The 70,812-nt window shown below is 42.3% G+C and overlaps 3 protein-coding genes across 4 annotated transcripts; 2 read left to right on the top strand and 1 right to left on the bottom strand.

The window, feature by feature from the left end:
* Positions 1 to 23,546: 23,546 nt before the first annotated feature.
* GJA8 (gap junction protein alpha 8) lies at positions 23,547 to 24,749 on the top strand. The gene has a single exon (XM_010200712.2). It carries the CDS (start codon positions 23,547 to 23,549, stop codon positions 24,747 to 24,749), a length of 1,203 nt encoding a protein of 400 aa, XP_010199014.2.
* A 9,210-nt stretch (positions 24,750 to 33,959) lies between these two features.
* Positions 33,960 to 56,235, top strand: LOC104556361 (Golgi pH regulator). Of its 2 annotated transcripts, XM_062002699.1 has the most exons (14): positions 33,960 to 34,043; positions 37,825 to 37,884; positions 38,769 to 38,872; positions 40,374 to 40,480; positions 41,386 to 41,487; positions 44,856 to 44,976; positions 45,211 to 45,291; positions 48,827 to 48,936; positions 50,271 to 50,359; positions 50,739 to 50,831; positions 51,186 to 51,281; positions 51,856 to 51,945; positions 52,560 to 52,625; positions 53,764 to 56,235. In XM_062002699.1, the coding sequence occupies exons 1-14, from the start codon at positions 34,002 to 34,004 to the stop codon at positions 53,968 to 53,970; spliced, it is 1,368 nt and encodes a 455-aa protein (XP_061858683.1). In that variant the 5' UTR covers positions 33,960 to 34,001; the 3' UTR covers positions 53,971 to 56,235. The 2 variants fall into 2 exon arrangements, with proteins under 2 accessions (XP_061858683.1, XP_061858691.1); XM_062002707.1 differs by lacking the exon at positions 37,825 to 37,884.
* On the bottom strand, positions 55,646 to 66,576 carry PDZK1 (PDZ domain containing 1). Its single transcript, XM_010200194.2, has 9 exons — positions 66,538 to 66,576; positions 62,267 to 62,478; positions 61,698 to 61,953; positions 60,645 to 60,781; positions 59,459 to 59,654; positions 58,533 to 58,729; positions 57,858 to 58,043; positions 56,729 to 57,025; positions 55,646 to 55,791 (listed from the first exon to the last, which is right to left on the bottom strand). Exons 2-9 carry the CDS (start codon positions 62,474 to 62,476, stop codon positions 55,714 to 55,716), a joined length of 1,557 nt encoding a protein of 518 aa, XP_010198496.2. The 5' UTR covers positions 62,477 to 62,478; positions 66,538 to 66,576; the 3' UTR covers positions 55,646 to 55,713.
* Positions 66,577 to 70,812: the final 4,236 nt, after the last annotated feature.

Below are 70,812 nucleotides of genomic sequence, written 5' to 3'. Positions count from 1 at the left end.
CAAACCAGCGTACAGTATCTTGCCACTAGAGGAGAACAAGGAGACATGTCATGAAAGTGTCTGGAAAGAGGAATTTTCTTCTGAGTAAGAAATCTGTGTGTTTAAGATTGAATTCTTTTTTCTTTTTTTTTTCTTTCCTAAAAAAAAATCTAAACAAGACAAAGAAGGATCCTAGACTTAGTGACCTTCTTCCTGAGTGGAGAGAAAACCCATGATGCTGAAGTTCCTTGATAGAGAAAATCGTCTTTATCAAAGAACTTGAAAAAAGTGAAGGACTGGCCTCATGGTCGAATATTGGGTTTCAGCTTCACTGGTCCAACTATTTTAAATGATGAAAGCTAAACTGGGGAACTTCTTTAATCATTAACAACAGAAATTTCCAGTGAAATCAATTAAAAGATTCAATTTGACTTGCTGGTTTAGTTTTCCATCTTATTCAGAAAATAGGCTTATGGAGCTCTCAGCATATTTTTTTTTCTTCCCAGGTGGACAGCTCTACCCTGTTAATCATTCAGTCTTATTATCCTCTATCTCTTATATAGCACTGCTCTTGTAATCATCCCTGTAATAGCTTCCACATGCTGTAAACTTGCAGAATGAAACAAACTCCTTCCACATTCCCCATATTTACATTCTTTGCCAAATTCTTCCTCTCTAATACTTGCTTGGGTACCTTCAAGTTTTTTTTCAATATCACAATCTCAAAGTCTTTCCCACTGGAATATTTAGCACTGCCCCAGCCACCTTTAGGAGTCCTAATGTTTTTCTCACCAGCTTTGCTCTTTCCTCTACTTTCCTGAACTGTTCTCCCCCTCTGCTTTCTTGATTCTGTCCAATATCTTGTACTACCATCTCTTTGTTCCAGTGTCTCCCTATTTCTCCAGTCTTCCATCATCTTCTGACAGCATCTGGAACCCAATGTGTAGGAAACACAGGCCTTTTGCCAAGATCACCTCTCTTCATCGTCCCCAGCACTTTCACTGTTTTCCCTTACAGTGACATCCAGATTGCTGCACATTTCACTGCATCCAAGCACTATCTTGCATATGGACCTGTCAAATCTCACCATTTTTTCCTCTAAAACACCATGTTTTGCCTACGCTGTCCAAGAGAAAATCTCAGTTGTCCTCAGTTATTGCAGTGCTGCTTGTAGTACCCAGTCTCCTTGCCTTCAAGGTCCTTCTGCCTTACCCTTGTCATTTTTCAGCTTCATATTCCTTCTGTGGCTTCCTCATTAAGGTTCAGCCTCTTCAATTGGACTCTGTATGTCCCTGTTCATGGCTGTCTGCTATCTCCTCAAACTTGCCAACTTCCTGAGTAGTGTTTAACCACTTACTGGCTTTCCTGCATCTGACGGTCACCTTCATGCCTCTTTCTAAGCCTTCAAAATTTCCTTTCCTGTACTTCGACATGTTTTCATTGACTGTGTTCATGCTAGGCAAGATCAAGAGCACACCACCTTGAAGACAGTAAACACCTAATTCCCCTTGAAATGAATACTGATTATCTGCCCACCTAGGAGTTAGGCAGCTCAATATTTTTAAGGTATTTGTGTTACCAACGTGCCATCTGGCACTTGCTGTTAGCACTTGAGACCAGTACTTAGACTCCCTACATTGCTGATGCCACCTCACCCTGGAAGTCTGTGGTATCTGTCAGTCATGTCCCTAAAGTCTACATTTGATCACAGCCCGAGGAACTTGACATCCAGTTCTTGCTTCAGTCCATTGGGAACCATAAACAAGCTGTCCCTCTGCTTATCTCACACAGGTTTTCAGATGAGGCATACCAGAACAGGTTTTCAGATGAGGCATGCCACATCAGTTGGTGCACAATGCAGGGCTTGGGGCTGAAGGTAAGTATTGAGGCCAGTGTCTAAGACCATAAGGTCAATGGGCAGATTTAACTTTCTTTTTAAGGATGGTGGGAAAAAGCATATAGCTCCCTCACCTCTGAAATCTACTGTTTGTAGAAACAGAAGCAGCTATGATGTTGAAGTTTGCTCAGTGGATTGGCAAAGCATATGAAATAAAGTGTATTCATGTTAGACTAAGCATCATGGTGGTAAAAAGTGGGACTCTTATTCCTTTATGTCCCTCTGGTAATCTGCGCATCTAAGACCAAGACTTAAATTCACTTTAGCTGTCTGATTACTGTTCCTTGAAATTTTAAGGCTCTTCCTTGTCAATTCACAATGCCAGAAAAAAAAAAAGGGAGAAGAAAAAGGGAATAGAGGAAAATAAAAAGCAGGACATGGAGATAATGCAAGTGGGGGAGTATTTATGATATTGTAACTCTACCAGACTTAGATTTCTTTAACTCCTGCTGTACTTTGCTAAAAATGAGGCTAGTTAGCAGCAGCTAGTTAGATGTGAGTGTAACAACTATCAGGAAAATGAGATAAGCTATGAGAAATCCATTAATTGAGTAGATTCTCTTTTTTTTTTTTTTTTCTTTTGAGAAGACTTAGAAATAGTAGTTTTAAAACTTTGGCCTGCTAGTTGCTCATCTGAAGTGATTGGGATGCTGTGGAAGGTGAGAGAAGGGTGCTGCAAGTGAGACGCATGGTGTGTCTTCAATGAAGAAAAGGAGAGCACTTGGGGAATGGCTTAATGTAAGTGCTGAGGGGTGATGATATAGCTGGAAGGAAAGATGTAGGTTAGGTTAGGAATAGATGCTAATGTTGCAGAAATGGGCGTGGGGATTCATGTAGCTAAGAATAAACGGTTTATGGAAAGGATACTAATGGTTGGTTGGTAACCAGAAGCTTAAATGATCAAAGAGTTTAGTAAGTCCTTCTGACTTTGCCTTGCCCTTCCAAAAATATATCAAGGCTGTGTGGAAAGTCACCTCCTATCTGTTCTTAGATGTTAATAACCCCCTTCAATATAGGTAACCTATCAAGTTGCATAGGCTGGGTAAACACTGGGATATATGATAGCACACTTGCTGAGCTGCTGTATCTAAAGGTAAGGTTGATATCTGGAAGGCTAGGATATTTGTGAGGGGAGGCAGTATTCCTGGTCTCTTCAGCTGCTTGCCCTCAAAATGGAAGGATAAAGCATTTCAAATTCCATAAGTCTTTGTAGGCTCCAGGCTATAAACAGGTTCTTCCTGTATGAAGCAACGAGGATCTAACAGTAATCAGAAGATGCCTGTTTTTCCATACAGGCCTAATACTACTGGGATATGCTCTTGTAAGGGGGACAACGACCATCAGTCAGGGGGATGGAAGAGCCCAGTGCTACTGGTGTGGACCATCCAAGAGGATAGTCTTGAAGATAGTCATGGGGTAAAGAAAGCCCAGTCAAGCTGAAACAGGAGACTGTCGTGGTTTTGCCCAGCCAGCAATTAAGCAAGACAGTCTCTTGCAAGGTGCTCCCCATCCACCCCCACTCTAGTTAGGATGGTGGAGGCCCCAGCAAGATGGGAGAAAAAAAGATAACCAAGGATGTTGTGGATTGAGACAAGGGCAGGGAGGGCTCATTACCAATTACAGTTCTGGGCCAAACAGACTCCAGTACTCGACTTAGAGAGGAAAGTAGGAAAGTTTATTCTACTACCTACAAGAAACAGAACGGAATAAAAGCAAAAAGAGAGCAGGATTATGAGAAAATTACAACCAGCACTTTAAGATCTCCCTCCCCTATTCCTCCTTTCTTCCCAGGCTTAGCTCACTGCCCGTAATATCTCTGCCTCCTCCCCCTTCAATGGCTGGGGGTGGTGGTAGGGAGTGGGGGATGTGGTCAGTCTCTCACAGATGGGCTCTGCTGCTTCTCTCTTCTCAGAGGAGGACGACTCCTTGCATTCTTCCCCTGCTCCAGTACAGGGTCCCACACACGGGATGCAGTCCTTAATGAATATCTCTGGTGTGGGTTCTTCCCAACAGTTAAAGCTTCTGCTTTAACTTCTGTCCCTCACACACGACACAGCCTCTTCTGGGCAGAGTTTTAATGACCATCCAAAATTCATCTAGGAGGCTTGTGGCTATAGTATGATCTTGATCTTCTGGATCCTATCTCTCGGTAAGTCTGTGTTGCCAAAAGTAATGTGAAAGAAGATATGACCAAAGTAATATATTTGCTATTTTACTTTGTGAATCATAGAGCAATTGCCACATGCAATAGTTGTGGACTCTCTGTTTATCTCCATCTCTTACTAGCTTGAATGCAATGATACCACAACTTGGATCTCTGAAACCATTCTTGGCTTGTAGGCTCTTCGCATTAAAAATCTTTGTGGATCTGTCACCATAGGCCACAGCAATGCCTTAGGGTGCAGAGTATGCAGAGTGGTGATGTTTGGAAGTGCTTATACGACACTGCTCTGTATTTCTTGGTCCTAATCAAGAGGCCAAAGTTAAGGTTACTAGAAGTTTAACATCCACATTGCAAGGACTGGTATTTCCTGACAGCAATGACTATTGTTTCACCTTATAACCACATCTTTGCTCCCAATCAGAAACACCAAACCTGAGCTGCCTGGAGGGTACTAGCTTCCTCTCTGGTGTGTGGTCTGACATAAACATACAAACCACTTGGATGGTAGAGGAAAACAGTGTCCCTCAAAACTAAAGTGAAATCTTCTAGGAGGTAGGTTGTTCTCACATTAGCCAGCTATGACAGGGGCGGGAAGGTGCCTTCTCCAGGAAAGATCTATGTCACTTGGGCCATTTGTTTACACTAAGCAAAGCCATCAGATTTTGCATGTTCTTGTATAGTTATCTTACAATAAAATGGGAAAGATGAGACATTGCTGTAGATACAGACTACTGGGACTCTGTCCCAGATGGGAAACCTGCACAGTGAAATATCAGACATGTGAGCCCTTCTCTCTGGGATGAAATAACCCACATTTTTTTTTTTTATCATGAATCTTAGCAACCAAGGGTGTTGCCTAACCTCATTCATCTGTATCTGTATTCATCTGTATCTGTATAATTAGGGGTTAAGTAGTTAATGTTTAAAAATCCCTTGGAAGTCAGGGAATCCATATATTTGCTTTTTTGCAATTTGTGCACTGCCCCTGAGGCAACTAAGCATGGGAACGAAATCCCATATTTATGTATCTAACAACTGAAAAGAAGATGTGAGGTTTGCATTTCCAACGGTATAAAGACAAGCTTTGGCTGTCTAATCTTCTGTTTCACCCTCCCTGTTGCATGCTGTGCACCTTCCTGGTGCCCAGTCCTGCGAAAACAGAAAGCCATGTTTTAACGTGCAATGAGACTAGCTCCTCTGACAAGGAACGATGCTAAGCATGTGTCTAAGCCTGCTTTTGTTCCAGCCAGAGAGGAAGACTACTGTTTCTTAATTAGGAGCTCACTTATGGTAGGCCCTACGGAAACATGTGTCAAATGGTAACTTTGCCTCTAAAGCACTTACAATCCAGTTACACAAAGTAGGCTGAGCCAGGAATAGATAGTGCTGGTATAATGCTTTTAGACAATTTTGTTGTTGCTGTTTCTTGCAATGCAGATATTAGAACTTTACAGCAAATGCATTGTTCCCCCAAATGGATGAAGATGTGTAATTGTAAGGGGGGTGGGGGGGAAAGCATTGTAAAGTTGATAATGTGTGGCTGTATACTGCTGAACTCTATCATCAATTATGTGAAAGATATAAAGTAGGAACTAATCAGTAGAGATGACTCAAAAATCAGTAAGCGAGCAAAAAAGACACATTACTGCAATAGTCTGCCTCACTCAGAAGGATGGGGCCAAACATAACAAACTGCATTAAGTCACATGTCAAAGAATAAGGGATACAGGCTATGTTTATCATCTGGCAAGTTTGTCTCTGGAAGCAGTGGCAGGGAAGAAGTGGGGGTTGGTGCAGCTCACTGGCTGATGACAAAATTCCAGGATGATGCTGTAGCTGGGGGTACTCATGCAGCTTTCGGTAAATGACTTCAAGATGAATAGCTCTGGTAGACACTGAGTGTGCGTGTCATTTAGTACTAACACAGTCACTTCCCATGTACTCTATTTAGTACTTTTGTTGTTTGTTCCTGGATGGGAGAGGTCTCAGGGACAATGCCCGAGGGTGTTAAAGAATTGGAAGTTTGCCTTCTAGAGAAAGAGGTTGAAGAGTTGGATGGAAAAGGGAAAGCTGAAGGCTAACTTTTTCCAGTATCTATATATACATGGAGAACAAACTTTCTGTTTGTTTGCAGGCTGAAGGATAATAAGATCCAAAAACCTAGAATTTGAAGATGAGGGGGAAAAAAAAGTCATTTGAGAAAAAGCAATATTTCTTAACATTGTAATTAACCACTAGAAAAACTCACTGAGCATTGTGGAGAATCTTCCACAGGAGGCTTTAAAATTATGGCTGGATTCTTATCAAGGTAGACCCTTGCAGAGATGAGAAGGATTTCTGCCAAGTCTTCTGACCCAAGTTTTCAAAGGTATGAATGTATATGATCATAGTTGTTCTTTCTGGCATTACAGTCAGAGATTGGTTCACTGTTAGGAGATTGAGAGTTGAGACATCAGGTCAAGAGCAGAAGGCATCCCCCCTCAACTGAAGGCATTTCTTCTTTTCACCCTGACCTGTGCTAACAGCCTGCCAAACCACATCACTCTCCTCCTTTAAATTTCAGATGCTGTTGCTCCCCTTTCATTCCTGTTTTTCATGTAACCTTCTACCCTGTTCCCACTCTATGACATTGGCAGCTACCTCCACCATTGAAAGACAACTGAGGATGGTGGAGGTGAGCACCAGCATTTCAAAGGGGAGCCACTACCACCTGCACCCTGCCACCTGGCCTTCATCCCAAAGTGGTGTTCTGCTGTCTGTGGTGGCACCCATGGATCTGGCTGTCTGGTTGTACAGGGTGGGAGAGGTCAGAGTCCCCAGGGGAGCAACCAGACACCATCTTCACTGGGAGTAGAGAGCATGAGCTAAATGTAGGCCTCTCACTTGAACTCACTTTGGTTCACCTTTTTATTGGATTATGCTGCTGTGATATTGCAAAGTAAATGAGGCTTCATTAGTGTCCACTGAGGTATTAATAGTGATTAGCAGTATTGCTTTAATTGTCCTCTGGCCAAGCCAAAGCATTCCTTTGCGTACCATCATCTATGACTTTGTCATATAGTTCAAACTTTGGACTTTCAAAATCTCCTAGATTTCTAAGACAGGCAAGAATGAGATCCCCTCTCTCCCCTCTGGCAATGGACATTATTTTTTTTAATGTATTCCCATGATGCCAGGGTTTTGCTTCACTTTTTACCTTATTTCCCACAGGCTTAAACTTTGTCAAAGGCAAGAATGTGTATGTGAAAGTCAGTGGTGCAAGGTACTATTAGAACAGTTCTGGAAAGATGAGCACTGATGCTAGGTGGAAGTTGAGGTGATATTAACAGGCACCAGCAGAGGCTCTGAGCCTTTGCCCACAGCCAATGTGAGCAGGTACCTGCTGTAACAATACTTCCTAGGAAAAAACAATGGTCACTTGTGAGCCAGTCCTATCCCAAGACAGCGTAAGAAAGGCAGGCAGGGCAGCTTGTCCCCTGAGGCTCAGGAGGGCTTGCTGGGTGGAGTGTGGCGAGGAGCTGTGGATGTGGCTGCTGTGGCTGTGTGTGGTGGGAGGCTTTTCCTCTTGTGACTTCACCTGGATTGCATGCCAACCTCAGCACACAATGTTATCACTGCAAGCCAGCACATGGTTGGAATGGCTGTGCTCACACAGTCAGGCCCCAGGAGACTTTCATCAGTCCTTAAAGTTTTTGGCTTTGATGGCTCTTGCCAGAAACATGCCATGACCCTGTTCCCTGAGTTTGTTTCGAAAGGTACCAGAACTACCTCTGCTCACAAAAGCGAATATCTAGTTGTTGGGAGTAAAAGTGAAGAGTTTTGTCAGGAACTGAGGCAATGACCTCTGCTCTACCCCACCCTTCTCCTGCAATCTGCACTGCTCTTGGCTGTTTTCTCATCTAAGGTTTACTGCTGTGCAAAACAGCTGAATTACTGACTCAAAAGGAATGCTTGGTACCTGCTACATGAAGATTTTGCTGCTCAGATAGAAATCCTTCCCAAGAAGCCAGTTCCCCTTTTCTGTAGCAAACATACAGCTGGTGAAACCATGAGTACTCTTGGGTAAACACGGTCTTTCAGGGCTCAGACAGAGTCTATGGTAGTGGTTTCCATGAGTCAGGGATGTTTGGATTGCTTCACTCATCTTTACTTTCGTCACTGTTAAATATCTTGCCTAAAAGGGAAAGTCAGGCCTGTATCACAGGAAGCACTTGACATTTTCACAGATCTCCTTCCATGGCAGTTCCACAGAAATTTTATCAACTCTCTACGGGACACAAGCTAGATTAAATGCTGTCTCTAGAAGTCCCATCCCGAGCTTGTCCTCTTCCTGCACTAGCAGAAAGCCTACGCTATTTATTATGTTCTGTTGTTCTCTAAGACTTTTATTGCCTCTTACTTGCTTTTTTTTTTTTTTCCCCAGACAAAGCCAGGCAACCTTTCTCAAAAAGAAGTACCTTTCCTTAATTCCTTGGCAGCCTTTACTCTTCTCAGGATCTGTATTTTCTAGGACAGTTCCAGATTTTCCATGCTTTGGCAGGATAGGCAATACATTCAAAAAGTGTAACAGAACTGGACTAGTTTGCAGGAAATGAAGTGGTTCCAACCTTTGACACCTGAGACTTAATCAGTGACTAAAACCTGTAGCATCAAGGAGACCCATCAGAGCAAGTGTCAATTTCCAGCTAAATAAACATCTACTTGTAGGACAGTCACAAGGCTTTTGATTGGCATGCCAATGAACACAGCAAATAGCATCCAAGAGAATTTGCAGGAGTCTCCATATTTTTGGGGTCCGTTCTGTGAATGCAGTTGGTGTCTGGTTGTTCTTAAGGCTTTAAGTTCACTGATAGTTCACCAGGGTTGATGTTTGTTTGTACTCCAATAAATAGAGTTGAAGCAGTACAATAAGATGCATAAGGTTGCTGGCACCCTCATGCTGGACAGATACAGGTCTGCTATAGCCAGCTCAAGTGCTGATGTGTGACATCTTTAGATAAAAATGCACTGAGGTGCTTTGTGAGGTATCATCTGGATTAAGCTTGAAGGAGGCAGAATCTATGTTCAAGGTATTTGTGAACTGTCCTTTGGCACACGTGGATTGTGCTCTGGCAGTATCTTTAGTGCTTTGTTTTCTGTTGAATGTTTTTTTGCTATCCTCATTCTGCTTTGTAGTAGTTCTAGTCATCTCGCTTCATACTTGCTTCTCACATGATCTTGCTTGTGTTCTTCAAATTGCTTCCCTTATACGGATAGCAAAGATAGGTGCTATCTTTCCAGGACTGAGAGACCAGACACTGCTCATAGTTGGAACTGACTTTTGCAATACATGAGCAAGAAAACTCTCAGGATGATGTGCTCCATCACTTGTGACACTGCTTTCCGGGCTCATAAATTATTTTTGGAAGCTACTAAAGATGAGCAGATTTAAGCCCTTGAAATTATATGCTAGTAGCCTATCTGCATCTTATATGATCTGTGCACGGTGAGAAGAGAGTCCTTCTTCACTGAAGGTGGCAGGTGACTTTTGAACCAGGAAACAAGCACTCTTTTTTGTAAATTAGTGAATTAGGAGTCTTGGAGAACACATAATAGGTGACATTTTGACAATGGAGGGCTCTCCTGAAGATTGGAGAATAAACCAGACAGGACTGAGTTGATATAAGTACACACCTTGGCTCTTCATGTATGTGCGAGGATCACGTTAGCCCTATCAAGCACAACAGTGCACTGGGAGCTCACATGCAGCTCCTCAGCTATTCTGAGTTTAGAGTCCTCTGTGGAGTCACTGCTTCCCAGGGTAAAGTTCCCTGTAGCAGAACTACAGCTGATCTTGTGGATGTGCAAGACATGAGCTTACTTGTGCTAAAACAAACTCTGTGTTTGCCCAACTCACTGTGCCATCAGGGGTGCTCTAGATGAGCAATCGTCTTTTTCATGAATCGTCTCTCTCCTCGACTTAGTAACATTTGCAAAACATCTGAAGTTTTCATCCAGGTTAGTGACTAGAAGTATTGTAATACCAGGCATCCTCCAGGATCTTGGTACAAACATGCCATAAACAAAACAATCACCTCTAGCTCTCAATTGTATTTTGAGACCAGTCTGATAGGTTGTTTATAGTCTGTTTAATGACTGCTATCTTATTTTTATGCCAAGCAAGTTCTTTATTCAAATTATCATGTGATAGGAGGGAAACTGCCTTCCAGGATCTGAAGTATATTGTACTGGTTTTGTTATATCTAAACACTGTATGTGCAATTCCCTCAGAGAGAAGTATTAACACAGTTCAATGCGGCAAATGTTCTATAAACTCGTGTTGATTGCCCCTCCTTTTATTCCCTGTGTTCTGTGTTAGCTACTTCATTATTTAGTTCAGAACTGAGATTGTATCAGGTCTGTAGTTACCTGTGAGTAATTACAGTCACGAGATAATTATTTTATAATTACGCCCTTCTACATAGTCTCAACAAAATCCCAGATTTGGGTTTTCTTCTTCTCCTCCAGGACTTACCCATTGCACCAAGAAATACAGAAAACCAACAGAAATAGTTCAGAGACGTCCTGTGCAGCTTATTTAAAAAACAAAAGAGTTTCAGTGCAAGGTATGCAGTCCTGCTTGTTTAAAATGCCTGATTTTAGTAGGTGGTATTTAATTCCCCTGAGATACTACAAGAACAGACATGTCATCAACAATGTCTTCAACATTTACTTTCTTTTTTTCCTGGCAGTAGAAGTATTCACTGATTTCATTTTTCTTGTGTGTATTATTATTGAATGATCTAACATTTCCATCTGATAACAGATCAATATCATGAGTAGGACTATTTTGTTCTTAATTTACTTTTTTTATTTTAAAAAAACCTTTGTCAGTCTTTTTTTTTTCCCTTTCACTTCCACTGTAATATTTTTTTTTGTAATACTTTTCTTCCAATTTTCATTCAGCTTCTCCTCTCCTACTATCTGTTACATGTGTTTTACCTGAAGCCATCTCCATTTCCATTTTAAATCTTGTGTTTTTTTCAATTACTGTTCTTCACTGGAGAGTTGTGTATTTTTGGTTACTAATAAAATTTGAAGTAGTTCTCCATGATTATTTATATTTTCTTATTTAAATTCTTGTTTTGTGTTGATTTATCTCAGAATTCTACTCAGGGTTAGAAAACAGGTCTTTCTAAAGCATCATGATTTTCAAAGCTTAAAATACAGGTTTTGTTCATTTTTGGATTTAAGATTTACAAACTGAGGAAGCTGTTTTGAATATTTAAAAATCTCAAAAGCTGGTTTTGAGTCATCAGCATCAACATGTGTTAAACAATAGCAGTAACTTCTGTTTATTTTCCCTTTGGTTAGCACTCGAATAACCAGCAGTCCTGTACTCCAGTGTTGCTTGGCCATCTATTGCAGACCCAAATCATCAATCCAGTTACCAGAGCACACAGTTACCAGAGCACAAATCTCGATTATTGTTAACTAAGAAATTATGATTCAAAATCACAAGTAAGCAAGCAGGTAATACTTTTTATCCCATTTCTACCCACTCGGTCTTTCTTAGGGCTATAGTCATATAATCATAGAATGGTAGGGTTGGAAGGGACCTTTAGAGATTATCTAGTCCAACCCCCCTACCAAAGCAGACCCACCTAGATCAGGTCGCACAGGAACGCGTCCAGGTAGGTTTTGAAAACCTCCAGAGGAGACTCCACACCCTCCCTGGGCAGCCTGTGCCAGGGCTCCCTCACCCTCACAGTGAAATAGTTTTTTCTTCTATTTAAGTGGAACTTTTTGTGTTCCAGTTTTTTTCCATTACCCCTTGTCCTGTCACTGGATACAACAGAAAAAAAGGGATGTCCCAACCTGCTGACAGCCACCATTTAGATATTTGTAAATATTAATGAGATCCCCCTGCAATCTCCTCTTTAGACTAAGCAGCCCCAGGTCCCGAAGCCTTTCCTCTTATGAAAGATGCTCCAGTCCCCTGACCATCTTGGTGGCCCTGTGATGGACTGTCCCAGATGAGGCCTCACCAGGGCAGAGTAGAGGGGGAGCAGAACCTCCCTCAACCTGCTGGCCACACTCTTCTTGATGCATCCCAGGTCATGCAAACCATCCCAGTATCTTTTGCAGTGTCTTATAGCTATAGTCCCCGTAACAGGCAAAGCCTTGATGAATACAAAATGGAAAATGAAATCACAATTGTGTGTGGCTAAAGAGGATAAATTAGAATGGACCTGACTTTTACATTTTACTTCTATAAAGGAGGACACACTTTTGAACAAACAGCCAAGGCCACAGCTGAATATACCCAGCACTGGTCAATGTAGCTGATAGGCAGCAGAGTTAGAAACACACCAAACCTGCTGCACCTTGGGCCAAAGCAGAGTGGCCAACAGAAATATCAAAGTTCACGTGCTCACTTCAGAGCTTCAGAGCCTGGAGAGACATGGGTCATTAAAATACATGCCTGTACTTTGCTGAGGAATTATCTATAGTAATAGTTGCATTCATTAAGACCTTAGTTCTGGCAAGAATGGGGCCACGTAGAGCAGGACATGTGGAAGAGTAATTGACGGTTGCTATGCTGTGGCAGGACTTGCCATTGAAGTAGTTGCTTCAAGTTTTGCCACATCTGGTGCAGAACAAGGAATCCCCAAAGAGTCTCAATGCTTCTCTTGCAGGGATCCCGATTATGCTTTAAAGCATACTGCTGTTAAGAATTTTGTATTAAGTGAGCAGTAACAGGCCTTCAAGGAATTCAAGTTTGCTGGAAATGATGAAAAGAAAACCCAAACTTACAGGTCTATCCAAACTGGAAGCCCTTCAGCCCTACCACCTATGTTTTCTGGCCAGTTTGTATACAGATAATTTCACCTTCCTCCATCTGGCTATTTATTAGTTTGAGGCCAGGTTGTCTCAGGGAAGGCTGAAGACTTTCGGATGGATGATTTATCTATAAACAGGTTATCTTCTTGATCAGGAAAAGAGAACGACTGGCTCAACAGCTTCTAAGTTCAATAACATCCTTTTCTTGATAAATTGCTGAGGCATGAGAGGCTTCCGTTCCTTGCTGGCATCTTTTACACTGTGCCCAAAGAAACAATCGTATCAGGCGCAGGAAGCCAAATGACTGAAAGGGCAGGGAAACAGGAACCGTCCCCACGGATGTCCTCCCCAGAGAGGCTGGGAACATGCTCTACTGTGGGAAATGGGAACCTGAGGTCAGCCAAAGTGCACGGCAGGTACACACATCTCTTGGGACTGGAAGAACAGATAATAGCTCTTTTGCCATCCTCATCACTCCCCTGTCCTGCTTATGAGCTCTACTGAGAAAGCTCTCCACTCTCAACTCCTTGTGTGTGCAGCGCACCTCCACTGAGTCATTCCACAGTGTGGAAATGAAGGCAGGGAGATAAAGCTGGAGAGTGGGTGGTGACAACGCTCCTGAGTGGCCTGAGCCTACCACTCAGCAAGGCAGACCTTGGTGATGTTAGAAGAGCCCAGAAGAAGGGAGAAAGGAGTTAGGAAATGAGCCTTCATCCAGAAGCTGGAAGGCAACAAATCTTATGGGCAATGAGGTAAAATGGAATGTTCCCAGATATACCCACTTGTTCAGTTCTTTCAGAGCTTTGTCCTTTCCAGCTCCTTGTGCCTGAGGCTGGTAAGAGATTGTACAAAAAGTCTTGATAAAATAAATATGTGGAGATTCCCACAAGAAGCTGGGAGGTATTATTAGCCCCTCTTTTACTGGCAGGCCTGGAGAAACTAATTAGTACCAGAAATATTATCAGGTGTTGTCACTGCTTTCGCTGGATCCACTTTACATAGTCCAGATTCCCTGTAAGCAACATGTTCCCTAAGTGGTCTGATCCCTCTAAATTCGTGATGAAGGTTAATCCATTTCTCTGAGGAGCAGACACATCTCAATAGTGGTGGAAGGCCATAATCCAGAATATATGTAGAGACAAATTTGTGTCTGTGGACTATTTAAGTGTGAAGCATACTGTAGTCTCAAATCTTCTCAGTGATGTCCTCTAGCTGATGTGCTCCACCTCCATGTCTAACCAGGTTTTAGGTTCTAGGCAGATGGTAGAGAAAGGGACACGTAAGAGGAAGGTATATGGGGACCTAGGAAAGGCGTGCTGGATAAGATGGCTTCACAATGTGTGTGCTACACCTTGCCTACAAGCTCTGAGCCCTTCCCCAGTACACCTTTTCAGAAATAGCATCTGCACTGGCATGAGAACTTAGAATTTCCAGCCAGGATGCTGTTGTAAAGGTCTAGAAATAGCCTGGTCAAGTTCTAAGTGAAATCATGCTGATACATGAAATCATGTCTAAAAGAGTATTATTTTCATCCTACTCCTGTTTGTGCTACTGCTGCAGCATGACAGCACCTATCTTTGACATGTGAGAGTTCATCTTCTTTGCCTTACACATTCTTTGTAAGTTTAGTGCAGCTTATATTATTAACCATGCTGCTATTAAAGCAAGAATCATGCAGGTGAGCTGGTATACATAAGAAGTGTTTGCCGGAGAAGGGATGCAGATTCAAATGAGAATACAGATTATGCTAGCAGAAAGAGTGATTTGTCAACACAATTTACAATGATTCTATCAGTAAAACTGATAACATAAAAATGATCCTCACATCTGTTTAACTCCATCTATTTAACCATTACAAAAGTACTATAAAACATATTCTCCATAGTTATTACTACATCACTGCAGCTTTCCTGTGTTTGCTTTGCTTTGGCTTTATATCTGCAGAAGAAGTTTAAGAAATGAGGGCTGAGGAAAGAGAAAGGTAGGGTTTAGCCACAGGGTATTGGACAGGCTTTACGTTCTTTCTCGCTCCTGGCATCCCTCGGTCTCCCCTGGTGCTGGACTGTGCATGAGTGGGAATACATCGCCCGCTAGTGGTTTGGGCTGCAGAAGCCCGAGGCGCGGCTGGGCAGGGGCTGCTCCCCACCTCTGCTTTGCTGATGCTACTCCAGCAACTGTACTAGAACAAGGTGGGCAGCTCCTCCTCCTCCTCCCCTCAAATAAAATCAGCATCTCTGGAAAGGGTCAGCCCTGAACTGAGGGAGAAGAGAGGGTCTCAGTGGAAGTGGCATGTGTTGCTCTCACCCTGTTTAGCATGTTTAGCATCACTGACCAGATTAAATGCTCTGAATAAGCTATGCCATTTAAACTTAGTTACTACAGTAACAGAACAAACTGCTTGAAATATGGTTACAGTGAACAAACACTTCCCGATCTGCAGCATGTTCAGAGCCATCACTGAAGTCAAAGAACAAAGCAATGGCCCTCCTGAAACTTCCTCAAGGACAGCCCTTCTTGGAGATACCTCTGGTAGCCTGAGGTGAGCTAGTACCAGTACGGGAAGCAGCACAGCACTACTGTGCTTTACATTGTCCCAGCTTATTAAGCCCACTCCAGAGGAGATCAGTGATTGAAGTCGAATGCCTTGCTGACACAGCCAACCTGCTCCCAGACCTGAGACAGTATTGCCCCCACTCAACACTGTGCCAAATGGTGTAGACAACCTGGGATGTCCAGGCAAAGTTTTCAGGTTTTGTGGCAAGATACTATTTTGCTTTCCTCTTCTTTTTTTTTTCCATACTTGAAATATTTTGTTGAGTCTCTGGGTCTTTGGCCCTACATAAAAATGTAGAGCAAAAAAAAAATCTCATAAAGCCTCCCTCTCCTCCTGATTGTTTTCCTGCTTATGAGGTAAGATCATCCTTAACAGATGTTTGTTTACCTCTTCATAAAAACCTCCTGTGATTCTACAGCCTCCCACGCAGTGTGCTGCAGTGCTTTGCTATTCTTACCATTGCAAAGTGTTTTTCTAATGTTTAGCTATATCATTTTTAGTGCAAATTAAGCTGATTATTTCTCCTTCTACTTCTGGTGAACGTAGAGGACAACTGCTTAGTCTCTCCACCCATTATAACAAATGTTTATGTGCTGGAAGACTGTTATCATGTCTCCCCTCCTGTTGTTCTATTCCTAGAAAAAACAAACTCAGTTATTTTATCTATTCCTTATAAGTCATGTTTTTTCACATCCCTTATCATTTTGTTGTTCTTTTTTGGACTACCTCCAATTTGTCTACATCTCCTGTAAAATGTAGTGCCTGGAACCGGACACACTGTTCCTGCTGAGAGCTCAGTGGTATCGAGTAAATGCACAAAATAATTGCTTCCTGTGCCTTATACACAAAACTCTTCTTAACACATCTCAGAATGAGATTTATCTTTTTCTGCATGAATCTCACTTATATTCAGTCCCACCCCAGCTCTTTCTTTGCTGCGTTGCTGCTGAAATGGTTATGATCTAGCTTGGACCAGTGCATTTGATGTCTGTGCAGTCACCTCTGCATAGGGTAGCCCAAGTCTCCAGAGTCTCACATTCGTCTCAAATTATGACAGCCCCAGCACCCCTGCTTTCAGGAGGGACTGGTGCCCTTCCCCTGCCCTGCCCCAGCTGTCATCCTTTTGGTTTTGTCCATTATTCTGTTCTCCAAAACAAAATGAGGAAGTACTGAGCAGCCCTGGAGGCAAGCAGAACTTCTGGGACATGGTCCTCCCAGCTGGAAAAACGAAACCCCGATAATTACCCTGGATTGTGGTACTTTAACTTGTGCCACTTCTGCGTGGTGACTTTGCTTGCTGCTCTGAGAGTCAGTAATCTAGATATTTTCTAAAAGCTCACTAAAATCAAAGTATTTTATATGTAACATTTTCTCCTCATCTACTAGGCCTGTTAGTCAAAGAAGGAAATTAGCCTGATTTGACAGGATTTGTTCCTCAAAATTCCCTGCTGGTTGTTTCTTATCACCTTATTGTCCTTTAGCTACTTATAAATTGATTGTTTCATAATTGGTTCCAGTATTTCTCTAGGTATCACAGCTAGGCTGACTGGCCTGTAATTCCCCAGGTCCTCTTATAGCAGTAATTTTCAGAGAAGAACCATGTTTAAATTAAATAGATATTGAAAGACATTCTACTTTTGCTCTGCTTATCTTTATTCATTGTCTAGTTTTGTTCCATTCCTTAAATTAAAAACATGTTTCCCGTAAGTATTTATCCTCCACTGAGGCTCAGCACAATCCAACTCTGCCTTCTCTTCCTTGTTCTTGCCTGAACCTTCCTGTTACTTACACATTTCTTCAATTCCCCTCCTTCGTGATGCTTTATGTCTTTCTCCCTCTCTTTTCTTTATCTGTAGTTCCCTATCAAAATACATTCCCCAGCAATTCTCATCCCTCAGTACCTACAGGGCTTTGAAGAGAGACCCAGAAAAATGTCAGAGCTCTGCCCTTAAAATATGGGTGGTGATATTTATCAGCCTTGTAGGGACGTGGTAAGTTCTGCCTGCAGATATGCCCAGGGCTAGCTACATTTAAATGGTTGCAGAGACCAGTAGGTGGCAGAGAGAAGATGAAGTCTGAGAGACTGGTGCCAGTGATCAGAGTGATAGATGGCTCTGGCTCTAGGATGGACAAACACACGTGTTACTGGAAAGCAGGTATCCTCTAAGTTGGGTAGCGTGTAGCAGACAAAAGTGTTGGGTTAAGCTCTCAGCTTCTTGTGGGGAGCCTGAATGTATCTAATGCTCAGCTTCAGCCACAAGCAAAAAGCTTGTGTGTTCAGCAGAAGAACAGGAAGCATGTGCCACTTTCTAGCTAAGCAGATCAGGAGAAGATAACTTTGTTTGAGGGAGAAGTATCATTATCCAGGGTTGTGCACTATATAATTGCACAATCTGCTATCATGCATGAACAGAGCTGTTCAATAGTATGGCCCTGCCTTGTCCTGACATCATGTCTGTGTTGGAATCTGTTTGGAATGAAAAATTCAACACTCCCCAAGTGACCTTGTAGACTCTAAGCAACAGGCTGAGCTGCAGTGGAGACCTCATAGTCTTAGTGGTGCAAGAGATGGGAGCTCAATCTCAAAGCAGCTAAAGGATAAATCAACAGTGAAGCAAACTTATTTCCAAAGAAAATCACATTTCAAAAGTGCAGAAGATGTCTATGGTTCTTCTTTCTTGGCAAGAAAGTCTCACCGTGAGTAGCAGTGTTACTCTCATTAGCTGCTACTATTTCTAGTACTGTTTTTTGGAGATGGAAGTACACAGCACATCTACATGTTGCCTAATGAGAGCATAAATGCTGGGCCAGGTACACAGGTTGGAAGTGTTGGTCAGTATCAGTCTGACACTCTAAGTGTTCTTTTGCAGACTCAGTGAATGTTGCATGCACCATGTGTGAGGCCCAATCCTCTAGACCTTTGGTTTCATGGTCTCTACTTCCTTCTTTCTTAGCCATTGCTCTCATATTACAAAGGCAGCCCCAACTTCCAGCACTACCCTGATACCTGAGAGAATCATTCCACTTCTTGCTCTTCTCCTGCTCTGCCCTCTTCTCTTCGCCTCCGTCTCAAACAATCACTTCTCTTTGTAGCCCCGGTATAAGAGGAATTCCTCACTGGCTATCTTCTATATTAAGAAACTGGCTGGTTTTTGTGGCCAGTTTCTTCAGGAGAAGGAGGCTCTAGTGAGCTGGAGAATCTGTCCCAGACCTTTGTGGCACCTTTCTAAAAGCCATCTGTTGGAAGGGACTGTGAGGTTTTCCCCAAACCAGAAATGTCCAGTGCCCCATGCTAAAGACTCTGCAATCAGTGATTGCAAAAGTCACTCTAATCATTCAGATGAAGGTAACATATATCCAGTGATTAGTGACCTGAACATAATTTCTGCATTAGCTGCATCTTGCAAGCTGTTCTGCAACTTGCCAGTGTTTGGTACTTGGAAAGTATTTGCAAATGGTTAGTGAGAAGGTTAGTGGGAAATGTATCTTACAGTAGCTGGAAGTAATTTAAAGATGGATTACAGCCACGGAGTTACATACCAGATTTGGGTTTTGGCACATTAGAGAAATAAGACCCAGAAAGGGATATGCACATTCAGACTGAGCTGAGTTTTCTGAAAAGACAGTTTCGGTCTGAAAAGGGATGGGCAGTTTAACATCCGAACTGTTTGGCCTTTGTGGTACACAAGCTTGCAGACATCCTTTAAAGGTGTCAGCTGCTGGTGCTATCATTTAGTCCTTCCATTCTTCCCATCTCCCAGAGAGGGGATGAGGGTGGCAATGGTGACCAGTCACTCATGTATTGTTCCTAATTTATCTCAGTAGCATACAGCAAAACAAAGCAATACAGGTATTCCTTGATCTTCCTTGCTGTCCTTACTCTTCTTGTTGATCAAACCGTGCCTTTCCTTACTCACTTTTTGTTCTTAGGACTTGTATTTTCTCCTCTGTGTGCATTCTCTCCAGGAAAACTAATCCCATGCTTTGTGTGGCACAGGCTGAAAAATGTCATGTATAGACCTCTGCCACTTCACTCTTAAGAATGTGATTTATTAAGGTGCTCAGAATACAACCTTCATTCCAACTGCATGCATAGAGATTGATTTTTCTTTCGAGTCTGCAAACTGGTCTCTCTTTCAAAATGTGATTTTTTTTTTCCATCTCTCACCTATCCTTTAGCTCTCTTGAAATTCATTTTGAAAAACATAATCTCACTTCCTTCAGTTGTGCTTTAGACTTTGGGGCTTGCAACTCTGCTTACAAGGTGTATGGGAAGACAACTGTTAAAATGAGGCTCTAAAATTAGATGGACACAAATGACCAAAAAACACTGAAGACTATTAGTTTGAAGATACAAATTTTTGTGCCTCTCATAATATCCCATTCAAACTTATCTAGAGACAGCATCTCTTCATGCCATTTTGCATTGGATTGAATTGAATTCAGTATTGAGTCTGCATAAAGAGAGAGGAGAGCTACTTGCTGCTTCATCACTTTATGAGCCTGGTATCTGTATCATTGCTTCACTGATCTTGCTTCCAGTAATCCTCTTTCTTCAGAGCTGAGGACCAAGAGCACATTCCGAGCAATTAGTACAAAAAGACTACAAAAAAACCCCGTCATAATAAAGTTCAATCCTTTGACTTATAATCAAAACTCCCAGGACAGTTAGCTGTACTTGTGGATGCACTACTGAGCCTGTGACTTTTCTGTGGGCTCTCCAGCCTTTTTGCAGATGACTGGAGGTAGGAGAGTGTGTCTGGGGTAACATTCCTGTTTGCTGGGCTGCTGGAATTCAGCTGTGCTCCTTCTTAACAAAACAGTTTGTTTTAGACATTTTTATGCATGTGCAAGATGCATTGGGATAAAAAACTAAGTAGAACTAAGGCACTGAAAGGTGAGGTTGTAAAATTAGTATTTCTCAGCTTTGATTAATACTTGACTGATTACCTTGTTCTCCCATCCTGCTTCTTTTTCCAGGTAAAAGGTATTAAAAAGCGGTCCAAAGCACTCGATGGTACCAAATACAGACCCAGTACCTCAGTGACTGACTGTACTGGAAGTCAGCAATGCGACTTGGCTGTCAAAGCTGGGTGTAGAGCAACAAATTGACTCAATTAGTTCTGCTACTATCGAAGATCTTTGCACTTCCTTTTCAGTTGTGGCACCATGACACCTAAGGACTGGTGAGCGGGGACACACAGAGAGCTGTGGTGAACCGTGGCAGAATTGCAGAGATGCTTTGGTCCTGTGCAAACTCTCATTTATGCATGTATTAGGGTTTCACTGCCTGTCGCCTGTTCCTCTCCCCCCTCTGCTTTTCCATGTTCAGTGGATTCTCTTCTCTGTGTCTGTGCCTCTCTTTCTCTATTTTTTTTCTGCCTATTGTTCCCCATGTCATTAACTGTCACTCACTTCCTAAAGCTGTCTGGCTCGGAGCTTAAATATTGCAGGGCAACTAAAACCCACCATCAGAGTCAATTCAGTCATATCTGCTCAGTCGTGCGACAACATTGGGACTTTTTAGGGTAGGGAAGAAGAGAGACAAAAGTTCACTCTTCCCTGCAGAGTGCCAAGAGAGGAGGGGGACACATTTCTTCGGTGGAGCCTTTCACAGCGGCAAGTTGCTTGCTCAACATCCTTAACCTATACAGTATTTTTTTGTTGGTAGTGTGCTCAGGCTGCAATGTCTGGAAGCACAGGGTGGGGGTTTGCAACAAGCCCATGTGAGTTAAGAACACGAGCCTGTTGATTCTGAGTGGGCTTAGCCAGTCTCCTGCTCTTTTCTCACGATAGGCAATTTTTAAGGGAAAAGGTGACTGTCTAAATCCCTTGCTTGCATCGTTTTTGAGACTTGAGGAGCTGACTACTTACAGGTGGAATCCTAGACATTTGAATTGGTTGTACCACTCCTCTTCAGTTTGCCCGAAATTGCTCCTTGCAGTTGAACCAATTGAGCAGCCTTGAACCACTTCACTTGCAGAAAACAGAGGGGACGGTCATGGCAGAGTTTTGAAAAATATGACTAGTCGGGAAGTGATCTCAGGAAGAGTTCAGCCAACTGTAGCAAGCTGCAAGCAAGACATTTGGTGGAGTTAGGAAACATTTTTCCTTCTCTCCTACAGTTTTCCGTATGATAAGCTTTATCACATCTAGAATGTCGTCTTGCACGCTGCAGTGGAAATGTTCAAACGGTAACTGTGGATATCAGAATGACTCACAAAGAAAAGGATAGAGTTAACTGTGGTGCCTGGGGGACAATGAAGTTGATATTGTGTGTAGTTGTGTTTTTTACAGGGTTGCACATGACTGGTAACTGTTGAGTGTACTTTGCTCTCTGAATATGAAGAAAGAGAATGTTTAAGTCAGTTTAGATAATGTATGTAAACAGCATAATCTTCTGCTAGACTTGTTAATGTAAGTGCTGACATTTAACACACTCTCTTACACAACTTTAATGACTGAGAAAGTAGCAATTTTCTTCGGTGATTAAATTATATGTTTGCTGCTTACGCATGAAAGGTGTTTGTGCGAGCTGAAGGACTGCACTCTGTTCTTCGTTTTCTGACATGAGTGTCTGGGGTTAAAACAAGGCTTGACAGCAAGGAAAATGAGTCCATCTCGGTTTAGAAAAGTGACATCAGAAGGAATTTTTTTGGCTGAAAATTTGTGAAATACCTCAGAGCCATAGAATTCCCAAGATTTTGTGTCTTTGTCTATGTGTGAATACATACACACAGTGCTTGAAACAGACTGGTAAGCACTGGTGTGTCATAACATATGGGATTACAAATATATCCCAGTGGTATCTGAAGGAGGACAAAAGTTGAGGTACTCAGATTTCCATGCTATTGACCGTACATTCTGTTTCCCAGCACTTTTGTGGTGTTTCTGTGTTTAGGAAAACCATAGATGGAGGTAGTGTCTAAGAGACAAGCTTCTAGATTCCTGTAAACAGCAATTTTATGAATAAGGTTCCCTGTTTCGCTTGTTATGGTCCACAAGTCAGCCTGTCTGGATCCCTGTAACATCCTGCATTCTTCAGAGACTTCAGACTGGTGTGACGTTAAATCAGCTGATTCCAAACAAGTTTCCTCTTTGTCTCACTAATTCATAGATTTTCCCTTGCCAGTGGGAAGTTTAGGTTATGGAGGATTAAGTCCTGGCCTAGGAATAATTTCTTATCATGCAAAACCAGACAAATCAAATATTTGATTTGTGTTACTTGAAAGTGGTCTACCTTCTTAGCTGTCCAGTAGGAAATCTGCACCTGGCTTCTAGCTCTCTGTTAGCCTAAGATAGCAGCACTAACATTTTAGAGAGAGAAAACAGTGTTTTAGGTCCCCGTTACAGACCCTTGTGTTTTTCTCCAGGTTGGTTCCAATGTCAGTGTGGCAACTGACTTCAGAAGAGGACAAAAAGAGTAGCCCAAATAACACCAAATAATTGTATTATATACATTGCATAGTAGACAGCAAAACTAGTATAAATGGTAGTTATTAAGCTTATACAGTATTACTAACATAGTAATAGTGGTGTGATTGCTATTCTTACCTAACAGAGTGATTTTGAATGTAGAATTAATATATGCAACCTAGAGAGAGTTAAGGTTTGCACAGGTGCCAGATGGCCACTGATTTGAGATCTGTTTGACCCGCGTGTGGTTCTGGTGCAGAACAGCTTGAGTACCTGAAAGCTTCACTGCCTTTTCTAACCACTGCAGCTGCATGCTGATAAATCTGCTCTGCTGTACTGCTGGCAAATGTTTGTGCGTGTACAAAAATCTAAGCAGGCTTGCACAACTGAGCTTACAAGGCACCACAGAAGACTCTTACCTGGAAAAGGAGCTAAATGTACTCACTGGATGAAAAGTAATTGTTCATTTAGAGCCAGGGAAGAAAGAATTTAGCAAGCAGTTTGCTCTGGCTTCCCAGCCCTTCTGCTAATAAATCATTGTGATCAGGCAAGCAAGCAGCCAAGCAACCTTCTTTCTGTTCTCCAAGCATATTAGGGAAATGCTGGTTGAAAGCAACAAAAGACATCAGTGGGAAAACCTAAAATCTTTTAAAATTGGCATAATTTGTGGTCATTCTCTTTCTTTGTTTTTTTCTTTCCTTAGACAGTAAGAAATGGGTGACTGGAGTTTCTTGGGGAACATTTTAGAGCAGGTGAATGAGCAGTCCACTGTCATCGGGAGAGTGTGGCTCACAGTTCTCTTCATTTTCCGCATCTTGATCCTGGGAACGGCTGCCGAGCTAGTATGGGGAGACGAACAGTCAGACTTTGTGTGCAATACCCAGCAACCTGGTTGTGAAAATGTCTGCTATGATGAGGCCTTCCCCATCTCCCACATCCGGCTTTGGGTCCTGCAGATCATTTTTGTATCCACACCTTCGCTGATGTACTTTGGGCATGCGGTGCACCATGTCCGCATGGAGGAGAAGAGGAGAGAGAGGGAGGAAGCTGAGAAGCGCCAGCAAGCTGAGGTGGATGAAGAGAAGCTGCCGCTGGCTCCAAATCAGAACAAAGGCAACAACCCTAATGGGACCAAGAAGTTTCGTCTGGAGGGTACTCTCCTGAGAACCTATATCTTCCACATCATTTTCAAAACCCTCTTTGAGGTGGGATTCATAGTAGGTCAATACTTTCTGTATGGCTTCCGAATCCTTCCCCTTTACCGCTGTGGGAGGTGGCCTTGCCCCAATCTTGTGGATTGTTTTGTCTCCAGGCCCACGGAGAAGACCATCTTTATTATGTTCATGCTGGTAGTCGCTTCCGTGTCCCTCTTCCTCAACCTGGTGGAGATCAGTCACTTGATCCTGAAAAGGATCCGGAGGGCTCTGAGAAGACCAGCGGAGGAACAGCTGGGGGAGGTCCCGGAGAAGCCCCTCCATGCCATCGCAGTCTCCACCATCCCAAAGGCCAAAGGCTACAAGCTGCTGGAAGAAGAGAAGCCGGTGTCCCCCTATTTCCCTCTCACAGAAGTAGGGGTTGAGCCCAGTCCCCTTCCATCAGCCTTCAATGAGTTTGAGGAGAAGATTGGGATGGGGCCATTGGAAGATCTCTCCAGGGCATTCGATGAGAGGTTACCATCATATGCACAAGCAAAGGAACCAGAAGAGGGGAAGGTAAGAGCACCAGAAGAGGAGGAACAAGAAGAGCAGCAGCCGGGACTTCAGGAAGAACCAGGGGTGAAGAAAGCAGAGGAGGAGGTGGTGAGCGATGAAGTGGAAGGGCCTTCAGCACCTGCTGAACTCACCGCTGATATGAGACCACTCAGTAGGCTAAGTAAAGCCAGCAGCCGGGCCAGGTCAGACGATTTGACTGTATGAAGCTGCAGGATATAGGGAGCACATAAAAAGGAAAAGGTTGAAGAGAAAAGGAGAGATAAAGAATCAAAAGATGTTTTTAATCAAAGTGCTAGGATGGCCATTTGAATATTATTTCCTCTTGAGATTCTCAGCCAGAAAGGTACTATCATGGTAAACTGTGCCTTATTTGCCCTGTATGCCTATTTGAAAAGGAACATTTTCCCCGTTTCCACATGCCCGCTCACTCCTTACAGTAATATCTACACTGTACACATAACTGATGTATTTTAAAACCTAATGTGGCAGTGAAACCCAAATGTCACCACTGTGAATGTATTTTACTGGAAGCTTTGTTTTCCACATTTCTCTAGAAATGTGGGGAAGATCTGTCTCTTCAGCCAGCGAGGGGGAAGACTGATCAACAGCTCTAGTATTTCTTTATCTGTTTCTACCTATGGCATGCTGAGCAGATCTTCCCTTAGCTGTTGGCATGGAATTGCATTTCTTTTATCCACGAAGTGAATTCTGTGCTTAGCATCAACATGCTAGAATAGTAACCACTCTTGCCCTTCTCATTCAGAAAGTAAAGGCCAAAATGTCCCCAGTTTCTCTGTGAATCCAAATCTGAGTTAGGCAAAAATATTTCCCATTTGTCAAAATTATTTCTGCTGTTCAGGTGACATTGATACTGGGCAAGGTTAACCAGGATTTCTACTAGGATTTTAGCAGATGCCCACAGATGGATTATTTGTTCCCAAGAGGTTCATCCAGCCTCAAGCCTATTTCAGAGCATTGGAAAGAATAAATTCAAGTGATTTTTTACTTGTAGTCTTGTGACTTAAATATCTCAAACTCGATTCAGAAAAGCAAGCGTGGGAAGGCTTCTGTGAAAGGAGGAAACAGCTACAGCCCCCGGAGCATGAAACCAAATATAAGTCTTCATGGAATGATCCTGACATGTGCTCAGTTCCTGAAGCTCTCAGACTTACAGGCACTCAGCAAATCTCAGGTATAGAGTCTTCAAGGCACCCATGAACCTAAACCATGGGTCTGGGTAACTGTGTGAATATTGAAACCTCTAAATACAAAACTGGTTGTTAAAATTAACGAGTCTGATAATGTAATAGTCTTTTGACTTTCTTTGTTTTTAATTTGACAGATGGGAGCCATCCAGTAGTGGTCTTCACTATTTAAATGCCAAAGTCTTGAGTAAAACAAGGCCTCTCAAATGATGCTCTAGAACTTTTGTGCCAACAGGTCTGTACAGAACTCTAAGAACCTCAGCAAAATCTTTTTTTTTTTCTTTTTTTTGGTTACAAAAGGCAGAAAAGCACGTGCTTGCAAATGTTTATGTGTCTGTCAGTTTCTACTTTAGGACTACAGTTATACCTTTTGGCTGGAACTGCAGAAATCTGTTCAAAAACTCCAGGTGAACAGCTATGTCCCCCTAAAACTGAGCCTCATGCCAGAAAAGTGCAGGTATGTGCTCTCATCTGCTCTGCTCTGCAAACCTCAGACCCTGCCAGCTCAGCAAATTCTTTCTGCTGGGCTGCAGCCCATCCCATTGTTCCTAGGGTAGCCTCTAATCCAGGCCAGGAAAAAAAAACGGGTCTTTGGCATAACGCATAAAAGTCATCCTGCCATTAGCTAGAAAAGACCTCTTGTGGTCTCCCATTGTAGCAGGGCTGACTCCAAGCCCATTGAAGTCAAATGAGTGCCTGAAAGAGCTCTGGGTAGGCTTGGGATCACACCTCCAGTCCTGCTGCCCAGCATCCCAGCCCAGGCAGGCAGACACCAATACAGTCAGTTCCGTCACTGGCTGATCTAACCTGTTTGGTAGAGTTCACCTGCCTTGTTATGCAGCTGCCCTATACAAAAGCAAAGGTGGCTACAACTTTACCGCCGAGTGAAGAAAGCTGTACATATGTAGAAAGTTTGTAGAGTGCTTTGGGATTCTTCAGTACCATGGCAGTGCCACTTTTTTTTTAAATACTATTAATCCTTTTGCTCCTCTCTGGGCCTGTGCATTTTCCCAAGGTTTATGGCCTGAGGTGAAAGTCTTGGCTCCCTGGATAAAGACCACAAGGTTGTCCTTCCTTGTGAAGGAAGACTGGAAGGTATCTTCTCAGTTTTGGGGAGGAACATGACAAAATAACACATGCAAAGGAATGTGCAGAGACAGGAATCTGGAGGCTACCATTTATCCACCCTCTGAATCCAGAACCAGGAGAACAGTTAACACAAAAAAGGCAACAAAGGAAAGAATGTTTTTCAGCAGGAAAAGGGTTCACTGTGCCCAGTTACTAGAATTCAAGCAAGGGCAAAGATTTACATGAATGACAGAATCACTACTGGAGGAGACTGAGAGGGGATCTCATTAATATTTACAAATATCTAAGTGGTGGGTGTCAGGAGGCTGGGGCATCACATCACTGGGTTTTTTTTTGTATCTAGCAACAGGACAAGGGGTAATGAGATGAAGCTGGAACACAAAAAGTTCCATTTAAACAGAAGGACAAACTATTTCACTGTGAGGGTGAGGGAGCCCTGGCACAGGCTGCCCAGGGAGGGTGTGGAGTTTCCCTCCTTGGAGGTCTTCAAGACCCACCTGGACGTGTTCCCGTGTGGCCTGATCTAGGTGGACCTTGTTGAGCAGGGGAGTTGGACTAGATGATCTCTAAAGGTCCCTTCCAATCCTACCATTCTATGATTCTATGACCACACTTTTATGAGTTTTTCTGTTACTTTCTTCACAGAAAGATATGAGAGTTCTAAGGAAACAGGCTTTCCTGTGGGTAATAAATAAATGAATATATATATATATATGTATCTGTAATGGTTCAGTGTGAGGTATCTTCCAGCTTCTTCAGAGCATCTAGCCCTTCCAGATTATCAATGGACTAGACGAATCCAACCCCCCCTTGTTTTCTTCTAATTACTTGACAAATCCTATTACATACAAATAATTTTAATAACCCTTTCTGCTCCTGACCTCCAACATGTACACCTTCATTAGATTACTAGAATAATTAAGATGAATGCGTATTCATCAGAAGCACATGGTTGACGATATGGCTGTTGGGCAGTCCAGTCTTTAATCATCAGATGTTGAATCTGTCATTCTTTTTCACTGGAGCGCCTCAGTGCATGCAGCGTACTCAATGGACACGCTGTAGTCCTTTCACAGCTGTCGCAGGAAAGCTCGTTTCTTCTTCTGAGTGAAACAAGCCAGCGCATTTCTCCCGCATCCAGTCAACTGCTTGCTGATTTTCTATTTCAAGCCAGTTTTGAAGCACACCCTGCCAGACTGCTAGCCAATCTGTAGCCACCAAGAATGAGTCATGGCATCGAGACGGCGCTTCTTGGCCAACTGGGCAGGGAACTAACAGTCTGGTCTTCTGGCATTCAGCCTCGTCTCTGCGATGAAATCACTGTGGGACTGCCAGCAACTTATTCTTCCTTCTAGTACAATTGGAAATAATGTAGCTCACAAAGATGATGTGAGGCTCAATATATTGTGTTAGTGATAGAATGGAAGGTCCTTGGATGGAAGGCCCTACAGATGAGCAAAGGATTATTGCTTTTTCTGGATGTGATAGCATATAAACGTGTTTTATTCCCTCTCAATGAGACAAGTTTAATCATTTATTCAAGAAATTCCTAGTGAAGTTGTATTAACAGCCTTAGAGCTGTGGGTTCAGTGTATGATTCTACTTGAAAAATAATTCAGCAGACCACAGATATAAATGTAAAGAACAGGGAAAATTATCTTCTTGGAAAGGGGAAAGTCAGTGGATGATTAGAGCCATGCCTGGATCATTTAAAGGTGTGTGTACCCCCTTGAGTCCCTGTGCAAATAAATAAATGACTGGCTCTCTGCAAGGAGCATAAGATGCAATTGTCAAAATCACCAAAGGAGGTGAAAATAGAAGAGAAAGGTTGTGTCTTAGCTTACAATAGCATGTGGGAGTTGGTGTTCTCTAGTCTAGAGCAGTGGACCTAGGATAATAATCTTAGATTTATTTCCAGCTCTGCTTCTGACTTGCTGTGATGATCACTTTACCTCTCTCAGTGCCTATTTTCTCCACCTGTACCTGGGTGTAAGAATTTTGACCTACCTCACAGGGATGTTGTGAGGCTTCCATAATTCTGTTTGTAAAGTAAGTAGGAATGATCTGACAAAAAGCACTCCTGAGATGCATGGTATCCTTGTTATTTCCTGGCATATCTGCTAACTTGGTTAATACATGATCCCTTGACCAGAAGGACAGTAGTTTGAAAATATGAACATTGCAATGATGTCAACACAGATGTGGATTTGCCATGAGTGAAAAAGACTCCAATGATCCCCCATCCCTCTCTCCTAACTTAACCATGGCCTGGCCCTATCAAGCAGCAGTGATGGTGTGGTTAAAAGGACCCTGCTTCTCCATCCTCAACATCCATTCCAGGGCAGCATTTATGCTTAAATAAGACAGTTCCTGGAGTGGGATGCAGGTTTGTGGAGCTCTAACAGTTTTAAGGTCCTTGCAAGGCAGGGAGGAGAGGGTTGAATAATGCACAATATTGCTGGGCTTCTGTTCTAAAACACTTGGTGCAAACACCAAATACATTTTCCAGAGTTTCCATGGACGACTTTACAATGCCTTATGGCACACAGAATAAACAGCCACCCTTCATGAATGCAAACCCACCTGTTATAGGTTTGACTTTTTCCCTCTAAATGAGATAGATACACGTGATCTCTCAAAGCTGAAACACAATGAGGTACAGAATCCTCCTCCTGAAGGAGCGGAGAGATTTGGGGGGATCTTTGCTCTCTAGGTCTGCGTGGGCATGAAATCTACTTACCAAGGCAGGAAAGTCCAGTCATTCCTGCCACTCAGTAACTCACTGACTGAGCAGTTTTGCATTTAAAGAGCAGCTGTGCCACACAATGCTGAAAAAAAAAAAAAGGTGGCAGTTTGCTGTTTTGTGTAGAAAACAGCTTTTCAGGCTGACAACTGAGAGTAATCCTAGCCTAGGCATAGTTTTGTTTAGTAAAGACAGGAACGGCCATCAGAACTAGACTAAAGCCTTTCTATAAGCCTGAGTTGTGATAAAATGTATATAGTGGCAGATCTCCTGAGGGCCAGGGTTGGATAAGTGTACCAAAATCAGGGGACTTGCCTAAGTATTGGAATAATTAGTTTTCCTCCCCAACAGAATGGCACTACCATTTCTTAGGCTCTGCGTGTGCTACACTTTTTAATATGGCTCAGGAAAGGCTTTCTGTCAACACCAAATGTGCTAATACAGTTGAGTAGTAACCATGGCAAATAAACGTGTGTTGGCTTGCCAAGACGTAGCCTGGCACACAATCCTTTCCTTGCTACTAGCTTGGCAGGCACCTATGTCAGTAGAACCAGCGAGACTCATGTCTCTGTCAACAATTGAAGGTTTTCTTTCAGCAGCTTGATGTACAAAGAGACACTGGGCGTTAGTTCAACCTAGAGAGGATGGGGCTAAGGGGGTGGGGAGGTCTAATTGCTGTCTTCAGGTACCAAATAGGAAGCTACAGGGAAAGTGGAACCAGACTATGGACAGAGGCACACAGCAAAAGATCAGAGACAATGATCACAAGGAGAAACAAAGAAAATTTTTACTAAAAAAGTCTGACAAGGCAAAAAAATTGTTCAAATGAGGAGTGGTTCAGCACTAAAGGAGGTGGAAGCCCAGGGACATGGTGGAATCTCCATCCTTGGAGGATGAAACCTGCCTGGGAAAATTACTGAGGACCCTGATCAGACTTTGATGTTGGTCCTGCACTGAGATGAGGGTTGGACCAGCTGGTACCTTCCAACCTGAGCCATCCATCCCATGGGAGGTTGAAAGCTGACTGCAGTCACTGTGTGGTGGAATAATGGGTGTGGGCACTTTCTGACTCTCTGGGGTGTTCTGTAAGAGTGAGCTTAGACTGCCCCAGCAGGAAACACCAACTAACCAGGCCTCACAGCAGAAGCTGATGCACAAACACAGTCAAATGATGTTTGGTAGTTAGAAAAGCTGCTTGAGGCCAGAACCATGTGTTCTGTAACTGGTTTGGAAAGAACACTACAAATAAAATAAAGAGGATGCTTGTCAACAGAGAAAACCATGAGCTTGGGTCTTTCCAGCTCCCTTTAATTTCAGTGTCAAGTGTGCCTTTAAATCCATCTGGAAATGCAGAGGACTGCATTTTGCCATTCTGTCAACTAAACCCCTTGTATTTTAAAGCTTGCTGACCTGGGGTGAAGCAGAACTGAATAGAAACGGTGATTACAGAGCTACTGACAGGACATTTTGAAAAAAACCTCAAAGACCATTGCCCTTCACCATGCTAGATACAGCCTGGCACAGTAAAAGCAAAACAAGTCAATTCCTGGTTTCCAAAGAGGAAAGACCACATTGATAGGAAAGGCCACATTGATTGGAAAGCCACAGAGTAGCCTACCAAAAAACTTTTAAGTTAACACAGCAAAGAATTTATGATGAAACATTAAACAAAAAAGTTGGGTCCTAAGGTGTTTCCCTGAAGCTAAGGGGAGAGGGGGATTGAAGGATGATTGGGCTAAGGAACGTCAGCTACAAATGAGTTTACAAAAACATCGTGGATTACAGTCAGTTGCCAGGCAGAGGCCATGCAGGAGGGCAACAGGGAGTCCCAGGTACCTGCGCAGCATGCCAGCTGATGGGCAGGCTGCAGGCAAAGGCCAAAGCAAAGAAGCCTGCAAGGTCATCAGCCAAGTACCTCCTTGTGAAGATAAGACAAGCCAATCTGAGACATGAATTAAATCCAGCCTGTTACCAAGTCTGGTATTTCTGGATTTTAAGCAGTTCGGCAAATTTAAAGTAATTGAATTGAACTTTTATATGCTGGTTCCTCTATTTAAGTGGTAGAACTGAGAACCAGAACTAGCATGGGCAAAGCCTTTTTTCCTCCCCCCCAATTCTTCTAGATTTGTACCTTTGCATATGAAGAATTACTGGGACAAAATTGTTAAGGCAAGATTCTCAATACATACAAGTCAGTTCAAAGAAAAGTCATAGACAACCTCATAAAGGAATTTATTTATTGCCAGTGAACATCACCATCTGAACTCACCACAAATTAATTCAAAAGAAATACAGAAATCAGAATGATGCCAGATTACTTGCAGCTTCAGAGCTCCTGTGTATGAAAACCTCTGGAGAGAAAAGAAAATGGATGGCCAGTTGCCAGCTAAGCCTATTTGTCATGAAAATGCCCTGTGGCACCTTCTGGAAACCTGTGCTATTTCTAAATATACTCTTGGTGAACAAACTGCTTTAATCCAATACGCCCCACCTTTGTGCTCTACTTGAAAGACTGCTTCAAGTTCCCTCTACAAACTGAACACAAAAATAGCCACATTCACACTTTAATATGTGGAAGAATAAAATACTGAACTGAGTAAAAACCTGCCAATGTTCTCCAGACCAGCCCTTTTTCCTGTGTACTCCCTCTCCTCTTTGCGCACCTCCATCTACATTCTGCTTAAAGAAGTGACCAGCCTCTCATGACTGAGAAGTTGCTTTTGTATCTGTGGAGTGCCACAGACACTTCTCCCCCCACATACACAGCAGTGGCTAAGGAGGAAAAACACAGAATAAATTTCCTATTTATCTTTTTACATCTTTTGTCCTCCCTGAAGAAGCCCTGGGGCTGAGGCAGGGGAGATCTGGGTTTTTTTCAGTAGGAATTATCTTCTTCCCTGTGTGTTTCCCCCAAGGCTGAGACATCAGAAGTTTATAGCTAAGTAAAGGCATGTTTCAAGCCTATTTATAAACACATGCAAAGAACTAAGTTTAAAGACCTATGACCAAATGTCTGCCTTGTTTTTTAACCTTGTGCTGAAGTATCTGGAGTTGCCAAGGTAGTAAACAAGAGCCGGCTTTGGCTTTGTATAATTTATTTTTTAAAGGATTTCCTGTCAAGTTCTGTCTTTAAAAAACAACCAGCAACTAACCTTGCCCCACAACCTTCCAATACAGAACAAAACAACTACAAATCTCTCCAAACTCAGGAACTTCATCACTTTAGGAAAGATCAGTTTCTAAGTAGTAGAAACAGAAAGGAAGAAAAGAGCAGCTCAGGTCTCAGCTCTGCAATAATTGGCAACAATATCAGAAACTTTTAAAGAACAAAAAGCCTCAGTTCAGCTACAATAATCTGCTCCCTCAGTTCATTTCCCTGTGAAAGCTGAATGTATTTTTCTCTTTGTAATGCTGTAGACAAGGGAGACAAATTTCAAACCAAGATGACTGAGAGCGAGATAGAAAGATGGGGGGGACTGTGGCACTAATCTGGTGACCCAGTACTATCAGAGATTTGTTTTCCTAGTGAAATGAATTGTAATGAATAAAGGTTCACAATTTTCAATCGGTAGGTGCTCCGTGCTTTGTTAAACTCCCAGCTAACCCCACTGGATTCTTTCTCTTCCTGTATAGTTTGTTATTCCATGCAAAGTTTTAATTGGCAAAGGTCAGGTATGTTTTTAAAAGGGGAAAAAAAAAAAGATACAGACACGACTAGGTTCAAGTGAGGCCATGACTGTGACATAAAGGACTGGATTTTACACTGATAAGCATCAGGAAATTCTCTCTTGAAACTTTTATTTCCCTTCTGGCCCTGTTCCTTGACACATTATAACTGCAGAGTCTGAAAGGCATCCCGTCTGGTTCTGGGTGCAGAGGGAAGTCCGAAAGGGCCTCACGTGGGAGATGGATTTTACCAAAGGTAGGAAGATGGGCCTGGAGCAGTAGTGGCATGGCATACCCTGCTCTACAGTTGCACTACTCTCGCATAGGAGTCAAAGCGCGGGTAAGACGGCAGAATGGTGTTTGCCCCTCCAGCCGGCCACTTCCTTTCCTGGCCGCCCGCAGGTCCCCTGCCCTTGGCTTCCGTCAGTGGTCAGGGGGGGCATCGCTCGCCCCGAGTTTTGACCGCGGTCAGGAAAAGCGGTCAGCTTTCTACCAGGGTTCCGACTCCGCAGGCTGCCTGCAATCGGGCCCACCCGCGTGTCGCCCCGTGGGGCGGGTGCCGTACCCACACCCGAGGCGCGCTGCCGCCTGTCATGGGGAAGGGGCTTCTCTTCCCGCCCCGCCCCGCCGCGCCGCGCCGCGGGGAGGGGAGGGCGGAGCGCCGTGCTGAGGCGGGTTCCCGCGCGTCTGCGCAGGGCAGCCGCCGGTGCCAGCGCGAAGCCGGAAGCGGGGCGGGTGCCGGTGGCCGCCGCCATGAGCTTCCTCATCGACTCCAGCATCATGGTCACCTCCCAGGTACCCTCCCCCCCACCCCAAATCCCTCCGCTGCTGCAGGGAGCGGAGCGGCGTCCCTCGGCCCTGGCAGGGTGAAGGGGGTGGAGGAGGGCGGCCGGGTGACGTGGGTCTCACCGTGGCCCGTCCCGCCCGCCGCCGCTCCGGCAGCGGCCGCTTGGAGCGCGTGGGGGCGGTGCCTCTGTGCGCGCATGCGCACGGCCGTTCTCACCGGGGCGGGCGGGAGCCAGCGGTGCGCGGCAGTTACAGCCCCGGCATGGGGACCTGCTACCCCCTTGCTCCGTTTGCCCTGCTCCTTGCGCCCTCTTTATCTGGCCTCCCGGCCGGAGGGAACGCCTGGATGCGTTCACCGTCCGCTGCTCGGCAGCAAATGTGTGCAGAACGCCGGTCGCTGCACGTGGAGGGGTGTGAGGCTGATGGTTTGTCACACGCTGTGGCTGCCGCTCTTTTCCGTCGCCTCGATTCCTAGGGCGGGAAGACATAGGCTGTGCGCGTCTTTGGGCTGCTTCTCTTCCTGTCACGGTGACCATTGCCTCGAGCAATTGACAAGTCAGAGTGTGGTGGGTAAAAAGGCAGAGTGGAGCTTTTCTTGTAATACCTCATCGCTTCTATAAGTTTAAATTTTCATCGTTGGAAGAGACAGGGAGGGATTCTCTTGTTCTTATCTATTTAGTGATTATATTGTTTCTGATATTCTTCAAGAAGGTTAATTGTAGGCAGTTGGACCAGATCGTCATTGTAGATCCCTTCCAACTGAAGTAGTCTATTCAGTTCTGTTTGGATCCTCTGCCTTTGTTTTGCCCCTGACAACTTTGCATCTTTACAGCTTTTGAAGGTTCTTTATGATCTGCTTTAAAGAATTTAAAGAAGACTCTATTTTATCTAAAGACATCCTTCTCCATTGATCCATCTGTGATTCAGCACTTCCTTCAGCTTTTCCCACTGCCATCAAAGTCATCTTTCAATTAGTCCTTGTTTTACAGCATCTGAATTCACCTAGGAGCCGTTTAAACCTTTTCATGTCAACCTTTCTTTATCATCACAGAGTGAGCTGTGGTCTTAACATACTTAAAACTGCCCTATTGTTTTGTGGGAGGAAACACTGCCTCTATCTTCATTAGCCTCCTTCACCAGTAATTTATCTTGTCATTCTGTTCTCTATGACCTTCTTCTCCTGCTTGCTATCCTGCTCCTGCCTCAGTAAGCATCTAAATACTTTTTCTTCCTGTCTGGCAACTGAAGTGGTCCAACTTTTTGCTTCTGCCAAAAGGGGAAGATTGTGCTCGCTCTTCACTTATACTTTGCCACATAGATATACTCTCTTATTTGTGCCCTCCAGTATTTGGTTAAATGAGTTGAACTGATCACAGAGGGATCTTCTGAGCTGGTGTGAAGTTTTTGTTCTGTGATGAGGAGGGTTGAGCTGAGGAAAGGAAACCTTTCCCCTCTCAGCAGCAACTGATTGTTTTTTAAAGACTGTAATGCACAATGTAGTTTTCTTGACAGTTTTCAGGACAGGTTTTGGCTCTTTCTTAGAAGTACAATACTCTCTTCCTTGATATTGCTTTGATTTTTGCTGCTAACATGCTTTTTCACTGTCAGCGGCTTGAGTGTAGCTTTGATCCTCCTCACAATTCACCCAGAACAAAAACTTTCCCATTATTTGCTTTGCATTCTAAGATGTAACAGATCTCATATCTTTTCTTTCATTTCTGATGGCAGCTTTGCATCTTCTTGTCACCTTTAAAAGTACCGAGTTGGATATTTAAAATGCTGCATGTAACTGTCATGTGCTCAAGAATTTTCTGACCTGACATATCACATTCATTTGTGATGTCTTCTAGTGTGAAATGTTAAGACAATGTCTTTCAATGCTTTTTTACCGTCCCTAATGCAAGGGACATCTGATCTTCGTGTATAACTTCCTCTGTTGTTGTACTTCTTGTTGTACTCCTACTTTGTTTGCTTATTTCTTTTTGAAAAGTTTGTCTCTACTTTTTTCCTCCTTTTCACTGTTAAATGTGGCATTACTTTATGTAAATATCATTTGCCTATCATCCTTCTACAGGTCATTTTTGATCTGTAGATAGGAGACTTATGAAATATCTTAGCTTTTCCTTTTTCTGCTGTCACTTAAAATCTGAAGTCCTCCTGAAACACATTTTGCCAGCTGTTGCCATTCACTAGAGCTCATTCCTATTTCAGTTCTTTCAAGGCAAGTATGTTTGATCTTCTTGGTCCAGCATTGCAGATATTCCTTGTCTGTAAAACATGTTAGTCTGTTAGCTTTGCCACTACAGGGATCCAATTACGCCTGATGGATAGTAGAGTCATCTACACTGATTCCTGCATTTTTGTCTTTGAAAGTTTTCCTTCTCCACAGCAGCCTGAGTGCTCTGGCCTTCTCCATGTGCTGTGTGAATAAACATGGTACTGAGGCAAGATGTAATGTTTTGTGGGTCTTGAGTACTTTAGCTCATCTCTTTTCATCAAATCACGTAATGGTAGAGGTTGGAAGGGACCTCTAGAGATCATCTAGTCCAGCCTCCTAGCTAAAGCATGTCAGGTCACACAGGCATATGTCCAGGTGGGTTTTGGAAACCTCCAAGGAAGGAGACTCCATACCCTCCCTGGGCAACCTGTGCCAGAGTTGCCTCTCACAGGAAAGAAATTTGTTCTCATATTCAACTTTCTGTGTGCCACCTTGTGTCTGCTAACCTCTTGTCCTGTTACTGGTACTACAGAAAACAGAATCTCCCCATCCTCTTGACACCCACCCTTTAGGTATTTATAAAGAGTGATAAGATCCCCCCTCAGTCTTCTCCAGGTTCGACAGCCCCAAGTCTCACAGTCTTTCCTTGCAAGACAGATGTTCCGGTGCCCTCATCATCTTTGTACTCTTCCACTAGTCTCTCTCTAGAAGTTCTTGAACTAGGGAGCCCAGAACTGGACATAGTGCTCTGCCCACCAGGGCAGAGTAGAGGGGAAGAAGAACCTCCCTTGACCTATTGCCCACACTTTTCTTAATGCATCCCAGGATGTCATTGGCTTTCTTGGCCACGAGGGCACATTGCTGGCTCATGTATAATTTATTATCAATCAGGACTCCCAGGTCTCTCTCTGCAGAGCTGCTCTCCAGCAGGACAATCCCCAGTTTGTATTGGTGCATGGGATTGTTCCTTCCCACGTGCAGGACTCTGCACTTGCCTCATGAGGCTCCTCTCTGCTGATCCAGCGGTCGAGATCCCGCTGAATGGCAGCACAGCCTTCTGTGGAATCAGCCAGTCCTCCCAGTTTGGTGTCATCAGGGAACTTGTTGAGGGTACACTCTATCCCCTTATCCAGGTTGTTGATGTTGAACAAGACTGGCCCCAGAACCATCCCCTGTGGAACTCCACTGGCCACAGGCCTCCAACTTGACGTGCAGCAACCATCAGCCAGCTTCCTCAGGTCTTGTGGGTGCATCCCATTAGAATCCCATGGGTTTGTGGGTGTCCAGCTTGCCTAGTAGATCTCCAGCCCAGTTCTCCTCAACCAAAGGAAGATTCTTCTTCCTTCATATCTCCTCTTGATTCTCCAGGGTCTGGGTTTCTTGAGGCCTGGCTTTAGGAGTAAAGATAGAGGCAAAGAAGGCATTCAGTAGCTCTGCCTCCTCTGTATACTCTGTCACCAGGGCACTCATCTTCTTTTCCTTCCATTTGTTTCATCTACAGTCAGTGGTGTAGTACCCTTGTATTTTGCAAGTTACTGGATACAGACGTTAAGTGCTTCATCTCTTCTGCAGGTGCTGTTCTTTGGATTTGGATGGTTATTCTTCATGCGTAAACTCTTCAAGGATTATGAGGTGAGAAGGGACTCTTCATTATGAGCCTGTGTCTAAAAAATATGCCCAATTATAGAAAGATTTTTAAAAGTGCATTTGGCCTTTTTCCTCTCTTTAAGACCTCTTAGCTTATTTTTAGTTGTTTCTACAGTTATTCTCTTTTTACTTTTCTCTTGTGCTTCTATTTGAAAGACTCCTAGATATCTGAGGAAATGGGTTCTTTTGAGATGAGTTTCCATGTTGGCTGCTGCTAAATAAAAAAAGCAAAACCAAACATGGAGGAGGTGCAGAGGTAATAGGAAACTCTTTTGTCTTTTACTTGAGTAAGACTACTGTATGTGATTTTATTTTCTTTTATGACAAAATGAAATTCAGTGGTTAACTTCAAACTCAGCAAGGCAAGTTCACTGTTGCTGAATTGTTTGTGAGAGTTGGATGAGATAAAACTGCCACATTCTCTTGTCCCTAAAGGGGTATGAGAGAATAGAGTCGAGGTCACAGATGACTTTTAAATGTGAACCAATTTCAGACCCCCAGCAGTTTTTCTGATGTGGCTCTAAGTTTTAAATCTAAGATCAAAGAGCTCTCTTAGCAAGGGTCATCTCTCGTTAGCCAAGCTGACACAGAGCATTGCATGCTTGACATCCCTTCTGTGTAGGGCATGTCTGTTAAATGTGCCGATAGCTGCCATCAGTGTAATACTGAGCAACTCAGGAGTCTGCCCTCTGGTTTTCAACAGGCTGTTGGTTTCTTCCTATTTAGATAAATGACAAGGTGCCTTGAAGCAAGACACTTGGTTATGTGACATTGTACCTTGTGATTTGGTTTTGTTACCTGAAGGGTATCCGGATGACATTCTAAGAGTGAAAATGCCTGATGCCTGTGTCTTGTTCTCTCTATTGCAGGTACGACAGTATGTGGTCCAGGTGATCTTCTCTGTGACTTTTGCCTTCTCTTGTACCATGTTTGAACTCATCATCTTTGAGATTTTGGGAGTGCTGAACAGCAGGTGAGTCTGGGAGCTGACTAAGAGACTAGCCTGCCTTGTTTCCTGCAGCGACTTCTGCAGTCGCTGCAGTTCTGTCCAACTTCTAAATTAAATGTGCTAGTCTTGTCAACAAGACAGTTAGTCTTGTCAACAACTCAATGAAGATGTTTGAGCGGCAGCATTTGTTTATTTGATAGAACTTGAGCCTAGAAGCTGTAAGCTTCTGTTTTTCCATGCAACTGCTCTTAGGGTGGCCTGGGTCCTTAGGGAGAGGCTTTAGTCTTTGACTTTCTCCATTTGTGAAGTTAAAAGAAACAATTTCTTTTATGAGACTATTGTAAAACATCAGATCATACTGAAGAGCACTCTTCAGATGTTAAGGACTATAGAAACTATAGGCACAAGTTTTTGTATGGTGGTCAGAGCAGAGAAAAAGATGTGAATTGTGAGGTGAAAACTGCTTCTGTAATAGTACGATATTTGTGCATCCTGCCTTGGCATAGGGTGGAGACTTCTGCATAAAAAGAATGTTACAAACTGCCTACTTCAGAGGTCAGTAGGAAAGAGAATATATAACAGTAACAGGTAGAGGCTAGCTGGGTTTCCTATTTATTCTTTCTCATCATACTAGTATAAGAGAGCAGTCAAAGGAGATGAAAGGCAAGAAGTTCAAAACTGATAAAAGGTAATGTTAGTTCTGACTGTATGTTCTTAATCTGTAGAGCTCACAGCCAGGGAAATCACCGAGGAGAATGCTTTTATAAGCTTCAGTAAAGGGCTGGACATCAATATAGATGAAAACGTTTGAATCAGCCAGGAAAAAGTGACAAGGATCCTCACAGTTTCTCATTCTCTGAGGCATAAGAAGGAGATGAGTTACTATTGGGAACGAGACATGTATATTTGTATTTAAGATAAATGAAAAGTCAGTTCAGCCAAGGTGAATCTCATGTGTATTTGACTAATCTCTTTTAGTCAGAGGAGTATTGATCATTTTGATATATATGTATATTTTCAAATTCTTGCTTTGCAATGTCATGCAGACAAGACAATTCACTTTTAAGTGAAACATGTCCAGTTCCAAACACGAAATATTTTGAATATTTTAAATTTGAATTAGCCCTTTTTTGACTCAGGCAGTCATTACAAAATTAATAATGCTTATACTTAGTTTTGATTTACTGTTCAGCTAGGTGAACAGTAAATCAAATGAGTCATGCTGCAACCAACGTTAGTCCCTGTAGAAAATAGAGTATTTAATAAAATAGCCCATTGTGATTTTTGCTAGTTGTTAATTTTTAAATACACTTTCTTGAGCTTTATATTATAACCCCCAAAACCAGAACAAACAACACCTCTCTGTGTAACCCAAACAACAAACAAAATCCAGAATATTCCATATGCTGGGCCAATGTTATCCAATGCTTGATGTAGTTGAAAGGATTGCACTGTCATTCAATTAGCTCTGAGAAATTTGCTGTATTATGATAGCATGCTAATCAGTGTTTTGCCTTTATTTTAGCTCTCGGTATTTTCACTGGAAGCTGAACCTGTGTGTAATTTTGCTTATCCTAGTCTTCATGGTACCCTTCTACATTGGCTACTTTGTTGTGAGCAATATCAGATTATGTGAGTACTTGGTTTATGACAGTGGATCTGCTAGCTTGAGACTGTACATACAAATGAGAAATAACTTTTCTGAGAGAGAGATGTATTAGTCATTATCCCCATAGTTCTGTCCTTCTTCTGGCTTTCTTTTGGCTAGATAACTTCTCTTTGGAACTTAATGCTTTAGCATGAACTGTTTATTGAGTGGTTAGGAGACACTTTACCTGACCTCAACAAATGTAGTTTTTCTGTATGGATTCTGGCGAAGTTGAGCATTTTAGAGTAATGTTACTGAAATCTGTTCCTCTACAATTTTAAGCTTGCAGCCAAACCCCAAAACCCTTGGCAAGTCTTTGTTCTTCTGCTAGGAGGTGAAATAAATGAGGCAGAGAACCTCAGTAAATCACTTGTGAGGTAGAAAAGCTCACAAATAAATTACCTTAGCTTTTTTTTTGCTTACTGCTGTTCAGTAGATGATGCCTTCTCCATGCACTAATGGACATTTACCCTGGAGCTATCAGTACTCATCACTCTTCTGTATTAAGCTTAGGCATGTAGGTTAGGAGTATTAAATGTGTAGTTTTGGTATGAAGATGAAGTTTTCAAGTTTCATATTCAGAGCCACACAAGAAAGATGCAGCTAAGTGTTCACAATGCAGCCCACTTCATGGGTCTGAGGGAAAAAGTTGAAGCAGTATGTTGCTACATTAGCTCTTGCAAAAACTGGTTTCTCAAGTGGCTGATTCTGTAGGAAGTGAAGGGGTGCCTACTTCTAGCTGTAGCTCTGTCAGTTGGCACCTTTTTTGGCCACCCGTGCACAAAGCAGCCTTTGGAACAATGCAGCAATTTTGCAAGCTAGAAAGAGCCCTAAAGGAAGAATGTCTTTAAAATACTGTTGTGGTTTGGTGTTTTTTTTTCCCCCTCAGTGCACAGACAGAAACTGCTTTTTGCATGTGTTCTGTGGTTGACGTTCATGTATTTCTTCTGGAAGCTGGGTGATCCATTTCCTATCCTCAGCCCGAAACACGGTAAGTTTTACATTCTTGCTGATTCCTTCCCTTGTGAAAATAGGCTTTATTATCTCACTTTTGTCTTGGAGCTATTACCTCTACAGTTGGGACTATAGAAAGTAGTTCTTGCAACTGCCAGTCTGCTTTGTTTTGAAATCTGTAATCTAAAGGTTCTCAGAGTGACAGAAATGAGTGGATGCATCTGAATTATTTGCATTAGTTTTCTTCCAGTACTTCAGGAAAGCTTTAGGGAAGTGAATGAGTCTTAAATGAACCTAGACTATGTAAGAACATAGTATACTTTTTGAGGACACAAAAACTTTGTCTTCACAAAACATTGTTCACAGTTTTTACTTGTTTCTTTTCTTGTGGAGACTAAAGCTAGTTTATTTAAGAAGAGAATCAACAACCAGTCCTTCATCTGAGTTTTTTCAGTCAGATTGTTCTCATGACTGAAGTCATATCACTTTAGCATGAGTGGCTATCAGGTTGACAAAACATGCCAGAGTGCCTAAACACCAGAGCTATACAGAGTGTAGACAGCAACACATCTGCCAGTCAATGCTGGCATCGGTCCAGGCTTCGTATGCTGCCCAAGCCCAGAGCTGGTACAGTTGCCTGTTACTAGAATGCGAGTTGGTAGGTCGTGCTAGATGCCAGCGCTATTTATGTGCACAATCAGCTTGGGCATTTTTGTTTGCCTTCATGGAACCAAGAGTATTTATACTGGGAAGATGCTGCATGCATTTGGGCTAGTTTGGGTCCAACAGAGCTAGTTAGCATGTGCCTAACTGTACTGAATCCTGCAAGCACCTAAGTGTGCCAAAGGACTATAAGACCCTAGAAGCATGCTGGGTTTCATATGTAACTTCCTGTATTGCTGTTATCCTCTGCACTGGAAAATTGTTTATATATTGTTCTCAACAGGTGAAATCAGTTGATTTCACTCAAATTGGTGAATCTGTCTGCCTGTCGAGCTAATGGCCAGATTACTCTTTGTGTTCTCTAGGAGGCTATTTTACTCTGTACTAATCTGTAAGAGAAAAACTGAGGGATAGCAACTGCTCTAGGTTCTTCTCACCCTTTTGTCTATCTGTGTTTTGTAATTGTGTCATTTGCCACTGAAATGTAACAGCTAGTATGTCGTGCAGATCCCTCTGCCCAGTGGTTCATTGCCAAGAAAAGCGTGTATCCACTTTGAGTTCCAGAAGGCACTTGAGTTGGCAGAGTACAGTAACCCAATGGGAACTTAGCCATGGGGTTTAGGTAATCCTCTTCAGATCACTGAAAAGGTTCTGCCAAGCTGCGTAACAACGGCAGATTTCCAGAACTGGTAGCGGGATATTTTCTATTTTTAACTTCTGTTTTACAGCATGGTACCTCTTGTCCTACTAGCTGTAGACATAAGGTTAGAGCAGAGGATTTTAGTTTGTTTTTTGTCTTTTTTTCACTGCTGGAGTGCTGCTATCCTGCATGTATAGGTAAGGCTTTATCATGTGGCAGTGGCCCAGTTCAGACAGGTGGGATTCTATTGTGGAAGGAAATGTGACAGGAAGCCCCACTCTGCTCACCTGCACGTACAGCAGTGTGCTGTAGCTTGGGAATTGTGCTGACTGGCGAGGCCTTCACTGGCATCCTGTGTTGGGGGGATGTCTTGCCTGGGGATGATGATGGCAGTGTGCTGCAGTTGAGAAAAGCACCGTCACTCAAGGGCTCTGAGTCAGGAGCCCTGGTTGGTCTGCAACTTGTTTAATAGACTTGAGTTTGAGAGCTTGGAGTAGAAGGAAGGTTATGCTTTAGTCAATTACATACTGGTATTCTAATGAAACTCTTTGTCTGAGTTGATAAAACATTCATTTTAATCTGACCTGATCACAAGAATAGGGTTGCTGTGAGAATTACGGAGAAGCATTGCTTTAACCAGTGGAATGTCATTTTGAAGGCACCTCTGTTTTAACTGCTGCTGTCTGACAGTATGTGGGGCAAAAGGCCAGCGTATTGTAGCACATTCTGTAGCTCGTGTAAATCTCTCTGCAGCTGCACATGACTGGGTGTCTCAGTCTCCCTTTGTGAAGTCTTTTTGCCTTGTTTTCATCATTTTATTCCCCTTCTCTGAAGCATGAAATGCGGCTTGGCGCTTGGCCATCTCGGCTTTGCAATCATGTAAGCTCCAAATGTGCTGTGTGTGGCAGCTGCTCTATAACTAGCTCCCTAAAAAGTGAGTGATGTTTAGTAGTACATTGGCACCGTATCCTGAGAAGACAGGTTGAATCTGTGTTTAATGACTGAGAAGAATAAATGTGACTTCAGTGCTTGGTTTTGGTTACAACACAGATTTGATATTCATACTGTGTTTTAGCGTATACTTAGTGCTCAGGTGGATTGTCTTGTTGGTGGTCATCTCAAAAACACATATGTGTGCACAAGGTAACTACTGGACAGCCAGGAGCAGCGTAAGCTTGCCATGCTGTCATAACTCCACTATCCTACAAGCACAAATCACATCCGATCTGGAGGTCTCACTTCTAATGACAATTGACAGAATAAGGCTTCCTCTCTATGGTTTAGATATTTTTGGGCCAGTTTTCCAGGACTAACTGGTTTGATAACTCTAGTCCTGATTATGGTAGAAGTGCAAGATGCGTTCTTTATAGTGTCTGGAGGATGGTCTGTATTCACACCTCAGCAAAGTACAATCACTAATGTTTTATTAATTTAGAACCAAAATAATGACTTAAGACCTGTCTTGAGCATCATCATAGCTAGAGTTTTTCATCCCTGTTTCTAAGCACGGTAACATGCCTTCTGAAAGAGACCGTCTACCTCCTTTTCATAGTCTCTGTCCATGCTTCGTGTTACACAGAATCACAGAATAATAGAACGGTAGGGATTGGATGGGACCTTTAGAGATCGTCTAGTCCAACCCTCTTGCTAAAAAACATCCACCCAAATCAAGTCACACAGGAGCACATCCAGGCGGGTTTTGAAGACCTCCAGAGAAGGAGACTCCACACTGTCCCTGAGCAACCTGTGCCAGGGCTCCCTCACCCTCATAGGAAAGAAGGTTTTCCTTCTGTTTAAGGGCAACTTTTTTTTTTTCCAGTTTCTGTTCATTACTGTTTGTTCTGTCACTGGATACAATAGAAAAAAAGTGATGCCCTAACCTCCTGACATCCACCATTTAGATATTTTGTAAATACTAATGAGATTCTTCCCCCACCCCATAGTCTCCTTTAGACTAAAGAGCCCCAGTTACCTTGGGTCTTTGCAGTGGGAAGGCAGTCGGATTCATTAAGCAGCTCGATACGTGTGTTATGTTGTGAGGGCACCAAATGTGGAGCAGAGTGAAGAGAGCAAGGTTACTAATACCGTGTTTTCCCTCTCAGGAATCCTGTCTATAGAACAGCTCATCAGCCGTGTGGGTGTGATTGGGGTGACACTCATGGCTTTGCTGTCTGGATTTGGGGCTGTCAACTGTCCATACACTTACATGTCCTACTTTCTCAGGTAACTGCAACCTTGTGAAATATTTTGTCCGCCTTTTTGAGATTATTCTTCTTGTGGCATTGATTCAAGTTACTTTTTTTCTGAATCCAGCTATTGCCATATCTATGTGCTAGAACCCTTTCCACTGCTATCACTGAAGCATATTCTTCTTAAGTTGGCTTCTCCTTTGTTTCATGGCCACATGCATATTTCCCCTGAAATGGGATGGCTTAATTGTGCCCCTTCATTTTTCAGGAATGTGACAGACGCAGATATTCTGGCTTTAGAGCGACGACTCCTTCAGACTATGGACATGATTGTTAGCAAGAAAAAAAGGTGAGAAGACAGAAGTAGTGTGAAATTGCTCATTTCAAGGATTTTCAGTTAGTATGGTATAAGATGGTTCTTAAAATTACCACTATTATTAGTCCTGTCAGGGTTATGCGTTCCCATGAAACAAGTGACTGAATTGGATTGAGCTGTGTGGTGTTTCATTCTGGCCTGATAGGCAGCTTTGTTTTGCTCTCAGTCACATGCACTAAATAGAACCCTTTCTTACTGCAGTGGCAGAGATTAGGCTGCCAAGACAAACTAACACTCTGATAGCAGCTTGACTAGTGTGTAGGATGGGCACCTTTCTCTCCTGATGAACAGGTGACCTGGAAGCCACCACAGCTGGCTCTGTTCTTACTGGTAGTTTCAGTACACAAATTGGTTCATACATATTGAGCTCATTCCCTGCTCTGTGCATTGGGTTTTTCCTGGTCAAAGCTGAAGCAGACTGGTGAGCTAATGGGACACAGCTATATTCTTGCAGATGGCAAGGTTTACATTAGTTGTGCAAAATTGCAAAACCTTGCTAATGTGAATGTGGTGTACAGCACAAGCCATCAGAACTCTGGTCTTTTTGGTTTAGCTTATTTCCTGCACCCTAAGTGAGAAAGATACCTTTTGAAACAATGTAATTTCATTTACACTGAAAAGATTTTTGTCTGCTGTTACAAATTACATATTGGACTCCTTTCTAATTGTTCAGTATAGTCACTTCAAAGGTCTGATTGTCTCACAGAGGTCCCTCAAACTTCACTTTTGGCACACTAACGTTTTAGTGGAACCTTGTAATGTATGACAAGGGAGCTTTTATGCAGTCTAACCTTGCTGAATTAATTGTCAGCTTGTGTATCTGCTGATCAGTATTAGCATATGAAAATGTAGTTAAAGCGTAACTTTTTTCTTCCCCTTTGGAAACATTAAGTGGTGAACAAATGTTAACTCGATATTTGTGGTCTTGTGTGAGATGGTAAGCAGTGAGTTTAATTACTCAGGCTTAATTGATTTGATTGACTAGGAACATACTAAAATACTGGCTTTGGAGTTAAAAGATACTGTGTAGTGCTGCGCCTGACTCTGCTCTTTTGTTTTATACATAGCTTTTGGACCTCTGGTCCTGGGAAAGTGATGTTGGGGTAAAAGTAAGAATATCTGGGACTTGTAACTGACTAGCACTTTCTTGGCTTCCTATGGCCAGGAAATGTGAAAATAACAACTTTACAACCATTATGAAGACCACTTGAAGTATGTTAATTGCTTGGGAGTTTTACAGAAGTTCATGTATTTATATTTAAACTAAAAAAAAAAACCCAACCCCCAAAAAACAACCAAAAAACCCTGCAAAGCTATATAGTCTCAGAAATGTGCAAGAAACAGCAGAAGCTCAGTTTCTGTAGATTTTATTCTCTTTTTGCTTTGATAGGGAGCAGTGGCCTGCATAACTGGACTATTTCCTTATATAAAGCAGAGCTTGAAAAGTTAGATTTGTATCAGTCCAAATGCAATCCAAATAATTTGGCAGAACAAGCAGGAATAGCAGTATTTTACAGCATAAGTTACATGCTATAGTTTTGTAAATTGTCAGTTCCTTACTGGACAGCTTTTCAGTATTAAGATGACTCAGAACTTACCAATGCACACAAAGGTTTTAAGGCAATGAAACACAAAGCTTTTTTGTTTTCTTTGCTGATCTTGACATTTCTTCTCATACCAACCCTTCTTCATGCTGACTTCCTTGTTAGGAGGTAGTAGAAAGTTGTTTTCCCTGATGCTCTTTGCACAGAAATTGTTCTCTCCTTCCTGAATGTAGTCAGGTATGACTTTATGGAAACTCACCTCGAAGACTGGCAGGTTCTTTGTACTCATCCTTGCAGGTATGACATAACTTAGCCTCAGGTCTGAAATATCTAGATTCTGTGACACTATTGCTTCATTTTGTTTCATATTAGAGTCAAATCAGCTTATCTGATGTAGAAATATCACATATCTACCTGGGCAAAGCATGTGGCTTCTGTGGATCCTTTCTGTGAGATTTGCATAACTCCTGACTACTGTGTGGGTACAGAGATTGCTGTCACCTCTTAAAAGAAAATATTTGGCTTTGTATACTTATGTGTTTAGCCTTGACATAGTTGCATTTTTTCTGCAATGCTGTGGATCATTTGGGATGGAACATGTGGATTTAGTACCGTGAAGAAAGCAGGGATTAAAACTTCAGTTCTTAGATTTGGCAGCTGTCAGGATGAATTGAAGCATTCTGAGATCTCTGTTATTTGTAGTCTGTGGCCATATGTGCTTTTATGTGTGTTTTGTGGGATGCCCGAAGGGTGTTTCTTTTGTTGGATGATAGAAGGAGGAGTATTTTGTTTGGGTTGTTTTTTTTTTATTTTCTATTACACTGCTTATCAATAACCTTGAAGAGGGCTCAGTGCCAAATGTAGCAATACTGGCTACAACTACAAGAAAGGGACCTAAACACAGTTGAATCATGGATCGCCTTGACAATCCTATGAATAGTTTTCAGCTTAGGAGTGGATAACTGGCTCACAAATTTCAATGGGGAGAAATGTGAGGGAATGAGGCCAGAAGCCAACATTGCTTATGGGGATTATGCTGCGGTGCACATGGGAGTGTGAAGGACCATATGCAGCTGCTACTGTAGTGTTAAAATTAGCTTTAGGAGTCATGTTCAAATCTCCTGAAGCATCTAGTGGTTCAGCCCAATAATGTATTTAACTATTTCTGCTTCATAACAGCTTGTCATGCAGCCCAGTAGTGAGTGGCAGCATACCATAGGGTGCTGTGTACCATCAAGTTCTCATAGTTTTCTGGAGAAGGCAGATATGCAAAGAAGAATCATAAAATCCTTTTGGTTGGAAGAGACCTTGAAGATCGTTGAGTTCAACCACTAACCAAATACTGCCAAGCCCATCACTAAACCATGTCCCTCAGCACCTCATCTATGTGTCTGTTAAATATCTGCAGGGATGTTGACTCCACCACCTCCCTGAGCAGCCCATTCCAGTGTTAAACCACCCTCTCAGTGAAGAAGTTCCTCCTAATCTATCTAAACCGTGCTTGTTGCAACTTGAGACCATTTTCTATTGTCCGAGGTGTTCAAGGGGAGAGAGGAGCATGTAAAGTCTTCTGATTCCTGACCTTGAGATACTACAGTCATGTGTTTTAGGGAAAGGAAAGCAACCAATCCTACAAGAGAAAAATCCAGTTGAATTTTTTATTTCTGATTGGGTTTAAATCTCTTGTAAGGATTGAAGCAGGATCCTGAATGGAAGTCTTTGGAAGTGTCTCATTGAATCTCACTTGATTAGATCTGGGCTCTACTCCAGAGCTAATCAGAATAATGTTATGAAGCAAGATTGGTGCTTAGGGAAAAAAAAAAAAAAGAGATGCATCTGTTCGCAGTGAATTTAATTTTAACAGTGTCTTCTGAGGAATTGTTTTTCTGGCTTTTTTGTGTTTTGTTTTGATTTTTTTATACAAAGACTTCATTCCTAAGGACTTATGTTTTCTGTTCTTGCAGGATAGCAGTGGCTCACAGGACAATGTTCCAGAGAGGAGAAGTGCATAACAAACCCACGGGCTTCTGGAGAATGATAAAAAGTGTTACAACATCTGTTCCAGGCAGTGAAAGTATCCTTCGTCTGCATGCTGGCACCTGCCTCAGGAGGTGGCTCCAATTTTGTTCTGTTTTGAAAGGAAGGGTGTTAGTTGGGCCTGTTACAAAGCATTGGTATTTCAACAAAGCATTTGTTCAGCAGTTTGAGGGAAAGGGTTAATATCTCCTGGTTAATATCTCCTGGGCTAGTTACTCTCTAACACTGTACTGTCTGACCTTTTGCCCAGGGGTTGGACACATAGTTTTCCTGTGACACAGCAGGGAGTTGTATGCTGCTACTCTGCCCTCCAAATGTGTTATTGCACCATCGTGGTTGAAGTGTACAGCAGATCTACAGACCAATGTGCACACTTATGGTGTCATATTGCAGACGTCTACCCCATCACCACTGATGTAGGAGGCAACTTTCTATTCTGATATTTCCTCTGCTCATATGACTGACCTACATGTGTATTTTTCTCATAACTTGAGATTAGCTCATGGAGGTGAGCAAATGGAGAACCTGTGACGTACTTGAGCAAAGCAATGGGGTTGTCCGGGGTACTGGAACAATTTTCCTAGTATGTAGATGGCTTTCTGGCCATGTTGCAAAGCAGTGAGAAAAAGAGGAGCAGGAAGCAACTTGTTAACCAAATAAATTGTTCTCATGGTATAGGCTGGCTGCTGGTGCTGCAGCCACGTGACAAAAAGGTGAATAGGAACAGGTGAACATAAATTGTTCCACCCATGTGAAAAGGGTAGAAAGAATCTGTTGGGAATTAATTATAAGGATCTGTATTTCTCTTACTCACAGTTGCCTACCAACAGTTTATGCCGAAGCATCTAAAGTGTGCAGTTTGCTTATATAAGGGTGACAACCCTTCTTCCTCTCCCACTAGCTGTTAAAGTGACAATTCGACTATTTGACAAGATTCTTCATAATAATCACTAATCTCTTGGAGCACCTACTCAGCAGTTTTGATTATGAAGATGATGTGAGAGTGACATATTGTGAGATGCACTTCAGTGATGAGGGACACTGGTCGAAGTGGAACAGCAGTCTTTGAAAACTCTGGTTCTATTCTGCCATCAGTCTCTCGGGCAGAAGAATAAAGAGCTTGTTGCGTGGCTGCCTAAATACTATGTACTGCCTACCTTCTTAAAATGCTGTAGTGTGCAATGTATGTATCCTTGAGATTTCTTTTGATGCAGTATTAACAAGGAGCATGAAGACTGAGTGACAAAACTGATCTGGATCAAGAAAGTGGTCAAACCATTAGATGCGGCCCTTGAGCTGAGGATGGGGAATGTTTTGTTTTTAATTAAAAATTGGTGATGCGTTCTAGCCTTGACTATGCTGGTTTGCCAGATCTGTCCCTTATCCAGCAAGAAGTGGATGCCCTAGAAGAGCTGAGTCGGCAGCTTTTTCTGGAAACTGCTGACTTGCATGCGACAAAGGTACATAGCAAAGTAACTGCCCAGAGGGATGTTGGGAGGCCAGAGTAGTTTGAAGGAGAATATGTATTACAAGAAATTGAAAGCCATTCAATAGGTAAATGTTGAAATGTTGTGATGTTTGTTTCTTTCTTTTGAAGTCTGGATGTCAATTTCCTTCCAGTTTGGATGCATATTAAGGAGAATATGCCCCACGCCCCTAAAGCCATTCAGAAACTTTTGAATTTAAACTTTTGAGTTTAGAAACATTTGAATTAAGACTTGTAGAAGGGTAAAGCTGTGTTTGCTGCTCTTGGTGCTGCATTAAAATTTTGTGTTGTGTGTGATTGTGGAAATGATTTTGTGTATATCCTGTTCCCTTTCCCTCCTTCTGTATTTCCAGGAGAGAATAGAATACTCCAAAACTTTCCAGGGAAAATACTTCAATTTTTTAGGTTATTTTTTCTCCATCTACTGTGTCTGGAAAATCTTCATGGTATGTAATTGTTTTATTGCATTTTATGTGGATATATGCAAATGTCACACTACACAGATTATGCCATACATGCAGCTCATCAAATAATATTCCAATTTCCTTAAAAAACAGCTTCTGGAAATTCTGAAAGAAACTGACCCTTAGCTGATATAAAGCTCTGAATCTGTCTTCTTCTATACAGCATTAGGCAAACAATTCTTACATGTGTGCATTTTGTACCTACTTAGACAATCTGACCACTCACTGCTCCTTTCCTTGGTTACACATGGTGAATGTCATATTTGTGTCTCAGATGTAACAGTGAGGTACGCTGTTGTTTTTTAGTTTGAATGTAAATCCATCTGTGTCTTTCAGGCAACCATCAATATTGTATTTGACCGTGTGGGGAAGACTGATCCAGTCACAAGAGGAATTGAGATCACTGTAAATTATCTGGGAATACAGTTTGATGTGAGACTTTATTAATTCTTACAGCCTTTTCAGCAATTCTTATCTAAATAAATAAAGTCATAATGCTAAATAAATAAAGTCATAATGATAGGGAGAGAATGATACATCCCTGAGAAATCTTGACTTCTGACTTATTGAGGAGGAAGGGAAAATGCACTATGAACTTTGCTTTCACGCTGATTTTATGCTGGAATGGTAAAGCGATCTTGCCAGAGAGGCAGAGATTTGTTTGTTTGTTGTGAGCAAATGGAAACACATTAGTCAATTTGCTTAGATTGTTACATTTACCTACACAGTAATTATATTTTCTCTTGCACACAGGTGTTCTGTCATTTACACTTTTTAAATATATCCCTGTGAATATGAGGTTCTTTGTGATTGATGTAAGCTATATTTATTTTTCATATGTGTTGCAGTAAACAATCAGTAATATATTTGTGAGAATGTCTGTTATAGAAACCTGTCTACCATGGGTGTCTGTGCAATTAGAAAATACAAAGACCCTGAAGCTATATAATGTGGTGTAAATGGGGCTGGCATTAGAGTTTTAATTGTATTCTTCTTGTTGATACAGGTGAAATTCTGGTCTCAGCACATTTCTTTTATTCTTGTTGGAATAATCATTGTTACCTCTATCAGAGGATTGTTAATCACACTCACAAAGGTAAGGGCCAAGATTCATACCTGGTTTTGGACCAGGAAAGCTGTTATCAGATCTTCTGCTGGGAGAAGCACTGTGTATACTTTCAATACACATTTGTGTTTTAAATATCTGAATACAAATAGTTGGAGATGGAGGCAGGGAAGAAAAATATCTTCTACAGGATATTTCCCCGCTCAGTCTCTGTTGTTAGTACTGTCAGGAGATACAGATGTAAATGTAAGCAAGGATTCAAATTAATGCTGTAGCCAGGGCTTATTAGTAAGGTTGATGAGGTGGTGATTACAAGAATTTAAATTGCTTAATTTGAGCTGCCTTAGGACTGGAAAAGACATTAGATCAAGAGACATGTGACTCGTTGTCTTGACCTGGCTTTTGGTACCTAAGCTTAATTTCAATATTTATTGTTATAAGATTTTTACCACATGGTGCCACTGGCTTAGGTAGATTGATGTTTAAGACTGAAGATTCTGGAAAGCAGGATACAGGCAACCCTCCAGAAAGTATGATTTTAATTGCTTTCTTAAATGAAAAAGTATTGAATGGTATGTACCATTCTAAGGCACTTGACTTATATGACTGCTTATTTCCAGTGTGGTTTGTTTGTTTTTATCTAGTTCTTCTATGCCATTTCCAGCAGCAAGTCCTCCAACGTTATTGTTCTGCTTTTAGCACAGATAATGGTGAGTATGTAGAACCATGGATACACCTGTATACATTTATGCACGGATGCATATTGTATGTGTGTGTGCTGTTAAACATCATAAAGTCTTGGTTTGCTGACTGGTGTGTCCTGGTTTAGGCCCATCAGGGAACAAAAGACCATGATTAGCCTCAAGTACCTAAGAGGCTGAGAATTGCCAAAGGGCAGGAAGAGCTTAATTGCCGCTTAAGGTTCAGGACAAAACAGACCAGGCTATTTGGCTTGGGGAAGAAAACAGAATTTAATGCAATACCAACTAAAGAATAACCATAAAACCCCAAAACATAACCAAAATAAAACAACACAGAGTAGTACAATGATGAAGAGTCTGACCAGCCCTTTAAGACCATCTTCTCCCTTTTTCCTGGGCTCAGAGTCCTGATCCTGGTGTTTTTACCTCCTCCCCTGAACAGCCTAGGGGGGGCAGGGAGTGGGGGTTTCAGTCATTCCCGATAACTTCTGCTTTTGTCCCTCCTCAGGACATGTGGGCTCTGCACTAGTCCTCTCTGCACATCCGTGGGGTACCTCACACGCATGGCAGCCCTGCACAGGCTGCTCCGATGTGCATTTATCCCAAAGGCTGCAGCTCCTCTCTGCTTCTCGTGTGGGGCTGCTCTGCGGCGTGCAGGCTCTCCAGCACGGCCTGGGCCATGGCCTCCCCACACACTGTCCTTCACCCATCCGGGCTCACTCACATGGAGCTGCTGGTAACTCTCAGTCCTGCCATGGCCCTGCATGGGTTGCAGAGGTACAGCCTGTGTTCTTGCTACGGCTGGCGGAGGGGTCTCTGGTCTATTGCTTCTCCCTCCTTCCTCCTTCTCTGGCTGTAGAGTCCACGTGGTCGCCTCCATCTTGTATCACTCTTACACCTCCTGCCAGCACTTCAAATTCCTGCCCCTAAATAGTGATGGCAGAGGCGCCAGATTGGCCCAGCCGGGCCAGAGGTGGGTCTGAATCCAGGAGCCGGGGGGAGAGTCCAAAAACTCTTTACCGGGTCTTCACTGCAACCCGCTCCTGCTGTTACCAAGCAAAAGGTGCTCTTTGCTAAACCATGACACCTGTGTTAGCCATATAGCCAATTGTGAAATAATACCTACTTCCACTTTTGTAATTTCCAGGGAATGTACTTTGTGTCGTCGGTGCTGCTGATCCGGATGAGTATGCCTCTGGAGTATCGCACTATTATTACAGAAGTCCTGGGAGAGCTCCAGTTCAACTTTTACCATCGTTGGTTTGATGTGATATTCCTAGTTAGTGCTCTGTCCAGTATCCTCTTTCTCTATTTAGCACACAAACAAGCCCCAGAAAAGCATATGGCTCTCTAAGAAAGGGCTGCAGTCATGCACTGCCCTCCGTCCTTTCAACTGCATTGCTGCAATTCCTGTGGACTGCAAAACTTGAAGAGAGCCAGGACTATTCTGTGTGTTCCAGCAGTGTAGCTGGCTTTTTGAACTTGCACACATGTCATCAAACTCTGTGGCTTATTTTGTTAAGGTGACACACCAAGATATGAAGAGGATACATGTATTGAATGTTAGTTCATTGCCAAGGTATAAGAGCACTCCTTGGTACACCAGAATCTAAGGGCATCACAACTTGCATGGTAGGCTGTCTGAGGTAAGCACTCTGACTGTTAGAATAACGTCTTCGTAGAGGGCACCAAGGAAAAGTGATTTTTTTCTTTTGAAGATCAGCTCATAATTGGGATTCAGAGGACAGCAGCTCTGGAGTCGAATGTTTGAGTCTGTGGAATTAAATAAGTTATTATAAAATCTCATGCAAGCATCACAGTTGTTTTTTGTCAGCTTCAAAGATTTGGCTGGAAGTGAGCTAGAAAATGGCTAGAATTTGCTGTCTGCCTGGCAGAAATGAGGTGCAGAGGTTTTCACTCTGTATGGAGTGTATGCTATTGTGTATTACTGTACCCAGTGTCCTTAGTAGCTGGAGGTATGCTCAGTCTCAACTTGGTTTTCTTTCCCTGCATAAATAGAACTGAGGTTTTGGATTATTCTTTGCCAGAGCTCTGTGTGAAGTCAAAGACCACATCTATGCCTTGTTTACCTGACATGTTACAAATTTGTTTACCTTATATGCTATAAATTGGATGCTCCCCACAACCTGTGTATTCTTCTACAGTAGCCCATTTCCCCTTCTTGATGTAATTCAAGGCATAAAAGTAAATTTTATTTATGTAACTTAAACTTGTAGCTTCTCATAGCCACTAGGCTTTGTTTAAAAATTGTTCTGGGACATAAATCATGGATGATAAAGAGTAAGAGCCAGGTGGGGAGCAGCTCTAAACAGTTTATTTGCATCTTGTCTTCTTTGCACAGTAAGGAGGCATGGTATACAGCAGCAGTATTACAGAGCCATTTATGTCACATTCAAGACAACGTGGTGGTAGCTTGGAGTTAGAAGAACCTGCATGAATGAGCTATGTACACATCTAACTACCATGATCCACAACTGTTTGCAGAGGAAAGGGAATAGTGCTTTAAATATGTTGAGTTACAAATCATGAAGTTAGCTTAATATTTGAAAGAAATTTCTGTGCTGTTGGCAGGAGAAAGGAGTGTAATGCACAGAGTACATTGGCTTATGCTATTTCACAACAGTTGTACTGCTGGAAGGATAGCATAGAAGAGTTGCCACAGAGATTGAGTCGATGGACTGGAATTAGGGGGAGAACTTGCCTCTCCTGGATGGGGAGAAGTCAGTTGCTCTTTATTAAGAGCTTATCCTTAAAAGGCTAAGGTGATTATCAATCTATCAAACATTTCAGCTTTCTGCTGCAGTATACTTTATTAGATACTTCTAGTTATTACTTTACAGAAGTAAGTGACTAACTGTCCACAAGGCTGAAAGCCAGTGGAGTACAGTTGCAGTGTGTTAAATGAATGCAAGTTACGCTTAACTGTTTATTTTGGGCAGCTGCATTTTGGCAAGAGACTGCAGTCCTTTACAGGTATGGCACTGCTAGGAATAGCCAAGTTCTGGGAGCTGTAGTAGCAAAGAATGATTGAAGAAAGAGGAGGTTCCTTGTTTTGTTCTCGGTGTAGTTTCTCTCCTCACAACTTTGTGTCATCATCGTTGTCGCTGTCTGCTCTTGTAGAGGCAGCTGATCGTGAAGAGGAGGAAGAATTTGCCTGCAGAGGAGCAACAAACACATTGTGATTATTTTTAGTTTGTAAACATGCTCGATAGTCAGCAGTGTTATGAAGGACTCCTATTTTCATCTGCACTAATCATGTACTTGTTTGGATGGCAAAATGAGCCAACAGATGTGATTTTTGTTGTTGAAGTGCTTTTTTGTTAACTACATTTAGAGAGAAATTTGTTCAATAGAGGTTTCCTATTATTTAATTCCTATGCCTACAAAAGAGTGCTAGCTTCAGAGCTGCAAAATGCATCTTGGTGACTAAGAAACGTGAAAAAACTTGCAGCTGGACATGTGCAGACAACGTTAATGAAAAACAGAGATAGTGTTGGTCTTACTCTTCATGCTGTCTCTTCTGTGTGATCAGGCTGACTGACTACACAACGGGTTCAAAATGACTGTTTCAAAAATAAATACCTTCCTGTTTTTCTGACTCTGTCATGCTTCACATTCTTTCTAATGGCATGAAGTGAGTAAAATAAAATGTCATCATAAGCTGTCAGTTTCATTTCCCTCAACAAAATGATCTGTTTTGAAATATTTCACCTGATTTCTCCAAAAGTAGTTTATGTATGGTGTATTTTAGTCACCTTTTTCCCCCTGCACAGTCAGGATTGTATTGTCTGTTTCCCATCTTCGTTAAGGATTATTGTATCTGGATTGTCTTGTTCCATAAAATCTCTTGTATGTGCATCCTCTCTGTGATATAATCTTACATTAAAGAAACTCACCTGTATTACGTGTAGGGAAACGAAGAGTTGTTTATGGTAATGAGACCACAGCTTTCCTTTGAATAACATAGACTGACTTGTAAAAATCCAGGCTCAGGTTAAAAATCTTAGCTCAGAAATACATGCTATCTGAAAAAGGTTCTTTTCCTGTACCCTAGATGATTCCTCAACATCTGCTCAGTGTGTATTACTCACCCTTTCCCTTGGTTCGGGTGAGTTTCTCTCTGGCTCTGATGAATGGTTTTCTGTATAAGCAGGAGTTTCAGATGTGTGGACTGGATCTGCCATGGAAGCTGTGATGGGAATGTTCTGGCCCTGGAAGTATTTGTAGGCATCTTTGCTGCACACCAGTAGTGTTAGTTGGTCACCAGTATCTTTGATTCTTGCCACCACTTTGTCATAGGATTCATTTATCACATTCACCCCGTTCACTTCCACCAAAAAGTCATTATTTTCTACACCTGCTGTGTCAGCTGGCCCATGGTTTTTTACCTGTGAAGGCAAGTTTAAACTGGTATTAGCATAAAGCAAGTTCAAACTGGTATTAGCATAAAACTTGGAAAGCCATAAAGATGCGTTAACAACTGATGGTTAGCTAGACTAGTGTGTTACTTCTTTCCTTAGAAGGTGGCAAAATAAGCATGAGGAGATTTCTGGGGCAGAAGTGATTTGGAAGAGGCAATAAGCCCAGGCATAAGGAATGTCTGCATCTTAAATCTCAAAGTGATTGGTTCCATCTTGATTTTTATAGACTTTTGTTGGGTAAATATGGCACTGGAGTCATAGAGACAAGTGGAAAACTGATTTTCTTATTTGTGGGTCCCTACCCAGTATCTTTAAGGTTCACTGTGTTTCAGATTCCTTAGTAATGAGTGGAAACCCTCCTCTGAAGAAAGCTGAAGGTACAAACATAATTTCACACAGTAGAGATTTGACTTTTGCTGGCTGTGGAATTCAAAGAAGGGGAGTAGAGCAGGGTTAAGATGTTTTTCTTCCATTTAGAATGTTCTACAGCCAAAAGGATCTATTTAAGTTACTAATTTTAGCATGTCAGCCTCAAGAATAAAAACAAAAACCATGGAAAAGCTGGATTCCCCTTTCCTCTGGATGTCTAACAGAATGAGGTATGTTTTTCTGGTGCTTATTTTTTATCTTGGTCCTACAGTGTCAGTCTAACTTCACAATTACAGCTCTGATCTAACAGCACTGGAGAAGAGACTTGTCTTTTGTGGCTCTTCTTGAATGTATTTGCAGGACAGAAAGGAGGAAGCTGTCTGACAGACTACACTTGAGCTTTTCTTTGTTCCTCACTCTAATTTAGTACCTCACTGATGAACAGTCCAGGCTTGTTCTTGATCATGTTTAAACTGAAGCCAAATCCACTAGACCCTTTCACCATCTTGCAAATTCTTGGCTTGTGGTTCACTTTCTGCTCGGTGTGCAACTCCTCCATTTTAGCTGGTGTTTGATCTTGTGCTTTGTAGTAGTATGAAAAGGGGGAAATTTGGGCCTGAAAGAAAGTGGTGAATAAAACCTTGTTAACATTAAAACAGCTCTTGTGAAATCTATGTTAGGCTTTCATGCTCAACATATTTTGGTTGAAACTTTTTTAATGATTCAGACTTGAGCTGCAATTAAGAACTTTGCTATGAATTTCTGAGTGCAAAACTAGTGTTGATCTATGTGAGAGGGGAATTTTGTTACTTGTTCATAAGTGGTTACCCAGCTGTATAGCTCTGAATTTACTGTCTTAAACTTGTGGTGTATTTAAATTTAGAATTGTTCCAATAGTGCCTATAAAAATCTGGAAGAGCAAAAATTTGAACATTTAGTGATTTGCTGTGCAAGTGCAAGGAGAGCTGCTGAAATATGGGTGTATCTTGGGCATTTCCTGCAAGTTGAAGAAGTGTCTGTCAGAACAGACTGGCTGTTCCATTGCTGCATGTGTTTTTTATAATGCTAAAATATCAATTACTAGCAGTAGGATGCATTTTCTTACCAGTTTATACATGGCATCAGTCTCCTTATCCATTACCAAGAGTGTGGTTTTTGCCTCAGACTGCTTAATTTTTCCAGCTACACTTTGATGATCCAGACCTTCCACTTGCTCGCCATTCACAGCTACTAAGATATCATTGTGTTTGAGACCTGCCTTGGCTGCTGGGCCCTCGGAATCAACATCCTTAATTCGATGTTCTAAGATAAGAAGGGAAAAAAGATTGATGTGAAAGCATGTGTTTCATAAGTTTAAAGACATTAAAATGCATGGCAAAGGCTAATTGTCAGAGTTGCACTTCAGGTTGAGACCATTTCCCTGATGACGCCTCTTTGCAACATGTCCATAGAGGCTGCTCACTACATATAAGAATGTCCTATAAGAAAAACATTGAGGTGCTGGAGCATGTCCAGAGATGTGCAATGAAGGTGGTGAAGGGTCTGCAGAACAAGTCAGCTGAGGGAGCTGGGGATGTTTAGCCTGGAGAAGAGGAGGCTGAGGGGACACATGATCACTCTACAACTACCTGAAGGCGTGTCGGAGTGAGGTGGGGGTTGTTCTCCCCAGTAATGAATGACAGAACACAAGGAAATGGGCTCAAGTTGCACCAGGGGAGGTTTAGATTGGATATTAGGAAGAGTTTTTTCACCAAGAGGGATGTTAAAGCATTGGAACTGTCAGCTCAGGGAGGTGGCAGAGTCACCATTGCTGGAGATGTTTAAGAGACGCATAGATGAGTTGCTGAGGGATGTGATTGAGTTTAGTGACGGGCTTCACAGTGTGAGGTTAGTGGTTGGATCTTTTCCAACCGTAATGATTCTGTGACTTCTAGATCACCAGTGAGAAATGAAACAGAATCAGGTCTGCAAACTTTGTACAGGAAGAAACTATAGTGAGTGTCATGACCTGTGAGTTAACTTAGTTCTTACCTCCAGTATTTTGTTCCATCCGTAGGTAAAAGCCATAACCGTTTTGACCTTTCTGGATCTCAATAAGTCGTGGTTTGAAGGGCAGCAATCTTAGGCTGGCACTGTCTTTGCTCAGTACCATCTTCTGGCTTTTGTAGTAGTGGTCTGTTTCTTCATTTGAAAGCAGAAACATAACATGATTTCCAGACTGCTTTACCTGTGATAGTACACGTACAGTTTTAAGATGTCATCCTTTCAACAATGGTAGATAGTTTGGTAACTGGTGATACGTGGTGGTGTGTAGGTACTGTTGATAAATAAGCCATAAATGTAGACTATAAGTTGAATTTTTTCTTTTTTTTTTTTCTCCAGTCAGAAATTTGGACCATGACAAGATCCATCATGTATATGATGAAGTTTTCTGTACTATGTATTGTGTTCCTGACCTCTATGGAATTAGCTGTGTTGTAATTTCTGTTCAACCTCTCCAAATCCATCCTTCTTTTATTCTTGTCTAATGGATGCCCTCTTTACTGATTTTAACCAATGTCACTCTGCTGATGGTGTTGCAGCAGCTGAGCAAAACACAGGTGCTGCATGGTTCCATAGTTAGTAGGGTGCACTGTATTGTGATACTGGAATGCCAGGGTGTATATATACTGCCGGTCTCGTGGAAATCTCTTTGGCTCCAGATGCGTTTTAGTAGTGCCAATAGTGGAAAGCTGGAAGCGTCATTAGCAACATTCTTTGCAGCTGAGGACAGGTAGTGAAATACTTGCACAGTAATTTTCATTAGCTTTGGACTTGTTAGCAGGAGAAAGGAACTACTGTCTAAAATAATGGATTTTCCCTGTTCTGTGCTAATTGTTTCATCAGAGAGTGCCTGCCCTGAAAACCACATCTGATTATTTTCCATGTTACCATTAGGAGTATTTCCAGGACTTCCAGGAACAGAGCGTGATTTATTTAAAAGGGTTCCTGGCAGCAGCATACTTCTGTTATTTAACATTCTTTGGCCTGTCTTGATGGTAGTATTTATTCAGAGTCAGTTCAAGAAGCTGTTGACAACAGAGCCAAAGCAGACGGGTACTCTGCCGTGTTTTACTGTGAAGCATTCAAATCATTCAGACCTGCGTCCTCAGTAACCCTGAGATGTTGTAGTGAAAGTGAGCCAGAACAGAAGATGAATCAGTAAGCAAACAATTACCTTTTCCACCACTTCCTTATGTGTGTCATTTTCCACGTTATTTCCATTGATTTCAATCAGGCGATCATTATTTTGGACACCAGCCTTTGCAGCAGCTCCTTGTGATGAAAGCTCTACTATGAACAACCCCTTCTGTCCTAAAATAAATGAAAACTCATTACACAGCGTAAGTCACTGAAATATGCCTATGTTTAACAGTTAAGGGAATTCAGCACTGATATCCTTGGAGACGCTTGGGTTCTGCTATGTGCAGATTATGGTGGCACCACAAACCTTCCACACAAACACACCTCTCTCTCTTATTCTGTGCTGGAAAAATCACTTCTGTGAGTGAGGGAGGCATTTTTTGACTATCTGCAGCTCAAAACATGTAATATTCTACCAAAAATGTCAAAGGGGCTCATTGAGATAACTGAAAAGGATTTGATTCTTGCCCCTGCCACCCTCCTCCAAACTGAAGTTTCTTGTTTTATACATTTCATAATTTCTCATGTTTGGAAGCCTTCCATGCTTTCTGAAAGTCTGTCTTTACAAGTGATGCTTTCCAGAAGACTTGCCTTTCTGTTGACTGGCCTTGGAAGAAAGGTATATGTGGAAGAGGTTCACAATCCTTTCCATTCTAAATGAAATGACTTACAAATTGTGAAAAATGTTACATCTGTCTAGAACCTTGTGTGCTGATTCCTGGGGTGATTTTGAGGAATGGAACGGGGCTTAATGTAGCATCTTGTTTGTATATCTGATATTTGAGTAGGGACTGCAAATTTGGTTTTGGTAAGTGGGCTTAAATAACTAGCTGAAAATAACTTACTCTTTCTATATCCTTTTTCCCCCCCAATCTTTTCTCCACCCCGTAAGAAATGGGATCTTTGGAAAACCATGCACCGCATATGCTGTACAGAAATGGACTAGAGATGGATCTCAACTCATCTCATTGCTTCTCTCTTTCTGTTGGCAGGCGCAGTTTGTGCGTCCCATTGGCCCCCACGTGTTAACTGTGGTTGCTTCTGTCCTTGCTGCCATATACACCATCTCTTCTCCCCAGGCTCTCACCTTCTGTGCTTTTCAGAGAGAAGCCATAGCCTTTGTCCTCCTTCACTAGGTAGCAGAGCCGGGGTTGTGGAACTGCAGTGATCGCTCCATTGGCCATGGACATTGGTGGGGATTGCTGCTCCTGGTGCTGTCCTGTTGACAGCTTTTGACCCAGCTCTTCCAAGTTCACTCCTTCTTTTTCTGCCTTTTGATAGGATGCATCATCCAGAACAAGAAGTACAACAGAATTCCCGCTGTTTTTGATGATCTCCACCACCTATAGTGGACAAGGTGAAATGTCAAGCAGGTGTGACAGTGATTGTCCTATAAGTTCACCCTTAGGAAGGCTTGCACTATCTACTGTTTCTGAGGTCTCATCCCTCTGTTTATGTGCTAAGGAGGCACCTCAAAGATATTTCATGCCCATGGTGGGCAATGAATGATGCAGGTTGATACTCAGAGCAGTTGACTCAGCTCTTAGATTTCCTAAGCTAAGCTACCGTAAAAAGTGGAAGAGAAAGTGTCACATAGTGGCAGTGGATCTTGGTAATGTGGGAATGGTGTGGATCACAGACTAAACAGAGACATACCTGTGCATGTTCCTCCTTGTCTACAAACACACCATTAACCCTGAGGACTCTGTCTCCATCCTTCAAGCCAGCCTCTTCCGCTGGGCTGTTCTTTTCCACGCTCCGGATGAGATGCCCTGCTGTGTTTTGCTCAATACGGAGGAAAAAGCCGTAGCTCTTTTCGGGCTTTTTGGTCACTTTACACTCTCGGGGCTGGAGAGCAGAAGTCATCTCTACCAGACAGGATGGAAAAGATATGTGTAAGTAAAACCAGTAAGCTTACCTAGGCATTTTCCCTCTAAATGCATATGGAGACAGTTTGCTCCAGGATTCTTGGGGTTTTGTTTCCCAGGAAATCCAGCTATGCAAAGTTGAAGCTAGTTAGTAAGGCTAGAGTGAACAAACCAATCCCTTTTCCCTTTCTCTCTTTGCTTTTCTTGTCTCCCTGTCTCACATGAAGTTAAGCAAGATGCAGAACTGGAAGAAAGAAGTTGTCTTCTTGTGATAAATTGTGAAAATTCAGGTGTGGATTTGATATAAGTAAGGCTTACAGACAGAAAATGATGGCAACACAAAAATATTGGAACACTGTAGGAAAGTTATGTGACAAAATGTGATTCCACAGCATTGCATAATGGTCAAAGATGGAAGGGACTTCTGGAGATCATGTGGTCCAACCTCCTAGCTCAAGCAGTGTCACCTACAGCCAGTTCCTCAGGACCAAATCCAGACAGCTTTTGAATACCTCTGAGAAGGGAGGTGCCGTTACCTCTTTGGGCAACTTGTGCCAGTGGTCAGTCACTCTCATAGTAAAAAAATGTTCTTACATTCAGTTGGAGCCTCCCAAGTTTCAGTTTGTGCCCATTGCCTCTTATCCTATCACTAGGCACTGCTGAAAAGAGCCTGGTGCCATCTTCTTTGCACTCTGTCTTCAGACATTTTTATTTTTGGTAAGTTTGGTGGATTCCCTCTGAGCCTTGGCTTCTCCGGGCTGACCAATCACAGCTTGATTAGCCTTTTGAATTTCACCAAGGATGGAGGCTACAGCTTCTCTGGGCAACCTGTGCAGATGGGTGAGCAGATGGGGTCAAGGAAGGACCTCCTTATCCAAAGCAGGCTTTCCTCTTTTTATTTATTTTCCCAAAACTTAATTTTGTTTAGCCAAAATATATTGTAACAGGACTGTTAAGGAGTGCAGGGCTTGAATTGTAAGGTGGAAGCAAGGACTATAAAGGAACTAGAAAGACCTTTGTCTCCACTTACAGAGCTTTTTTGCTTCTAACTGTTCAGTATTTCTACATCCCAGCACTAAACTCATACTAAATGGAGCACTTGCTTGATTTCTGTGTCCTTTAGAAGTTAATGGTAGAGTCAAAGTTCTTGAAGCTGTCCAAGTTTTCCTCTGCCTCTGAAGCCTCATTAAACATTATTTGACTCTGTTAGGAAAAGGAGCTAACAGGTATTTCACTTTGGTATATCATATGTGGGACTTGGGTAAGATATGAATGGAGATATGTGTTTTAACAAAAGTGTGGAATATTCAGACATACACCTACTGAATGTGCCATCAGGTAATCACTTGCTGGAGAGGTAGTTCAATACTGCCTGATCTGTGTGGAACAAAACAGAAGAGCTGAGACAGTATGTGTATCTTGCAATTCAAACATGAATGCTGGGATGATTATAGAGCCTCAATTTGCTGCCTGACTAAAACTTTGTCTCCAACTCTGATGACTTTAGTGATGACATGAGATGTAATCAATAAAAAAATGTGACACTGGGTGAGAAAGGAAAGATTCAGTTTGGTTTAGAAACAAGAGGCTGGTGAACTGGAGCTGCATTTCCAGTCAGTCTCTCCAGGGTGTCATGTTACTTCCCCAGAGAATTTGAGGCCAGCTGGTTAAAGAGTATACTTGATGCTGAGGATTGCTACCAGATAGCTGTTAGGCAGTGACCTTTGTCCTCAGGCAGTTTTGAAGCAAATCCTCCAAGAAGCTGCATCAAGGTAAATATGCCAAGGACTAGAAGGTGTTGGGGATCAGATAGTAAGGGTTTTCTGATTCTTGTGATACCTGATGAACCTGATACCTTTACATGATTTGAGTGGACTGGCTCTGTGACAAGCAGAGAGCAGTGGATGCTATTCACCTTAACTTTTGCAATGGCTTTGATACAATCTCTAATAAAATTAGTGTAGCCAGTTTGGTGTCATATATTGAGTAGGCAGGACTGCTAGATGATGCAGAAAACTGGCTGTGCCACTAGGATCAGAGGGATTTGATCAGTGGTACATAATCTATCTGTTGACTGGTTATTAGTGGCATTCTTTAGAGTTGGTGCTGGGACTGATCCCATTTAACACATTTATTTATGATACGGACAGTGAGACAGAATACATCTTCAACAACCTGATAGATGATACCACAATGAAGGGGAGCAGTCAATAGCCTGTAGGTTAGGCTTGCTATTTAGAGAGGCCTCAGCAGGCTGAAGAAATGGGATGACAGGAACTGCATGGAGTTCAACACAGAAAAGTGGGAAAATCCTCACCTGTATCTAGAGCAGGCACAAGAGTACAGGCTGTCTGCTGGCTGGCCAGAAGGTAGTGTTGCTGAACAGCACTCAAGTGTCCAAATCGCCTGTGAGTCAGTGGTGTACCTTTGCCATGAAGATTAACCATATGCTGGGTGGTATCAGAATGTAGCCAGCAGGTCAATGGAAGGGATTGTGGAAGTGCCTCTGATTGGCACTTGTGAAAAACCATATGAGTACTGCCTCCAATTTTGAGCTTCCCAAGATATTGATATATTGGAGCTAGTCCACTGAGGTGACTTAGGTTTTGAAGCATGTCATGTATCAGGAGTCTAAGAGATCTGGGTTTGTTCAGTCTTGGGAAGAGAAAGTAAAGGGAAGATTGTCTTAACTGCCTAACTAGATTGTTAGAGAGAACACAGAGCCAGACTCTCCTTGGAAGGTAGGATGAGAGGCAACAGGCTACAGCAAGAGGAATTCTGATTGGACAGCCACAAGGACAGCTTTTCATCCTGAAGGCTGTCAGATGTTGAGAACAGGTGCCCAGAGAGGCTGTGGAATCCATGTCCTTGGAGGTACTTACCTGGACGGGACCTTGAGCAACCCGATCTAAGTTTGCCTTGTTTTATATGGTGCATTGGACCAAATGACTTCCAGAAGAGAACCTAAACTCTTCTATGCTTTTAATGATGTAAAGAAACTCTGGTTTTGGTGATGCATTAGCACATATACTACATACTGAAAGTATGCAACAGTTGTGGCTAGGGAACAGCTCCAAAGATACTTTTCTTAGGAACTTCTGCCAGTGATGACAGAGAAACAAGACAAATGAAGAGAACTTTCTCTAGATGGAAAGTCCAGGTAATTATCAAACTCGATTTATATTTTATTAGAAAGTTTTTTTTCCCTTCCTCTCTCTACTGAATGAAGTCAGTTAAAAAGACAAAGTTCCATTGGGGAGATTAGGTGTTAATCATAGCTTAATAAATACTAAGAAAATTAATCTGTGTGCATGTTTAAGATTTCTTTGCAGCTCTGTGGTTTTTATTATCTTTTTTATCATCTGTGTGACTAATGTATGTAGGAACTGACCTTTTTTTCTTTTCCCTTTTTTTAGAAGTAGCTGTCAGTCAAATCCTTCCATGATAGCAACCTACTGCAGAACCACCTCTGTGGCTACTCATGCTGCAGGCTCTTTGCTATTGAAGCTGAAAGTGCATTGCTGGTTAGTTGGGCAGCATGTAGAACAGTATGGATATGGATATGTGGTGGGAGTATGGCACAGATGTCACAGAAGCTGGAGAATATGAGGAATTTCAGCATGCAGGGATAGGAAGTCTGCAGGTTGTGATGCATTTGTTCCCCTTGGTCAGGTAGGTGCCTTGTGCTTTTTTGAGTCTCTATAGTTGCATAGAGACTAACTCTATGTAGGAATGGATTGCCTTATTATCTGGGTGCTGTTTAGAATACATCAAATTGTATTGATCACAACTACAACACAAAGCAATTTTTCCTGAAAAGCACTGGCAAATCTGTGCTAATTGTTGAAATTAACATGCAAAATCAATGGTACACAAAGCTGAAGAAATGGTAGACTTTCATCACAAAGATCATTTCTCAATATTTAGAAATGTAGGGAATGTTCCAGTGCACTGCATTCCACTCCTTTTAATCCATGAAAGCTTTGCATGCAAAATTACTTGGATTCTTAAAAGTAGTTTTCTAAGGGAAGAGGGATTAGCAAAAAAACAATTTATTACCTGTATGTCTGTGTGGAGCAGTCTTCACAGGAATTCTCTTTTGCTCTCCCTCCTGTGGCTGTACCTATAAGTAAAGCTGGACTTTGATTGGGCAAAGGTTGATTTAAAAGATGATTTATTTAACCAAGTTTCACTGGATATGTTCAACACCTTGATAGGCTGCCTTGTCCTTGCCTGCAGAAGTGCTAATCATGTGCATTTCTCAGCAGCTTTGAATTTTGTTCTGCTGATAATTATACTCAAAAACTCAGCCAAGGAGGTCACTTGTGGCAAGCCTGATCTTTGCTCTGGGCAAGAGCCTCCTCCAGCTGTAAGAAACGTCTTAAAGGGAACAGGTTTGGAATGTTGCATATTGACCTGGGCCAGCACCATTTGATGGGTCAAAAGATTGATGGTTCAAATCTGTGCACCTCATGTTGGATGCCAAAAAAAGGACTGTAATGGGTTAACCTAGGCTGGCAGCCAGATGCCTATAGAACTGCTTTCACTCCCCTCCTCTACAGGGCAGGGGGAGAAAATAGGATGAAAGATTTTGAAAATAAGGTAAGAACAGTAACTGGGAGAGATACAATGAAAAATGACTAAGGGGTGACTCTGACTGTTGAGGCCATCAGACATATGAAACATGCACTGCAATTAAGTGACCCATGTGAGCCAATTTTCCCTGGAACAGAGGGAGGGAGGCAGTTGAGATACCAGTATGGTGAGGCCTAGCAAAATAGCTGTACTGGACCACTGCTCTGAACCTACCAAAGTACGTGCTCTGTGTTTACCATAGTGGGAACATCTACTGAGTGACTGGAGATGTATCCTGTAAATCATGCCATTACCTAAAATGCCATCTTGAGCCTTGAAAATCAAGTTATGTGTCACAGTACCTCAGAAATAATCAAGTTAGACACTGCAACTCATTTCTTAAATAAACAGGGCCGGGAAACATGGCTTTGATTGGTGTACCACCCTCAAGCCTCTGGAAAGATGGAATGATACAATGGACTGTTGAAGACTATGCTGAGAGCATACAGTAATGGGGAATCCAAGCAGTGGAATGTAAATTTATCAGAAGCCACTTGGCTGGTGAGCACTATATGACCTAGTAATTGCCCTGGTTCTGCCCAAACAAAGCCCTTACATACTGTGGGAGAAGATGAATTCCCTGTAGTACATATAGATAAGTGGCTGGGAGAGGCAGTGTGCGTTGCTCTTCCTTGGAAAAAGGAAAGGCCATTGTGGGATTGTCTTTGCTGAGGGACCCAGGTGCAGTTGGTGAATAGTCCAGAAGGATATAGAAATCCAATGTGTACCTCAAGGACACTTGTACTTGGAGGAAAATAATCTGTGATTTGGCTTGTATGATAGAGAAAGTAATACAGCAGGAATGACCTGAACCAATGGAGAAGGAGCCTCATGAAGAACCATATGAGTGCACTGCTGCAGTGCTGACCCAGCCCAAGCAGTCTTGGTGCTCAACAACCCAGCATGCTGCTTATCCTGTCCTGAGTGATCTCCTTGGACATTTTGGGGGAGGAGGAGCTTGGAATGGGGGAATAAGTCAAGGGACAAGGTATAGTGGTTAATGAGAGTGTATAACTGTGATTATTGGATGTAAGGATGGCTTAAGTATGTAGTATAAGTGTTGGTAAGAAGGAATTTCAGGAATGAGAAACAGAGTGAAAAGATTTGAGGATATAGAAATTAAACAATGTATGAATGGGACAGCAGATATTTAGATGTATCAGATAATGTGTGACCTAAGCATGATGTGAATGGTATGTAATAAGGGGTTGAGATTGTACTGAGTCTGGCTGGGATGAAGTTAACTTTCTTCATGGCAGCTCACATGATCTTGTGCTTTGTTGCGATGACAGTATTGATAACACACCAGTTTTTCCTGGATGTTGCTGAGCAGTGTTTGCTTTCTCTCAAGACTTCTTCCCCATGCCCTCCGAAGCAAACAGGCTGGGGATGACAAGAGGTTAGGAGGGATCAGAGCCAAGACAACTGACCTGAATTGATCAAAGGGATATTCCATACCATTTGATGTCATGATCAGCATTAAAATCTCAGTGAAAAGAGGAGAAAAGGCATATATTTGTGCTAATGGTGGTCTTCCTGAGTAACTTGTGCATGTTGAGGTGCTGCTTCCCATGAGGTAGCTGAAGATCTGCCTGCTGATGGAAAACAGTTAATTAATTCCTATCTTGTTTGCTTGCATGCATGGCTTTCATTTCACTGTCAAACTGTCATTATCTCAATCCTTGAGTTGTCTTCATTGCATTTTTCCCTCATCCTTCAGGAGAGGAGTGAAAGGAAATCAGAGTGGGTATTTGGCTGCTGGCTGGGATCAACCCACCACAAGGGTGTATCTTATCCACTGGCTATAAGGAGGTGCAAGATAGGCTTACAAACATGGACTGAACTGATGATGTTTCTGATGAGAGGGGAAGCTGTCAAATTTGAGGTCTTGGTATACCAAGATACTTAACGAATTGACTATGTGAAGTTCTTGTTAAAAATCTCATTCAATTTTAGAAAGTTTAAAAATGACTTATTCCCTTCTTTAACTTGCTATGGAATTGGATTATTAAAAATAATACTTATGTTTTCCTTGGCTGTCTGCTCCAACTGTTTAACTCAAAGGAAAGGTATAAGAAAAAAGCACGACCAGTTGCTGATATTATAAAAGCCTTACTGTAATCTACTTACTCTAAGTGGATTTGCAAGCCTGTTGTGATTAGAAGTTGTTGCTCTTTGTATAACATACAATCTAAAAACCTAAGTAAGTGAGCTCCAATGTTGTAAGCTCCAAAGAAGTCAGACCCTGCCCTGTCCTGTCCTGTATTTGAATCCTTTCAGACAAGTAAGTCAAGGACCGAATGAGGAGAGACATAGAGAAGGACAATCATGGCAGCTCATAATTTTGCAGTTAAGCACAGTGTAGATGGGAACACATCCAAGGACCTTGAGTCAGCATACAAGAAAACAACATGACCTTGGAAGCAAGATGTATTTTTTTTTAATCATAGTACCACTGTGCCAGTGCCTTGAGGTCCTTTTGGGCCCAGGCAAGATTTGGCAATAATAAGTTGCTACACAAATGCAAAATGTTAGCAAAACATAGAAACATTCTGTGTTTCTAGAAGGAAAAGTTGGGTTATGTTCCAAATGAGAAGGAGGTAGAGTCTCTGCAGCAATTCCAAAAGGCTTTGAGAAGAAAGATGAGGTAGAAAAGTCTAGCTGTCAACAGGCTACTTAAGGTTCTGATATGGTAAATTAGGAAATGTTAGTAAATATGAATGGTGAAGGGATAGCTCTTTGAAATGAGTCTGGTGGCTAGGCCTGGGGCTGTGGCAGGAGCTTGAATGAGGTGCTGATGACTATGTGCAAGGATGATGTATGTCCATGTGTGCTCAAGAACAGGACCCTCATGTCTTAGAGCTGATCTTTGCATTTGTGAGGCTGAGTATAAATTGTATGGAAGTTGCACTAATGCATCTAATCCTGACAAGCCCTTGAAGCCAAAAATTTAAAAATTCTCCTATCCTTCCACCAGTAGATTGAATTATTTAAGAATTGATCAGAGTAAATGCAGCTTGCAGCATCTCCTCTTCTGGTTCTTGAACCTGTTGGAAGAGCATTCTCAAATATATTCATACAGCTACAGAAATGAGGAACCTAACCATTTTTTTTTAAAGAGAAAGATTTTTTTTCCTTTTAACACTTCAGGAGAAAATGATAAAACCTGGGAAAACTTCTGAATTCCCAGAATTGTTATATTACAAGAGCTGGCCACGGGTGGTGTGGTTCTGTTAGCACAGGGACTAGACTTAGAGGCATCTGGTGTCTTCAAAGTGTGTCCCTTTTCACGTATAGCCTGGGTGTAGTAATATAAGGACCTTTGTTCCTATCCTTGTTGCATTCTTCTGTGGGTTAATGTTTACAAAATATTTTCAATCATCCTTCTTGCCACAGCTTTTCTGATGTTTGATTAGAAGACATTCTTTGATACTTAAATGTGTTATCAAAAATTATCTGAAATAAACATTTTCTAGTAGTTTTATGTGATCACTCAGTTTCCTCAGCATGTGGGTAAATGGAGATAAGCACCTATTTTCTTAACTTTGGTATTTCCTAGGAGCTTTGGCTTTAGTAAATTCACAGGTTTTGTAAGTCCTAGTCTATTCCCAAAGCAAAACTCCCTTTCTAGTGCTTTCAGGAGTCCACCTGGTATAACAACACTGACTGTGGAGGTGTTTTGGTATTGTCTGAGGCACC

Source organism: Colius striatus, chromosome 1 (genome assembly GCF_028858725.1).
Source record: "Colius striatus isolate bColStr4 chromosome 1, bColStr4.1.hap1, whole genome shotgun sequence".
Taxonomy (NCBI): Eukaryota; Metazoa; Chordata; class Aves; order Coliiformes; family Coliidae; genus Colius; species Colius striatus.
Note: the sequence above shows the minus strand (reverse complement) of the source record. Positions and strands in the feature narration are given on the sequence as shown.

What these genes read in the sequence shown, in the direction of transcription:
- LOC104556361 (XM_062002699.1), top strand. Translation starts at nt 34,002, where the DNA reads ATGAGCTTCCTCATCGACTCCAGCATCATGGTCACCTCCCAG. An exon ending in TGTGAGCAATATCAGATTAT is followed by an intron (nt 40,481 to 41,385) that starts GTGAGTACTTGG and finishes TTTCCCCCTCAG; the next exon opens with TGCACAGACAGAAACTGCTT. An exon ending in TGCTTTTAGCACAGATAATG is followed by an intron (nt 52,626 to 53,763) that starts GTGAGTATGTAG and finishes TGTAATTTCCAG; the next exon opens with GGAATGTACTTTGTGTCGTC.
- GJA8 (XM_010200712.2), top strand. Translation starts at nt 23,547, where the DNA reads ATGGGTGACTGGAGTTTCTTGGGGAACATTTTAGAGCAGGTGAATGAG.
- PDZK1 (XM_010200194.2), bottom strand. Translation starts at nt 62,476, where the DNA reads ATGACTTCTGCTCTCCAGCCCCGAGAGTGTAAAGTGACCAAAAAGCCC. An exon ending in ATAAGGAAGTGGTGGAAAAG is followed by an intron (nt 59,655 to 60,644) that starts GTAATTGTTTGC and finishes GTACTATCACAG; the next exon opens with GTAAAGCAGTCTGGAAATCA. An exon ending in CTGGACTGTTCATCAGTGAG is followed by an intron (nt 57,026 to 57,857) that starts GTACTAAATTAG and finishes TTGCCTTCACAG; the next exon opens with GTAAAAAACCATGGGCCAGC.